Source organism: Populus nigra, chromosome 17 (genome assembly GCF_951802175.1).
Source record: "Populus nigra chromosome 17, ddPopNigr1.1, whole genome shotgun sequence".
In the NCBI taxonomy this organism is placed as follows: Eukaryota; Viridiplantae; Streptophyta; class Magnoliopsida; order Malpighiales; family Salicaceae; genus Populus; species Populus nigra.
In genome coordinates this window covers 8,684,575-8,756,663 of record NC_084868.1, presented here as the reverse complement: position 1 = coordinate 8,756,663, position 72,089 = coordinate 8,684,575, and the positions used below count along the sequence as shown (strand labels likewise).

General features: G+C 30.0%; 4 protein-coding genes, 1 long non-coding RNA gene and 1 pseudogene across 7 annotated transcripts; 2 read left to right on the top strand and 4 right to left on the bottom strand.

Moving 5' to 3' along the window:
* Nucleotides 1–23,256: 23,256 nt before the first annotated feature.
* Nucleotides 23,257–27,545, bottom strand: LOC133676893 (uncharacterized). 2 transcript variants are annotated; one of them, XM_062098680.1, is made up of 3 exons: nucleotides 27,303–27,545; nucleotides 27,015–27,194; nucleotides 23,257–23,668 (listed from the first exon to the last, which is right to left on the bottom strand). In XM_062098680.1, the coding sequence occupies exons 2-3, from the start codon at nucleotides 27,177–27,179 to the stop codon at nucleotides 23,525–23,527; spliced, it is 309 nt and encodes a 102-aa protein (XP_061954664.1). In that variant the 5' UTR covers nucleotides 27,180–27,194; nucleotides 27,303–27,545; the 3' UTR covers nucleotides 23,257–23,524. The 2 variants fall into 2 exon arrangements, with proteins under 2 accessions (XP_061954664.1, XP_061954663.1); XM_062098679.1 differs by having other exon boundaries at nucleotides 27,015–27,197; nucleotides 27,303–27,541.
* Nucleotides 27,546–52,217: 24,672 nt separating this feature from the next.
* Nucleotides 52,218–53,091, bottom strand: LOC133676476 (uncharacterized). Its single transcript, XR_009835615.1, has 2 exons — nucleotides 52,929–53,091; nucleotides 52,218–52,510 (listed from the first exon to the last, which is right to left on the bottom strand). It is a non-coding gene; the product is annotated as an uncharacterized LOC133676476 (long non-coding RNA).
* Nucleotides 53,092–53,631: 540 nt separating this feature from the next.
* On the top strand, nucleotides 53,632–54,744 carry LOC133676488 (short chain aldehyde dehydrogenase 1-like). The gene is made up of 2 exons (XM_062098158.1): nucleotides 53,632–53,733; nucleotides 53,939–54,744. The coding sequence occupies exons 1-2, from the start codon at nucleotides 53,693–53,695 to the stop codon at nucleotides 54,741–54,743; spliced, it is 846 nt and encodes a 281-aa protein (XP_061954142.1). The 5' UTR covers nucleotides 53,632–53,692; the 3' UTR covers nucleotide 54,744.
* Nucleotides 54,745–55,067: 323 nt separating this feature from the next.
* On the top strand, nucleotides 55,068–55,655 carry LOC133677556 (small ribosomal subunit protein eS17w-like; annotated as a pseudogene).
* An 8,104-nt stretch (nucleotides 55,656–63,759) lies between these two features.
* On the bottom strand, nucleotides 63,760–65,103 carry LOC133676596 (short chain aldehyde dehydrogenase 1-like). 2 transcript variants are annotated; one of them, XM_062098289.1, is made up of 2 exons: nucleotides 64,928–65,103; nucleotides 63,760–64,711 (listed from the first exon to the last, which is right to left on the bottom strand). In XM_062098289.1, exons 1-2 carry the CDS (start codon nucleotides 64,963–64,965, stop codon nucleotides 63,910–63,912), a joined length of 840 nt encoding a protein of 279 aa, XP_061954273.1. In that variant the 5' UTR covers nucleotides 64,966–65,103; the 3' UTR covers nucleotides 63,760–63,909. The 2 variants fall into 2 exon arrangements, with proteins under 2 accessions (XP_061954273.1, XP_061954271.1); XM_062098287.1 differs by lacking the exon at nucleotides 64,928–65,103 and adding an exon at nucleotides 64,801–64,916.
* A 4,721-nt stretch (nucleotides 65,104–69,824) lies between these two features.
* On the bottom strand, nucleotides 69,825–71,121 carry LOC133677615 (short chain aldehyde dehydrogenase 1-like). The gene is made up of 2 exons (XM_062099718.1): nucleotides 70,932–71,121; nucleotides 69,825–70,831 (listed from the first exon to the last, which is right to left on the bottom strand). Exons 1-2 carry the CDS (start codon nucleotides 70,967–70,969, stop codon nucleotides 70,030–70,032), a joined length of 840 nt encoding a protein of 279 aa, XP_061955702.1. The 5' UTR covers nucleotides 70,970–71,121; the 3' UTR covers nucleotides 69,825–70,029.
* Nucleotides 71,122–72,089: the final 968 nt, after the last annotated feature.

Here is a 72,089-nt window from a genome sequence, read left to right as displayed (position 1 = left end):
TAATATAAATTAGAGGTTATTTATAGCTAATCTTTCAAAAAAATAAAAATTAAAAAGAGATTAATAATATTGTCTTTGCAAATAAATAAAAAGAAAAGGAAAACAAGAGCATTTTATATCAGCAAATCAAGAAAAAAAATGTTAGTACTTTTATTGAAGACTTTGTGTTATATTTATTTATAAAATTGAATATGCAGCTTCATTAAGGTAGAGAATACCATCCCTAACTTGATTAGGGTTTTTTTAATTCATATCTATATCCATTAGAATAAATAAAGATGACCTCAACTGCAAGATGTCCATGAGATTATGCATATGATCTATTAAACAACATTTCTTGTCATGTTTTTAAACTAGTTTTTGGCTCAGTGATATGTTGTGAAATGATTCATTTTTCATTCAGTCTAATTTAAAAAAAAAAACATTAAGAAGTTACACATTTGATGCATGATGACAGAAACATTTTTAAAATGCTTAAATGATGATATATGAAATGATATATTTTATTTTAAAAAAAATATTAAGACAACAAATTGTATTGACCTGAGCTAATAATAGTTAACTTGTGAGACTCGTGATATGGGGTGTGAATCGTGATAAAACCATGAAATCCACATCAAAATAAATTAAAAAGCTCAATTATAATGAACCAAATATCGAAGGTTGAAAGCGAAAAAAAAAACTAAATTTAAAAAAAGATAGAAATAAAATGACCTGGTTAAACTTATATCAGTGATCGACACAATTAATACCACGGACCATGATAAAAAAAAATTTGTATGTAAGAAGAACAAAGTTAAGGCGATGCTAAGATTTCTAAAGAAGTAAAAGAAATTTGAGACTTGGGTTATTAAATCGATTGAGTTTAATAAGTTTGACTAATTTAATAATATAAAAAAGTAACCTTAATTTAATCTTTCAAAATCATAACCAGCAAGATCTTAAACTCGAGTTTAATCAAGAAATTAAATTCATAAACCAAAAAAAAAATGTTTATTTGTGTTAGCCTGTTAAGCTCATGACTCGAATCATTTGAATAAAAGCGTCAAATTTGAAAAACATCAAAGCTCAATTTTCAACTAATCAAATATTGAAGGATGAAATTTAAAAAAAAAAGGGTCAATCATACAAAAATATAAATTTATTTTTAGTAATTATAAGCCAAAAAATGGTTGGGAACTACGTCTTTTCTTGCTCCTCAAACATAAAGTGTACCTACTCCTAAATGTTCCTATATCAAATTGGTGTTCATTTCACTATTCTCTTGTTGAGTTTCACCTATTGCCTTTACTTTATGTTCTTCTGCAGACTTCTCTTCTTGAGCTGTATTTTTAAGAGATTTTTTTTTCTCTTGAGACTCTTTCTTCTCTTCCTCTTTAGAGGACAACAATGATGATAATGAAAATGAGGTATATGAGGCTTGTTTTTTCTGGTTCTTTAATCGTCTTAAAAAGTGGGGCCCATCTATATACAACATAGATAAATACAGTGTAACAATTATGTAGCACAAAATACCAGGAATATGACAAAATATCTCTTGTACCACCCTTCCGCCAACCGAAGAAGGTAATATTGACAGTTATCACCAAGATCTCAAAACACATTCTCCTACTTTGAACTCAAATGAGGAGTAACATTATCTACAACCAAAAATCTTCAAATTAGGAACATCTCCATACTTTCTTAGTAGAGGTTATAAAACTATTATAACATTATATGATCTAATCACTCCTCCAATTTTTTACTTATAATGACTTGCTTTAAAAATATCTTTCAAGGGATTTTGTGTTCTTTTCCTAGAAAAGATGTAAAATCATGCCATGCTATAATAATATTTAAGTAGGTCAACAATAGGATTTTGACCTTTAAGTTTTAAGTATTTGTCAAAAGTTGCTATAGTCATCCACACATTTAGGTTTAACTCACCTCCAAATAGATTATAATAGGATATATTATATCTTTAACAAAAACAGATAAGAAAAGAAATATACAAGTTTAACACATGCTACCTTTGATGTTCTACTTAGTCTTTTACAGGGAAGTGAAGTCCTAGAATTATACCCTGCCCTTATGTTAGCTATTAGCTGATTAATATCATTATTAGCTACAATGCTCTTATTTGAGTCATGAGGTTTAGGTGTGGATTAGGTGTAGGTACAGAAGGCAGATACTCATATTGAGAAGATCTAGCCCTCTATTCCTACTAACAAAAGTATCAACTCTGGAGTCACCTCTACCAAAAGTTTTTTTTTATCCAGCTAGACATACTTAAAAGCAAATATAAAAATCAAGAGAATAAGAGTAAGGTTCCTCACCTATGTCTTTGAACATAAAAGATTCACCACAAGGAATTCAGAAGAAAAAAGAATGAGATGCGGAAGTAAAAAAGAAGAAATGACTATTTATAGTAGTGGTTCTACCAACAACTATTAAAGTGATTTTAACATGCCCATGTGAAATAATAATAGATGTTCTAAGATTCCTTAGATAATTGTCCTCATTATAATATATCAAGTTTTAATAAAAACTTGCCGACTAGGGGAGGCAAATTTGCCGCTTCAATTAACTTTAAAGGTATATTTGTTTTTTGAAAAGTGATTTTTAAAAAATTATTTTTTAAATTTTTTGTATTTGTTTGTCATTAAAAAAATTAGTCAATGGAAAATACTTTTCGATCAACGGAAAACACTTTCCAGTTAAAGAAAAATTTGGTTTGGTTTCTAGGAAAACGTTTTCCTTTTATTTTAGGCGGAAAACACTTTCTGAAATTTGTGAAAAATTTAGAAATATCATATTATTTGCTGATTATATCAAATTTGGTTATCAAAATTTTGATTGCTATATATATATATATATATATATTGTTTTGAATATTTGTTTTTCAATTTCATCCCTTACAATTTAATTTTTATATAACTTTGGTCATTGTTTTTATAATTGTCATTTGCTTTTTTCTTATCATTTTTTAATTGAAATTTTTTATGTATCAAATTTAGTCATTATTTTTTTGATTGTTACTTATTTTATTTGAAATAATTTATGAAATGTTAATTATTATTATTTTAATTTCTTCATCTTTTAATTTTTTTATTTTTTAAATTTGATCTCTATTATTTTGATTATTATTTATTTTATTTAAGATAATTTATAAAATTATATTTTTTTTTAATTTTATTTTCATTTAATTTTTTAATTTATAAGATTTGTTTCTTATTATTTTAATAAACTTTCCAGCAAATAAACAGGCCTAAATCCTTACAGTTTCTTTTCAGAAGAAAAAAATGCTTCCCAAGGAAACAAATGCCTTTTAACCATGCAGTCCTGTGCTTATATATGGAAATTCTGAATTAATAATAACTTGTATTATTATGATAATTAATATATAATGAAAAGTAAGCTGCTTCAAGTTAATGGGTACGAAGTCGGATCTTTAATGATGGACACCAACGACCAAACTGCATGGATCTTATTCATCGGTCTTTCTTATTTTTAAGGCAATCTTGGATAAGTTTGTATTTATGTCGACCGTTTCTACCATTGGAATACGTCCATGCTGTGTAGTTAATACTGAGTTTGGCATCCAATGGCAAAGGTTGGCAAAATCAGTTTTTCCTTTTGCAAGAGTGCTAATTGCAAAACCCTAGCTAAGTAATAACATATTAAAGCAGAAAACCTTTCTTCTTTATCGCATTTGAACCTAACTAAATAACATGAAAGTAGAGAACCTTTTTTCTTTAGTGCATTTACTTTGTAAGATATATATGGTATGATTAATGCATAGTCGTCACATAGCTTATTGCTTCGTTTCTAGTTAATACTATGGTGCCAAAGTTTGGAGAGTACTCCCAGCTCTTTGATTACAATTCTAGCAATCTGGTGTTGGTATCAATGAGAGATCTAGTTGAGTAGGGTTTGACCTATAAAAGTATACGAATTAGGATATTGAGGGATGGCAATAATTAATTGCTGCAAATAATTAGTAGTTCCTTAATTTGAATCCAGCTTACAGCCGATTGGTTGACTTGTGTAATCTAACCTGTTTGAATTAAGGATTAATTTACTATTGAGAATTATGTAAGAATTGGTGAGCGTTTAATCCCCAGCCGTCACGGGGACAAAACAATCAATTCATTAGTTAATAAAGGAAAGTTTCAATGCCCTCGCATTTATAATTATCAATTGAAAATTAAGCAATTTCCCAAGGATAAGCTTCCTGCTGCCGCCAAGGCCCCAATATTCTTGCTTGGAGGGATGATATTTTCACCTCAACAAGATGGATATACATTCAAACCGATTGAATACATTAATATTTTATGAATACTTACTTCTCGAATCAGGCTGGTTTCAGGTAAAAACTAAAAAGATAAAACTAGGTTTCAAACAAATATGAATACTGCTTTATCCGATTCATAACCAGTCTAAATTTTATTCACTAATATACCATCTAAACTAGACTAACATCTCCTAAGCAAATGATACCTAAATACACATATCTCAATATCTAAAGTAGCATTTGATTACTGTAATGAAATAAAGAGATATAGACATATAATAGGGATAAAAACATATTTTATAGAAAATCAAAAACATAAAAGTAAATATGTCAATAGGATAATATTCAAGTGAGTTTGTGTACTTCTAAAACATAAAATATAGAGAACACATTTTTCAGAAATAAAATATATTATTTTTATTTTTGAAATATCCTATAAAAAACTATTAATTCCACAATTGTCTCACACTTTTTTAAATAAACAACCTTTGTAATTTTGAGTTAAAAACCAACAACTATCTTATTCTCTCCACATTTCTTTTAGAATACGTCAATCTTTTTCCTTCTTATAACAACAAAAAGAAAGATAAAAAGCATGGCAAATTTATTGTGTTCCGAGACAAAAATCATTATTCATCAAAATAGTGTAATTATCATTTTACCCTTTATAAAAAAACCAATAGGCTTACTATTAGGGGTAATTTGGTCTTTCTTCATGACCCATTGGTCATTGTCAGCTTGATCGGGAACATGTTTGTCTTTTTTTACCTTTTTAAGCATACTGGAATAACTAAGATACCTTTAAAAGATTTTTTTTTAAATAGTCTCAAAAAAATTGAAATAGGTAATCCAAATTGGTATAAGATCTATGGCCTTTTCAACTATTCACTTTTTAAAGTATGATAAAATAACTAAATTATCCTTAAAAGCAAAATTTCTTTAACTAACATATAAGGGCTTTTCTGTATTTTCATCATGACTTTTTTTTGTTGATTATAATGAAGTTGAATGCTAACAATTTAGTATATTAAAAAATATAAAATATTATTTTAAAAGACTAAACTTGAAATGATGGCTATGTGAAACACGTCTGTGCTATTCATACGACATTATATTATTTGCTGATTATATTCGAATCGTCTCGGTGATCTCTGCATCTCTAGCAATATGTGTTGTGGAAGGACCTTTGGTTTGGCACCAATAATTGTTTTTTTGTTTTCCTTATTTTCTCTCCTCCTCGATTTATGCCCCTAACCTCTAAATTACCAAAACAACCCTTTACTTTCTTTCCTTCAAATTCAGTCCATGTTCTTTTGATTACTATTTTTTATTTGAAATGATTTATAATTTTTTTGTAATTTCATCTTTCAACATTAAATTGATTGAAAACTAAACTTCTTAGTTGAATCCGAGTCTAGAATTTCATGGGTTGTGGGTTTGGAAAATTAACATAGGTTTACGAGATTTTTCCTTAGTGCAATCAGGATGTTTGCAATAAACCTTTCGTGATCCCAACAATGCCACATTGTTTAGATGCATTTATAAACAATGTTTATGAACCAAAGTTAATTGACTCATTTATATCTCTCAACAAAGTGAAACTAATCTTTAGATTCAGAAGGAAAACCAATGATTAAAATAAGATAAAAAAAACAGTCCAAATAAAGTTATGAAGAGTGTATAATCTAGAAAAAAAATATTGCTAAAAACTCTTCCTCACCCCCCCCCCCCTTTATAGTGGATTTTGAAAGCTATAAAGATTATAAAATAATTAATTATGGTAACAACTAGAATTAAGGGCTACACTATAGAATGAAAAATTGAAATTGCTAGCCTTTCTTATTTCACATTCCATAGCATTATCCTCAAGGCTTTGAAGAAAGGTTCACTTTGGCTTAGATTCTGATTCCGGGTCTTTCTTTTAAACCTCTTTTCACTATTATTATCTTTTATTAACCCCAATAAATCTTGAATTAAACTTGAACTTTTTTACCATAAATCTTATTTTTTTAGATTAAAAAATTGTTCATGTTTGCAGAAAATGCTTTTAAAAGATAATGTTCAAGTTCTAACATTCACGCGTTGGACTAAACAAAATATGAGCTGGAAAAAATAATTCTTCATAGGCTAAAGAAATATAAAACCAAGCCCAGTATTATAGAGGTTGGAAAAAAATATTTTTTTGTGAATAAATCTAAACCGAGGCCTGAAACTTGAGCATAGGCAAATTGGATTTGTGTGTGTAGGTTTAAGCCCAAAGCTACTTATGATCTATTTCCTTTAAAATCTTTGGTTCTCTTTGGACCCAATATTAACTCTTCACCTTCCAACTAAATAAATCACAAGAATGTTGGTTTCACCAAAACATGCCAACCAATAATTCTTTAAGATCAATTTTCTATTCACTTACAATTTATTTAAATAATATTATTGTTTCATGTTAAAGAGTATTAGAGATTAAATTCCAACAAAGTTTTAACCTCAAAAGTGAGTGAACTCCATTTTTAATTTAGTCTTAAGTGTGCCCATTAATCATGTTTTTAAACAAATTTTTTCAACAATCCCCCATATAAATAGAAATTATTTGACTAGTTTGAAAATGACTTGAAAAGTTTTTTAAAGATATCGATTTAGTATATCACTATATAAGGATAGATAGCTTTTAGCTTTTAACTTTTCAGATGTATTCTGTTAAATAGTGAACACAATGTCTTGAATTGTTCAACCTTTTTATGTAAACCAAGACAATGGTACTCACATAGTTCTCTACTTAGACATTTCCTTTTACTCTCATTGTTATGTTTATTTTGGCATTGAACAACTCTTGAATTCATTAGTACTTAAGAGAATTCAACTTTTTTTTTTAATTCTCAAAGAAACAACATGTCTCCCTCGTATACATGATCATTTATTAAGAATATTTTGTTATATGGTGTGCTGTTGCAGGCAACCAAAAATAAAACCTATATGCTTTAACAAATTATGTAGTAGTGCGAGTAGGAATACTTCCTATGGAGACTATCTAGCCTAATATTGTGCTACAAGAACAAAGACAAGGGGATTTGGTTATAACAAAGACAAATAAAAGAAAAATAACTAAGAAACAACTCAAATTCAAATATTGAAATCAATCAAAAGAACAAACCTTGATCTAAGTCAACATCCACCATTAGGTCTTTTATAACTTATCATTAATATATATATATATATATATATATATATATATATATATATATATATATCAATTCACACTTTGAATATTCATCATTAGAACTATTTTTTCATCTCTTCTCAATTGTAGTCCATTAAAAAACTAGCAATTTAATTAACCATAACCACTAAACAATTTAAGATAAGAGCTTAAATTTAATTTAGTAGTAGCCTAAAAAATTAGAGAGATTGATGAAGCTAAACAACACAAGCACAAGCGGTTAGATTTAATTTAGTAAAAAACTCTTCCTAAGATTTACTATTTTCTAACACAACAAATTATTAAATCTTAGTTGCTTTAGAGATTAGATAGATCAAACAATTATGAATTTAATATCTAACATGACAATACATTGCAACAAATAATAAACTAAAGGTTTCCTAGTAATTAAATGATACAATCATGAAAAATGGGCACTAAATAACATTCAAAAATCAAAGCATAAAGTAAACATTGAAAAATAATAATTAGATATCATAGTTTTATTGATTGCATGATTCTTGGTATGATGCACACACTTATGCTAAAAAAAAAGTCTAGATAGATGACTTTGAGTTGTGAAATAATTTTTGACCTCCCTACATCACTGAGAATAATTGAGAGAGATATCTAAAGTTCTTGATATTAGAGGGGTTTAGAAGGCCGCTACAAAATGAGTTCACAAGTAGGAACAAGGAGACTTGCGATTTCATTAGCAAGTATATTAGTGGGTTATTTCCTTTTATTAACCATATAACATGGTTAGTAAGAGCTTGTTTTATTTCTAAGTATTTTTCTTGAAATGATAGTGATTATTTATGATAGTGTTTAACTAATGATTTATTTTATAGGCTACATAGCTTGTGAGCAAGCTAACTCCGTTTGAGTTATATATGGAAACACACATGCAAAGGAGAGATAGACAGAAAACAATGCAACAATTTACAAACAACCGAGTTGGGACATTTATTGAAAGTAAACGTTGAAATCTTTTGTATATTTTTTTGATATTTTTTGCTTTTTTTTTTTGTAGGAACAATATAACACCACCACGCATGCCAAATATAGATAGGACTTTTCAACCCATACAGAATACAATTTGGAGTTGTGGTTAGAGGCTGTATCAACTAGTGGACTTGATTAAAATTAGGTTAATGATATTTCTATGAATACGACCTAAGATATAAAGTCATGTTGTAGTGTTTCAACTATAGGCACCCCACAATTCAGCCCGAGGCAACCAAAACAAAGGTGCGGTATAAAGAATAAAGTAGGAAGCAATGAGAGGAGACAATGACATACTTGTCTAGTCATTATCCTTTCCCTTGTGAACCTTTATGATATTCTCCTCTCCCTTTACCTCTACCTCAACATTTAGCTCCAACTTTTTTTTATTTATTTATATAGATATTTGTCATTGATTTTTACAGTTAAATTAATAATATAAAATATGCTCTTCAATTTAATTTAGTTGTTTAATTGACCATTTAATGTCAAATTATTTGATCCAAATATGCATGTTTTAGAAAAACAAATTACTAAAACACTAAAGAAATCATTGACGTACATAAAAAATTCTTTTGGTGATTATATCATTAAAATAAGCCTAATTTCCTCGAATAATTATAGAGAGTTGCAAACTATTTTGACATAGACCGATGGATTCACCGACAAAACTTGTATGACGGTGATTATGTCAATCAATTCATTAGTGATACACGATCTATTATCTATGGTTTGTCCATCGGAGCCCCATAAATAATATTTACTGATGGATAGGCCAACAAAAAATTGATCGGTGCTTATTTTTATCTCTGATACAAATATTTTATTGGTTTTTCTATTGGTATTTAAATCACTAATGAAATTATTGACGTATCTAAAATCCCCAACGAGACACTCACCGATGACACGTTTTCATTGGTAAATCCGTTAGTGATTTTTATACTGATAAAAATACAACTTTTACACCAACAATATTTTTTGTTCGTGTAAATTAATTTTTTGGTTGTATATTTAACATGTATCAAAGCAGATGATAGGATTTTTTAAGACTAGTAATGTATGAGAAAACCATACATAATAGCATAGGCTCAAGTAAAAACTAAACAAAAAAACATGCTAAGAATAAAGCCTTAAGTTCATAATTCTTAAAAATATATATTAGGATTAATTAAACTAGTGATCAAGGATTTATTAGTTTAACAAGACAAAAACCATTCTAAGCAAATTAGATGTCCAAGATAAGATTAGAGAAAATACAAGTTTAGACTATAAGCTTCTAAACATGTATATCATGAAAAATATGCTTTCAGCACAAATATAATGATAGAATTCTAGCATGTATATTAAGCATATATTCAAACTTGCAATTGATTTCAAATCAAAGTCCTAACATGCATACTAATAATATAAAATATTTATGTTTATTAAAAATAAAGAAGGATACTTACTTGTTGAAGCACTTTAAAATAATAAAGCTTTCATTATCATCAGGGATAAATCCTTTGTCTATACAACTTTATCGCTTCTCACTTAGTGCAACTAGAATGTTTTCAATAAGTATCTCAAGATTCCACCAACACCACCTAGTTTGATTAACTTCTAAACAAAGTCTATGAAACAAAGTTAATGGATTTAATTATCTCTTAACAAAGTGATCCTAAGATCTAGATTTGAGAGAAAAAAAAAGTTTAAAATGAGAAGAAAACACTAAAAATATGGTGAGGAATAATGTATAAAATCTAGAAAAAAAACCTTGTTAAAAAATAAGTTTTCAAGATCCCAATACCACCACCTTGTTTATATGCATTTCTAAACAAGGTTTATGAACCAAAGTTAATGGATTTAATTATCTGTCAACAAAGGGAAGATAATTTTTAGATTCAGGGGAAAGAACAAAGCTCAAATTGAGAAGAAAAACACTAAAAATATGATGAGAAAAAGTGTGTAAAATCTGGAAAAAAAACCCTTTTGTTAGCCACTATAGATCATTAATTAAACCTAAATATTTTGGCCATAAATCTATTTTTTTAGCTAAAAAAACCTGTTTAGGTTTGTAAAAAATGCTTATAGAAGAGAATGTTCAGGTTTTAACATTCATTAATTGAATTGGACAAAACATGGATTGGAAAAATAATTCTTCATAGGCTAAAAAATTATAAACTCAAATCTGAACCGGAAAAATAATCTTTTGTGGCCTAAAAAATTAATTCCAAAATTAGTTTCCACTACTATCACCTTTTATTAGCCACTACAAATTTTGAATTAAACTTGAATATTTTAGCCATAAATTTGATTTTTTTAGATAAAACAATTGTTTAGGTTTGCATAAAATGCTTTTAAAAGAGATTATTTATATTCTAACATTTATAGATTGAACTAGACAAAACACGAGTTAGAAAAAATAATTATTTATGGGTCATAGAATTATAAACCCAAGTCCAAAAATTGATTTTTTGTGGCTCAAAAAATTAATTATAATAAGATGAATCCCATGTCCAGTTTTAGCTTGAAATATGAGTCGAGTATATATTTAAATTCAAACTTTATTTTACTTAGGACTTCTTTATTGTAAAAGTTTAGATTCTATATGGATCTAATATTAGCTTCATCTTTCCACTAAATAAGTTACAAGAAAAACTTATTTCTTTCTAATGTGATATATAGAGTTTTTAAAAGGTTTTGAGTATCATCAAAACACGTGAATCACTAGTTATTTGATATTAATTTGACATTCACCAACACTTTCTAATTTAACATCAAATATACTCATTAATCTTATTCTTAAATAATTTTTTTTGAATAGAAGAATCAATTTATCAGCCACCAAAAATAACAAACAAAGAATTGGCCGCATTTGTATTTTTCTCTAGAAGGATATAACGGGAAAACACATATTCAACTAATTTATTCAGTACTTTCCCTAACCTATCTCTATTTGAATTGTCTTAAGAGATATCATCAATATATTAAATTCAAGAGAGATTGCTTTCTTCTGTGGATAAAAATACATCGGCCCCTAGAAATATCACATTTATGTATCATCTCTCTTTAATTCCTATCAGCTTATATATTCCTACTCATTTCTCCTTCATTCTTTTCACGAACAGTGATGGACCAAATCAATGAAGTGTGCGAAACATTAGATTTATTAAATTTTCTAACGAGGAATATGGAATCAAAGTCTAAGTTAGTTTTAATTAGAGAAGTTGTAAAATTAAATAGGTATAAAATCAAGTAAGAAAAAAAAATATTTCAGTGAAAAACAACGAAAAAACAAATGGTTGTAATGAAATAAATTTCTTGTACTGTATTTATGAAAGCTGAATTCAATTTTTCAATCTACACCTCCATTGAAATGCATGCAAAGCATTTAGTGACATACCAATTGATTAGCCTCTAAATCTGGAGAGACATCATAAAGAGATCAGCAGAGCAATTGAAGTCTAGGATTACTTTGCTGTACACACATTGCAGAGAAAGCATTCAAAACGCCATTAACAGATCCATGCCGTAACTCAACTAAACTCCACCAAGAACATCAAATGCATTCCATTAAGAAAATTCAATTCTCAAGAATGTATTGCATAATGTTTTTTTCTTCTTCTTCTTTTATTTTTAGAACAAGAAAAATAAATGTATGGTTTTTTTTTATAATGGAGTATTTAATTTTGTAAGATGAAAATCAAAGGACATATTAGTCAATTTGCATAAAAAGTACAAAGAATAGGCAAATTAACACAACAAATTTTTTTGGTAAAAAAATATATTTTTAAAACTGTGACATTTAATTAAAGTTGTGGTTCTAAAACTTGAAATCAATTAACTATCGCGGTTTAGAAACGCAACACAAATTACATGTCTCAGTTCTTAGCCGTGATTTCAATTAAATTCCAGTATCCATCCCAAAAATTCTATGAAAATCTAGCAACAAAATTCCCCTGCATCTAAATCTATTCTTATGAGATTTATTATTAATTTAGTTTGTTAATCTTATATTAACCACTGTGTGTGTGTGTGTGTTTGTGTGTGTGTGTGTGTGTTTGAAGAGATTCTCTGAAAAATTTCAGCTCAATTTAACAACCAGATTGAGAGCTCTGCTCTTTAGTGTAAAACTAATCAGCTTTGTGATTTTTCATCAAAAATCCGGATGTGTGTGTGTGTGTGTGTGTCAAGAGACTCTCTGAAAAATTTCAGCTCAATTTAACAACCAGATTGAGAGCTCTGCTCTTTAGTGTAAAACTAATCAGCTTTGTGATTTTTCATCAAAAATCCGGATTTCCTTGTCCATTCCTCACATAAATCACATCAATTATTCTTATAATCCCTTGGAATAATTTTATTACATAAAAATATATTTATTTTACATCTTTCTTCTTTTATTTCTTTATTTGGTTCATTGTTGTTTCACGAAAATGTTATTGATTTGTAACCGATGCTTGCACCTTCACTCTTATCCTTTTGTTGTACTATCCTTTTTTATTGTTTATTATTTATCACCATATCAGTTTCATAGAATGATTTCTCTCAATTTTCTTATTGTTTTATCCATCAAAACCAATTATCGTTTTTACCAACGTTAAGAATTTTAAACTAAACCTCGAAATCTTTATTTTGACTTCAACAATACTTTTATATTTATTCATTGAGGTTATACTCTCCATTTCACATCACATTAATTATTCTTTCAATCATTTATTCATTTCTTTTAAATTCAAAGCTTTTATTACTCATTAAGACCTTACTACCTTCAGTCCTACTTTTTTTTTTTTTGCTGGGGTTTATAGTGTGGCCCTTTTAGCTTTGCTATTTAAAATGAATTTGACCTTTAATGATGTCCCCATATATATGCCACTTATATCCAAGCGCTTGGACATGTTCTAATTGAACAAAGGTTGAGTTTGACAGTTAGACTCGGTATTCAACTAATACGCAATGTGTCATCGTTTAACTATATTAACCAAATTATTTTTATTGCTGAATGTTTTTCCAATCTCTAAATTAGAGCCTCTTGAAAAACATCTATGAATAAGTGCCTAATCATGAGAAACAACAAATGTAAACCCTTAAGCATCTCCAAATTAAGAAACAAGAGGTATTATTCATTATCAACTTCATTATTAACATTTATTGTCACATTCGGGTCTCACATCTCATCGTCTTCATTGTCACTAGTCTCAGAATAGTCAAATCTATATTGATAAGAGAATGGATTGTTAAACATAGTATCATCAATTCTTTATAGCAAATCATTCAAAAATAAATTGTTCTTCCCTCTACTAACTGACTTTAAAAGACCGATAAATTGTGATGCATTTATACATATTTGACCAGAAGTTGGAACACACAAAGATTTTGGTAGACTACTCACATACAATACCATTATATTCAATCCACTTTGAATGAAAAAATTAATTATTGTCTTAAAATTGTCATCACATACAATTGGTACATGATCATATTGATATTCACCAATTTGACACCTCCAAGTTATTTTAACATTAATATCATTATAACTCCACCTAAGTCCATGATAAATAGTTTCTTTCATTTCCACATACAACATGCCTAAATTACCATTTAACAACAAACTATTCTCGCCATTGTATGTGATATTGTTGTTCACATCATCAATAAAAGTTCCATCAAAATAACATAGCATAAATATATTATAGGAAATTCTATAAAAAAAATCGGATTTCAGTCAATTAGACATAATTTTAACTAAATTATATTACCCTAACCCTAATTGCTAAAATTCATAGTAAATTCAAACAAAATTCTAAAAATTTAACACAACAAATACTTAACCAAAATTAAACATAATTTATGATATAAAATCTAATTTATATTTTCATTCTCAATTGCATGAAATAAAATCTAAATTCGTAGCAAATTAAAACAATTCAAAGAAAATATCAAATTTTACAACTTATCCACAATTCAATGCAATGTGTAATTCGTTGAAACTCTACTGCATTCATGCTCTATTACATGAAATCATAAAGCATAGTTGATAACAATATTAACTAATTCAAAACAATTCACACAAAATCCTTAATTCAACAACTTATCCAAAACTCAATGCAACATATAATTTATTGAAATAATTAATTCATAATTAATTTAACTTATTTTCATATTCAAGTATATCAAACCAATCTTAATTGACAATATTCATAGCTAATTTATCCTTAATTAAATAAACTCTAAATTCAACCTAAACCTTAGACAATAATTTCATTTCCACTAAACCAAACATAAATTCATAACAATGTAGTATATTTACTTTACTTGTAAGGCTTGAAAAACGAGTTGGGATGGTTGAGGCAAAGGTGGAAATGGTGAATTTTGAAGAGGAAAACATTCTAGGATACTTGGAGACTAAAATGAGTTAGATTTTTGGTGTTTTAAGGGTAAAAAAAAACAAGGGATTGATGGGTTTTTTAGAGAGAGGAAGGTTGTGGACATCAGTTTTTAGAGAGAGGGCAGTTGTGTCTATCTGTGTTCTTTGATCTAGGAAAAGATTTTAATTTCACAACATGTCGCCCTTCTGAAATGCAACATGTTAAGTTATCATGTTTCTAAAGCATAACATGTAAATTGTCGCTCTTCTGAAGCATGAAAATTATCTTGTCATGCTTAAGAATAATAACATTTAGTAAATATTATGCTTCTGAAACATGAGAAGGTGAAAGTGTGATATTTCGCTTAAACTCTTTCAAATGGTGTTATTCTGCTAAAACTTTTAGGTTACTGTGCTAATTTTTTTTAACTCAAAATAAAAAGGTTTCAATGATGGTGTTTAAAGGCAAGCTAACATCATCTTTAAAATCAATTTTTTTTTTCTATGAGAATCTCTTTAATGATTTCATTAAAAACTTTGAACACAAAATATTTATGCAATGATTTGACATACAATCTGGTCCAATTTCATGTGACTTGAGATTCTTCAAAGCTTATGTCCAATAATAACCGATGGACCTTATTTCGTAATCCCAACCTCATACACATGTTTGGGTACTTTTAATCCCCTCTTAGATAGCTAAAATAGGATCTTTTATAGAATCCACGGAGATTTAAAGGGACATAAATGAAACTTGATCCATGAGTTCTTCCAAAACCCTAGTCGGATTAACAATAAGAGTTTCTTTGCTATTTCTTAGCTAGATTTCATATATTGAAACTAATTCTTTTAGTAATTAACTAGCCTTGCAGCTATTACAAGAATTTTTGAAAAAAGAAATAAAAATGTGTGACTCAGGTCATAAACTCCCAACCTCATACACATGTTTGGGTACTTTTAATCCCCTCTTAGATAGCTAAAATAGGATCTTTTATAGAATCCACGGATATTTAAAGGGACATAAATGAAACTTGATCCATGAGTTCTTCCAAAACCCTAGTCGGATTAACAATAAGAGTTTCTTTGCTATTTCTTAGCTAGATTTCATATATTGAAACTAATTCTTTTAGTAATTAACTAGCCTTGCAGCTATTACAAGAATTTTTGAAAATAAAAATAAAAATGTGTGACTCAGGTCATAAACTTCCAACCTCATACACATGTTTGGGTACTTTTAATCCCCTCTTAGATAGCTAAAATAGGATTTTTTATAGAATCCACGGAGATTTAAAGGGACATAAATGAAACTTGATCCATGAGTTCTTCCAAAACCCTAGTCGGATTAACAATAAGAGTTTCTTTGCTATTTCTTAGCTAGATTTCATATATTGAAACTAATTCTTTTAGTAATTAACTAGCCTTTCAGCTATTACAAGAATTTTTGAAAATAAAAATAAAAATGTGTGACTCAGGTCATAAACTCGACTGAGTCAAATAAGTTGACTTCATTTTAATTAGACAAAAAATAAAAAATGACATTAGATGAATGAAATTTAAAAAGAAAAATGATTAGGATAACCTAAAGAAAATGTTTTTTCAAAAGGGGAAAACTATATATCTCAATTCATAGCTCATCAAATACAAAAGAGCAAAATAAGGTTAAGACCTAAAAAATTGGTCGTACTTAACGTAAGTTAGCATGATAAATCTGTAACTCTAGTAATCAAAGTCGAGATAACTTGAGATATCTTGCCAAACTCACAATCCAGATTATGAGATTGAAATAACTCAATAAAAAATTAAAGAGAATTATAATACCTTTTTTTTAAAAAAATGTGTTAGCTTCTTAAACCCGTGACACGGGGTCATTACACCTGTAGCACCCTATTTAGAAAAACTATGAAGTCTAGTTTTCAATTAATCAAATATTGAAGGATGAAATTGAAAAAATAATTTTAATTAGACAAAAGATTTAAAACAAATAGCAATGAAAAGAATGGGGATCAAAATTAAAATACAAAATAAATTTTATATTTGATTGAAACGTAAAATTGAAAAGAAAAATCAATTTAGCAAAAGAACAAAAAAAAATAAAAAAAATGAGGATCAGAATTGACATGAAAAATAAAAACAAGTTTTTGATTGAAGGGAGAAATTGAAAAGAGTAATAACTTTTACAAAAAGGACAAGAAAAAAATAGAACATAATTATCAAATTAAAAAATATAATACTATCAATTTGGATTGAAGAGTAAAATTAAAAACCAATAAAAAATTTACAAAATAGCCAAGAAAAAAAATTAGAATTCAAAAGAAAAAAGACCAAATTGAAAATATAATAATTGATAAATTGAGATGAAATGTTGAAATTGAAAACAAATAAGACTTCTATAAATGGGCTAAGAACAAAAATGAGAAATAAAAAAAAATAAAGACTGAAGTCGAAATACCAATAACAAAGAGGGTCAAGCTGTAATTTTTAGTGGAGGAAAGATAAAATAAAAAGAATGTCCATCGGTGACAAATCGAACGACCAACACTAACACGCGCCACTCCTTTTGGAAGAGAACACGGCGAAAGGGCATTTTTAAATGCCTCCCACCTTCCTCCTAGTGTCGTAAACGTGCCTGTCTTTTTTTATATTTAGAAAAATATCGAATTGCCCCTGCGCTGATATGGTAATAATAGAAAAACCAATGTGAAAAGATGAAAAAGCTTCTTGACTCTAGTTTTAATTCTTTTTTTTATAAGGGCATTTTGGTTGATTCACTATGTTGTTTAATTGTTTATTATTTTTTTAATATTTGGTCAAATACTAAATTTCCCCTTAGCTAATAACTAGTGTTAAGTTATTTACGTGGAGGGACAAAATCATCATTATATTGTTCTAATGAAAAATACATATAAGTTTAGAGTTATTGTATTTTTCCAAGGCCAATTCGTTTCTTTTAATAATCTATATATAATCAAACTAGTGTATTTATATCAAATTATTTTTTAACTTTTCTAAATTTCAAATCCTAAATAAATAACATGATAACACATTCACTTACTGTCTAATGTAATAAACTACTTCATTCTTTAAGTACCCTCACTATATTTTTATTATTTTTTTATTTAAATGATAAGGATATTCTAGTTTAGCTTGCATACATTACCAAAACAACTAAAACATTTGGGGTTTGTTATGGAGAGTGAAACTCCTGATTTTTTTTTAATTCTAGTCTCTTTTTAACCTAATTGAATGAAATTAGCCTTGAAATTATGATAGATATCTAAAAAAAAGAAAAAAAAGGATATAATAAAATATAGAGATAATATATGCCTCATCCTAATTTTTTGTAATTTTCATTTTGATCCTAAAATTTAATTTTGTGATTTTGACTCACCGGAATATGACAGTTAAGAAAGAAAGCATTTGACTAATGCAATTCCAGCAACCAAAATGGTTAGGTTTTGTGTCAAAATAATCTATTTGATGAGAAGTGTTTTACGATGTGGTTAGGTGTTTTGCATGTGAAAATTGATTGAAAAATAGGTTGATTCATAAAAAAGAAAAAACAAGATCAATTTTCTACCAAGTTTCCAATTACTTCGGCTTTCAAAAACTAGACAAGCAGACAATGCGTTGTTTGTCGCACAAATGATGTGTTGTCCGTTTATTTTTATTTTTTTTTAAAAAGGTCACCCCTTTTATAAAAAAGTAAATTAAACAAGGCTAGACGTTGGGTCTGACCTAATGTTAGGGGCAAGCGCTGGGCCTACCCCTTTTCTGTCTTATTTTTTTTGCTTTGTTTTTTTTTTAATAAGAAAAACATTTACCATTTTGATTTAATTAATCTTAAATTCTGATATGGTTTTTAAATAGTATTATAAGTTTTTATTTGAATTTTAATAACATTTTCAATTATTATGCATCCAATATGAAAATAATAATCATAACAATAAATTATTCATGAAAATTCGATTCAAATCATTTTTCTTGTCCCTAAAGTTTTCAAATGGATTTTAAACATGATTTTATCATATTTATATTTTTTTTATCTTTTAATTGCACATAAAATATAAACATAGTATTTTAATATATATTTTTTTAACTTGTCGTTCTAATAGTCATATTATATAAATTTTTTAACAAAAAAATTATCATATTTAAAAACTTTATGTTCACTAGAATAAATAAAAGATACATTATAATAATTGCACATAAAATATAAACATAGTATTTTAATATATATTTTTTTAACAAAAAAATTACCATATTTAAAAACTTTATATTCACTAGAATAAATAAAAGATACATTAATAATAATATCAAATAATTTCTCAAAAACAGTAGATTTTTTTTAACATTCGCAAAAGTTTGTCTCCCGTAGGTCAGCACGGGAACCATTTAATACCAAGTACTTTACCGATTGGTAATTGATACCAAACTGGTGTCCCAAGTTATTTTTCATATCATGTCTTCTTAAATTTAAATGAATAACATGAAAAACACAGTCACGTACCTACAAGAGACAAGTGAGGATGCCGCTACCTATCACCTGACAGAAGCAGCTGTAGCCGAACAGGAGCTATAACTAACCATGGTGAACTGAAGAAATGGCATGTTAGGTTTGGAGATTAGAGGGCGTCTCAATAAAATATTTTACGAGATAGTCTTTATATTTATTTCATTTATTAAAAAATTCTTTTAGCTTGTGAAATAATTCTATATAAAACATGAATAATGGCAATAATGCACTCGAAATATCAATCAAGAATTTGAACCACCAAAACCTTGCCACCACAACCTCTGTCACCGTCACGGTCACCATCACCATCACGACGAGCTTTAGTTTTTGCTCACTGGCTTTTTCCACGAGAAGGGTATCTCTTAAAGTTTTCAAGTACACGGGAATGGAAGGTTGGAAGAATAATTAATAATCAAACTGTTCACGATAATGATCGATAAGCCAGGCGGCAGCGATGAACTCTGCATGAAGCATTAAAAGAAATCTGGCGATCTTTCATGAGAAACAGCATTTGATTTTGGATAAAGGCTATCTAGCTAGGGTTTTGAAATTAATCGCCCCATCGCATGTACTGTTCTACTCAATTGACTGCCAACCACTGCTGTAATTGCATCAGTTAAGATTTCTGGAGGTTCATGGGGTGGGTGGAGTTATAATTTATGTTTGATGTGTACACGACACTTAAACAGCATCCTCCCTTGAACATGGCAGGCAAACACGCCCCAGTAGATGTCGGTTTGCCACATCCAAACCCTAGAAGTACTACCATAGAGATTACTTGGATTTTGTTGAGAAATATACGGCAAGCTTCAAAATATAATAAGTTATTAATTGGATTCAAATCACATCCGGAATTGATAGCTGTTTTGATATATAATAAAAATGGAAACTTGACAGAAAGTTCTAATCCAAACACCTCGTAATCCAATATTTAAATTAAAAGAAAAAAAAAAGGGTGTCAATCAAAACCTTCGATAATTATGTGTGGAATTCGATAATTATTAAGAGAAAGAAAGATGAAAAATAATTGTCTTAGCTAGACGTACAGGAATTCAATAATGCAGATAGCTCCTACGACCACACAAGGTTATGAGATTGGGCTGAGTATGAGCACTTGGAACTTTCTTTGGTCCATTGCACTACCACATTTCACCTGAGAATAGTGCTTTTAACTTTTAAGGCCATCTTACCCGGATTAATAAAGTGTTGAGAAATGTGTTGCAAACCATATTCTTAAAAGTTTTATTTTTGTACTTGAAATAATTTTTTTATATTTTCAGATTATTTTGATGTGTTGATGTAAAAAAAAATAAAAAAATATTATTTTATTATTTTTCAAAACGAAAAACACTTTAAACCGTCACCGCTATCATAATTTCAAACAAATCTTAAATCATTTGACTCGAGTTGAGTTGTGGTTCACTTTGAACCTGGAGACTTTGATTTTTGGTGAAAATATTAGAAGTCTATCACGATGGCTTGGAATTTCACAATGGGGATGTTACCCTTGCCCTCTCAATTCCTAAAACAGAAAAGTTTTTTTTTTTATTTTGTTAGGGTGTTACAATTAAGGTTGCAATTCTGTTTTGATTGACATTTTTTTTTTAATTGGAACAATATATATTGATTTCAAAACATTTTTGCTTATCGTTTCATAATTTTACTGTTTATATATATATATATATATATTAATTCAACCTTTATAATTACATTTTGAACTCAAAGATAAATTAACTTGAAATTATACAATTTAAGTTTCAAATAAAATATCAAGTATCTAAATATAATTTTAAAAATTAAACATTCTTATTTTTAGCTTAAAAAAAACTTCCAACATAACAAACATCAAAAAAATATAAAATTATTAGTCTGTGTCATGCTGTGAGTAAAATTAAATTTTTAACATATAAAAAAACATTCATACATAACTAACGTTTTTATAATAGAAAAAAATTAATTTAAACCTAATGTAGTAATAAGTAGTTGAGCTAAAGAAAGGCTAGCTAGCTAGGCTAACACACAATGGCTTTCTCTGATAAGGGCTCGCTTCTTTAACGATCCGAGCAATCTAACGACGACTCGCTTTGTCTAAGCCACAAGTGAAAGGTAGTGTTTGGCATTCCTACGTGCTCCTCCGCCCCCCTACTTTTTAATCCAAAAAGTGGCTTTGAACGTTGTCGTGATGCTTTGGTTACCAAGGTTAGATATATAGATGAATTCAGGCAGCGAAAGTCCCTCAAACTTAATCATTAATATGAACAACTGTCGTGATACTTTGTTGATTTTGTCAGAAACGTAGGCTTGGAGGGTTCATTGATTAGTACACCTCTGGTGCTGGTTAGGTCGGGATCGTGGTCGTCCATCTCCAGCTCGCCGGACAATAAGATCTATGAGATTTACCGGACAGCTGACTTCGTTTGGCTTTTCCTTTCTATTGAAAAAGAGGTAGGAAACAACAAAGTATGGAATTTCTGATCTCACAATTACTCAGTTGGTCAGATGTTTTCTTGTCTCTAAGGTTAAATTCAATGGGCACTTTATAATATTCATTCCTGTTCAATGAAGTTTTTGAAATTTGAATATTAAAAAGATTAAACATGCTGCTTTCAAATTTTCTTTTCTAATTAAGGTTGTCAATTCCGTTCTGTTTCATCCGAAATGATTAAAATATTCTATATCAATTCAAAAAACAAAACAAGACAAAATAATTTTCATCTCATTTTAAATCTCGGTTTGTTCCGGATTTTTCAGTTAAATTTCGGCCGGAACGTTCCGATTTCATTCCATATTTTCCGTTCTGCTCTTGAAAAGCCATTGAATCAAATTGAAACTTGTTCAATTTAATTAATTAAACCACCCAAATATAAAAAGCAATTTTTCATTACTATTTTCAATAACAATGATATTAATAATAATATTGAAAATTATTATTACTATTTTCTTTAACAATGATATTAATTTTTTTAAATTAGATTTATCACTAATTTATATGGTTTATATTCATATTGTTTTTTTTTTTTTTCATATTTATGCTTTATAGAAATTTGAGCAAAACAAGAAATGTTTTAGATTTCATTAGCCTTGATAACATTAACCTAACTTTATATTCAAAATATTTGTGTTAAAACATTTTACTTTCATAATATTTTGATATTTTATTTAAGTTGAATTACTTTAAGTTAAAGATCTATTTAATTTTGATTGTTTAGAAATATTTTAAATTTTGAAATTATATTTGTTTAGCATTGTGTTTGTATTGCATAATTTATAATTAATTTATCTTGAACTTGAATTATGTTTGTTGAATATATATATATATATATATATATATATATATGAACAGTATAACTCCGAAACGGCACGCCAAAACACTCTGAAATTGAAACATTTCATTTTAATTAAAAAAACAAAACACCTACCGAAAAGAAATTGACATCCTTGCTTCTGACAAAAGAAATTTTCGGCCACCTCTAAACCAACTTTCTTTGGAGCATAATAAATGGAAAATGATCCAATACACAATGGAATATGCAAGCCCAACAAATAGTATCGATGCCAAACCCACATAATTGAAGTTGTGGGAGATATGCAAAATACAGGGCTCCTAGATGACAATGGCACATTTCATTAGCTTCGAATTAAAACCAACCTATCAGCTCCGTTAGTCCAATTTAGAAGCATGTTTGCATCGAATTTCTAGAAACCATCACTAACTTGAGTGAAAATCTATAATCTTTGTCTCAGTTGCATAAAATCTGATAAAATACAGTTCAAATGACTGGGGATATAATTCCTTCAATTTAACATCCAACGTTCTAGGACAAACACTCAAGTTAACTAAATAAGCCCTAATTGTGATACTACAATAGTATTTACTAGTACTCCAAAGTAACATTACATCTACCCACCTCTTTCACTAAGATTTCAATCAATGAATAAATTGAGATTGGTTGCAGAATATTATAGATTTCATCCAAAATGGTGAAGACTAGGGTACAGGCTTTATAAATCCACTTAATACTAACATACGAAAATGTGGATAATGACTGTATTTTATGAGTCAGATAAAATAACAGGGATCATCTCCTAGTAAAGTTAAATTGCCGAGATAGAAATACAAGGTTTGTCTAAAGCACATACCAAACATATCAATGTTAAAAGAGTATGGTCCATGTTTAGTCCTCCAATATTGGTTGCTGTTCAAACTCCATTTAGATGTTCAGTCAAAGGGATTGCAGTGCTGTTGAGAATGTAATTTTCACTCCTACACTGCTGCAACAGTTCTCGGAGACTCTGGACAAGCTCATTAAGTTTCTGAATGTTCTTTTCTTGAGAAAGGATTATCTGCAGCAAAGTCGACAGCCACAAGATAAATGTTTATAACATAATGCTCAAAAATCTTGATTGACCGAACAAAATATCTAACAAAATGATGCAATCTCTTAACAACTTAAACAATCTAGTCAGCTAGATCATGAAAAATTTATACTGAACAATGAAAGGTGATTGACATTCAAAGGGAAAACAATGCTAGACTAATTTACTTTTTGAGATAGCATAGACTGTTCAAGTTGCTAGTCAGCAATCCAACACTTCGACCATACACATAAAATAAGAAAGTGATTGACATTCAAAGGGAAAACAATGCTAGACTAATTTACCTTTTGAGATAGCATAGACTGTTCAAGCTGCTAGTCAGCAATCCAACGCTTCGACCACACACATAAAATAAGAAAACTTTTGCAAGAACTTTCATATGAAACTATCATGAAAATCAAGTAATACTAAATCATTGATTCGCGAACATAGGTAAGGGGGAAAATACCTCATGAAGAATGTGGAATGTTTTCTGACTAGACTATATGACATCTTTGTAATGTAAAATGATGCGAACGTTGAAGCTAGATATTGGTAATGAGGAATACTACAGAAAACTAACATCTCTGACCATATCATTTGTGAATTACCAACTGCATTTTTCGAGATTTAAGCATTTAACATGATAAGCATCCACTGTCACCAATCAACCCATAATAATCTCTTCCGCAAGAGAACAAGCTTGACTCAAGGGGAATTTGACCTTTATGGTGTCAATTAAATGCCTTTTACTTAAATAGTTTATATCCATCCCTCATCCGCTCACCAATTCAACCTGAAAGGGGGACCGAAGAAAATAAAATTTGATTACAAAGTGTACTAATAGCTGGTTCTTATTTGGCTATACAGAAAATAGAATGCATTGAACACAGTGTGAAAACAGAAAATTGTTTTAAAGAAATGATAAGAAAATAAACGAAAAGAAAGGCCAGGAGGAGACTGCATAACCTTCCAGGTTGGAAAAAGCAAGGTAAAAATCAATCATCTTCATTAAATGGCTCAATCAGGACAACAACAACCTAAGGCACACCAAGGCTGGTGCATCAAAGACAATAGGCTATGACCAGAGAAGTGATGGTCAAACTACAAAGAAGCTGATTTTTTGAACTGAAGTAACTGAGAGTCAGTTCTAAAAGGAAAGGAGGAAGGGGTAACTGTTTAGATAACTATAATTGCTCTAGATGAGGATTGGAGCAAGAACATCATTTGTTAGTGAAAGGGAATATGGGCATGTAGTGGAACAGAATATGAGCAACAACAACAATAACTGATTGGATGAAAACAAAAACCCCAATTAAAATAAGCAAAATCTTGAAAAGAGGTGCACACTGTCTATAACATAAAAATGAAATATATTAACAATCCAAACACTCTAGTCGGACAAAATAATGAAAATGTAACCTGAACAATCAAAAGAAAATGAACAATTAAAGCTAAAAAAAAGGTTCAGGATAAGATGCTTCCAAGACAGTATACTCTTTCCACACAGCGAACACAGAAAAGATAGGTTTACACACAGGAAGTTAGCAAGCAATCCAACATTGGAGCATGCACAAAACAACAACGCTTGTGCCAGACCTTAGGAGAATATTTAGTATGCTGAACAGATACTAAATCAATGAAGTATCAGTGAGGAAAATGACCCAAAGAATGAGAAATATTTTCTGAATTGACTACAGAACGTACTTGGAAAGTAAAATGTTGTGCATTGAAAGTTGGGTAAACTCTTGTCATGGAATACTCACGCTATACAATTTAAAAACTTTTTTTGCCCAAGATTCAAAGCATCCAATATATCCGGGTATCAGAAAGTATTGATTTTGTAAATATCTGAAGTAACTTAGATAGGATTCACTCAAGGTACAGGATGCTGGGGCTACCAACGTCTAAGAGAAAATTCCATCTTATCAAACTAGTATTTTGAAAAACTGTACTTGCTTTCAATGAGGATTTGAGCAACGATATCACTAATGATGGTAAGGCCATCCAGAGGAACAGAACAAAAACAACAATAACAATGACTGATTGAAGATCGACAAAACTCCAATTAAAATCAGCAAAACATTGATATATCTGGAATCCCAGCCCGTGTAGGAGTTGATCCATGTTGAAACCTAGTTGACATTCACAGCCCAAGAGAAGAAATGGATGCATAAGCAAATGTTACCGTGGGATTATATTGATTTAGCAGGGAGGTAACCGTGCAGACTATCAGAAATGGAAGAAGACAGAATCAACAGAGGCAAAACTAGAAAAGATGACTTGCATGACATTTCATACCTGTTGGGTATTGCGTTTGAAACTGTGTTTCAAAAGTGCGTATGACTTGAAAAAACATCAAATTGATGCTTTTTTTTTTATTTCCGATGGTTTTAATGTGTTGATATCAAAAATATAAAAAAAATAAGGAAAAAAATTATTTTGATGCATTTTGAAGCGAAATACGAAACACGCATTTCAAAAAAATGCTACTGGCTACGATACAAAGCCAGCACATCTTCAGCAGAAACAAATTTGGCCTCTTGAAATGTTTTTATAAGCCCAACTTTGCCATTACTTTTAGCCATTTTGATTTTAGTTTGACGTAAATCAATGCTCAAATTATTGATTTGTGACAATGATTGCATAAGCACGAAATTTTGTAAGTCAAGGCGATACAAAGTCCCTAAGAAAGCATGCAATGAATCTTTTTATAACAGTAATTGCTATATAACACTTAGCTAGCCCAGCAAGCTTCAATTACCAAAATGGTATGTTTATATACGAAACATTTTCCGCTCTAGAAGAGCGGTGAATTATGCCAATCCAAAAAGGGAACTCAGTTTACCAACAATTGGGCTTGAAGGAAAAGAAAAGCAAGAGATTCTGTTTGACACTCTTCCAATTACCAGAATGCAACAAAGCACAAGTAATTATCTTCAGCACTGATTCTAATACATCCAGGTGAAAGAACCAAAAAGAAAAAGAAAGCCCAATTTGTTTTCCCACCTCTTCCTCTCCCTAACACTGCACCAAGGATAATCATCAATCATATCGCATTATTATGTTTCCCCAGCTTACAAATTTGAAATTCCAACACTGATCCAGACTTTCCAAAAACACAAAAAACAATGACACTCTCCCATATTCTTCGATGGAACCCACTTGACCAAATCCTTGTATAAATTGCACGGCACAAAATCTTCAATTCCCACTTTAAGAAAAAATAACTGGGTCTTTCCCTTTTTACCTTTTCTGGTTTCATAAACATATAAAACACTACAAAGAAAGCACCAAATGTAATTCAAAAAAGAAAAAGAATAAAAAAACTAACCTTTTCTTTGACAACTTCTTCTCGATTCGAACTAAGTTGTTGTTGGTCTCTCTGGGAAATGTTCGGACTTGCTTCAATTTCATTACCAAATTGTTGTTTCCACTCTAACTGAGACGTGAACACAATTAACAATAGCAAAGAGACCAGTACCCACGGTCTCGCCATCCTTCACTACTACTACTACTACAAGAAGAAGCACAAGCACCTCTTTTTATCTCTTTCTTAAAGTAATATAATATATATATATATTAAGAAATACTATAATCAAAATAAAGAAATGAAACTTACAGATCGAAGTTCAGGGTGAGAAGAAGAAGCATAAATGGGTTTTCTCCTTGGTAAAATTTTGTACTCTGGAGAAAACCCATTAATGTTTTGGGTTTTATGATTTTCTTTTTTTATTTTCTATTTCTTTCAACTATGTTTTGGTAAATTATCTTTTAGCCCCATAAAGGTTGGGTGAAAATTGAGTTACCTCGTGTAGGTTTCAAATTTATTAATTTCACCCTCCTCTATTAACTGCTTCATCTTCCAGCAGCATCTATTTCTTTTTCTATTTCACCCTCCACTATATATAAAATGTGCACGTCTGTGAAAAACCCGCAGCTCAAACAGCAAGCACATAGTATACAGACAAAAACATATAAACAAGTAAAATAATTTCCCAGAAACACGGGTAATCCTCGCTTCACCTCCTGCAGATCCTCGTTTGTCTTCTGCCACCCGGTTTCTCTCTCTATCTCTATCGCTTATATTTGTGTATTGAGGTATCAGTTAGTTTATATTATTATATTAATGTAAATATAGATTTATTATTAATAAAGATTTAATTTATTTTTAATATTTATATAATATTACATTAATAAATCTAATATTTGATTTATAACTCTAGAGTAAAAATAAAGTTTACAAGACAAAAATATTTTACAAAGAAAATTATAAAGTTGATATAATTATGAGATTTTTATTGCATTAAAACATTGTTTCTAAAATGTTCCTAGTCGATACTCTCTTAAATACTAAAAAATCATTAGAGTCATAGAGATTGGTACATACTATTTTATTTTTTTTATGAAAGGAAACAGATGTTCTCATAAGTTGAGGTATAAGGGATACACAAAACTAATATGTAGGTGCATGTTATACGACATATACATTGAATTGTCCCGCATGAGAATTCCATATATATAGAGATATCACATGTGTCTATAGAAAGGCTCACGTGACGGTTGTGTAAGTGATTGTTAGACTTTAGATCATTAGGTTATCTTATATAAGGAGTGTTATGTTTTGATCAGATTACATGTTATCTTGGTGAAAGTAACAAATTGACGGACATTGGATGTAATATAAACTATATGAAGGTATTTGATGATTAAGAGAAGATTTATCACCTTAAGTGAATTACAAAAAATATTATATATGTTCTCAAATAGTGTTGATTGTTAAATCTTTGCGTAAGGTGGAATGAGATTTAAAAAGATTTTCAAATCTTATTTAAAGTATCAATGACTACAATATTGTGAACAAATATGATTTGACATGGTAGACACACTCCATGCTAAAATGTCTAAATCGAAACATTATTGATGAATGTATAATAATTATACTGAGAAACCGGTCATTGAAAGGTTAAATCAAATCACTTAATTTAAATAATCATGACACGCTGCTCAATGATGCACTTAATTTTCAAATATAAATTAATCAATTATTGAATTGATAATAAATTAAATTGTTTGATTTGTTTAATTCTATTTATTTAGAATTATAATTTATATTTGGGCCAACATATTAGGAATCTAATGGGTCATACATATTAAAGACCATTAGTTAGAAATTAAACTAGGATAATTAATAAAGTGTAACTTGATTGAAAATAATTTTAAAAATTAAGCACTAAAATGTATTTAATTCAGGGATTATAATTCTAGTTCTAGAATAATCAAGTAAAGACTTGATTGATTAAATTTTTAAAATTATCCTTAAATAATATATGGATATTATTTAAGAGGCAAATAGATATTTTTATTTATTTATAGGGTTTTTCTATAAATATAAAGCTATGCTTTTTATTTTTTAAGAGGTTTTTTGTTAGACGAAAAACAACAACAACGTAGGTTACAAAATAAAGAGCTAACACTCTAGGCATAAAAATTCATCTCTACTAAATAGAAATTTAGAAGATTTCTCATTGGTGGTTTATGTGGATTACCATTGAAAGTCAAACAATTGGATTATTTATGGTTTGAGACAACCTATCCTTTATGTTGCATGTATGATATTTGAAAACCCGACAATATCTCTTTTGATGATTTTTTTTTCCTTACAAAACCAAACAGGGCTTTTACTCAAAAGGAACTTAAAGATGTTTGTTTGTATCTATGGTTGCACAATTAAATATCTATAATGAATACATATCCCTCGCTGTTTTTTAGATATATTTTTTTATTTCACTCTCCTTTCATGACTTTGTTATTGCTAAAGCAAGGCTTAAAGTTCGAATCTTTTTATTTGTGTATTCATATTTTTTTTTGGCTATTTTGTGATCTTAATTTGCACGTGGCCACTTATTTGTATTTGTATATATGATAAACCTAATTTTAATAGGCCTAAAAAGCCCTTAAAACCCTCTTCCCTTGGTCACGTCCAAAGGAATGAGCATACCCAGCCTCGGGGATATAGTAGTATGCCAAACCTAACCTAGTGGGGTCTTAAATCTCTCATGGCTCATAATCTTGTAGCTAGATAAAATGAGTGAAATATAACTCACAATGCAATTCAAAATATCATGAAGAGAAAGTTACCCTCTAATACTTGTTCTCTACAAAAGGACAAGAATCATGGGCTATAAATACACCATAAGACCCTAAGAACAAAGGTTCATAATCTTCATTTTCTACTACATATATATTTTCAAAGTATCTCTTTCTAGAATATTCTTGTATTTTCTCTCTCTAAAAATATACTTATTTAAGCATTAGAGAGTGTCCATATAAAGGGGACGTTTTACAAGTACTAACTACAAGCCACCTTGACCTACCAAACACCAAGTATAAGCTATTAATTACATTTACTAGGGAGAATGGTTGAGATTGCTAGGATCAATTGATTAACCAACATCCAAGTCGGGAGCCCTATTTTCAGGCTAGTTGGAATTTTGGGACTTCATTAGTAGCGCCATCTATGGAAAGCCACCAGTTTCTTTTTAAAATTTGTTTTTAGTATTTCCAGAGCATTTCATGTAACACAACCAATGCCCACTAGGGCTAAAAACCAGGACAAATCAACTTTTTACCATGAACACTCCTACCTAGCAAGAGCTTCAACAACTTACTAATTAGGTGCAACTCCTTACTCAGGTCGTGTTGACAACTTAAGGGCAAAACCAAACCTTGCCATCCTAGCAAGTCTTAATACCCTCAACAACACAAAATGCTTTAGCACTAGGGCCACTAGTTGTACATGGAGCTTGTAGATGATTACACTACTTAAAAGAGACTAGATAGAATAACATTTATGAAAGTTCTTCAAAGGATCACTCCCATTATTGTCATACTCATGCACAAAGCAAAATACTCTGAACGCACTCCTTTTAGTTACTATAGGATGGAGATAGATCATTGTAATCATCGTTTTATGCCAAGCCCTTTAAACTCCTAAGAGCCCAACAAACAAAAAGATAAGAGACACTTTGTGCATGAGCACTCATAGGGGAATGTTTAAAGCCTCCATCAATGAAGGATTTCTCTTTTATCCAAATATATATTGACACTTAATTCCTTGAGCACCACTTTTCCATGAAAATAAGTTTAGACAATTATGATGGCTTAGCCAATCTAAGGGAGCATGTGCAAAATATGCACAGCAGCTTGGAGTTGATCATCCAAGATAATGACTGAATGTGCAAGATATTCCCTACAACCTTCAGAGGATCTGCACATGCTTAGTATAACAACCTGAAACCAAACTCTATTAAAGGGTTTAGTGACCTATGTGTCAAGCTAGTGGCACGCTTTATCACCATAATACTCGCCAAAAAAACCTCCATAAAGATTTTTTTATTGTTGCCCAACAAGAGGGTGAGTCTACACGGGTATATTTGAGGAGATTCAACACAGAGATGCTTAAGGTGAAAGAATTGGTTGCGCTTGTAGCTTTAGAAGCCATAATAAGAGGAGAAAAGGAACATGCCTTTTGGAGAAAATAACTTATGTTTTACCAGATGGAAGCTTGTCCAAAGTAAAATAATTCATGAAAAATCATATGCAGGTTGAAGAGGCCAGCTTACTTTGACATAAACTTTCTTGTTTTTACAAGAACAACCAACGTAAATGATTTTCTAGGTGAAGTAATCAGAGTATTCAAAGTTACCATCTTAGTGCCACCTCCATGATATGTTTCCTCCTAAGAACCTCTCTCATACCTATCACTCAGATCACCTCACGATGTATAATCCTTGATAAGAATGTAAGTTTATTAAATATGAATTATTCAAAATGACTTTCCATTTTCTCCAGGTGATCCTTAAGGGTGGTAACCCAACACTTTTCATAGGATGAACTTGGTCTCCACGGTGCTATATGCACCAGTCTTTAAGGGATAAATGTAGTCTCCCCAGTGTTATATATAGTCTCCCCAATGTTATATGTATCACTATCTATGAGATGAACTTAGTGATCTCTTTAGTGCTATATGCACCAATCTTTATAGGATGAAATTAGTCTCCCCAATGCTATATACACCGTTAGTCTCCCCAATACTATATACACCAACCTCCAAGAGATGAACTTGGTCTTCTTGGTGCTATATGCACCGCTCTTCATAGGGATGGATTTGGTCTTTCCAGTGCTATAAGCACCACTCTCAAATGGATAAATCTGGTCTCCCTAGTGCTGTAAGCACCACTCTCCAAGGGATAGATGTGGTTTTTCCAGTGATATATGCACCACTCTCCAAGGGATAAATATGGTCTTCCTAATGATATATGCACCACTCTCCAAGGGATAGATATGATCTTCCTAGTGCTATATGAACACAATCTTTTTAATGTTATATACACCACTCTTCAAGGGATAGACTTGGTCTCTCTAGTACAAATATCAACATCATGTAATCACCGCTCTTAATGGGGAGCTCTCATGCCTTGTAAAAAAAATAATTTCATGATGACCACTCTATAGTGGAGCGATTTTAAGCCCATGACAATGCTGGTAAAGTTATAAGCTCCTACTTTCCAAAGAATTTATAATCACTTTAGGCCTGTTGATGTTGAATGAGCCAACACAATCCCCTGTCGTGCCTTACGAAGGCGAGGCCTGCTGTGGAGACAACCCCGTCTATTGTGAAATTATGGATTCTAGGTTTTTTATTGGGGTGTTTTACCAACTATTTTATCGATAGATAATTAAATATTAATATTTTTAATAATTTCGTCTGTAATATTTAATTTAAATTTGCAATTTAATCAACAATTTTCAGAAATCGCCAAATATCACTGACGACTTTTCAATCCGTCAGTGATTCCGTTTGTAATATTTAATTTAAAATTTTAATTTAATAATTTTTTTTCTAGAAAACTACCAAATAACTCTGACGACTTTTCAATCCGTATGAATTTACTGACGGAATTACCAACGAATTAATTCCGTCAGTAATTCCATTAGTAAAAATGGCAAGTCATTGTTTTTTTTTTACTTTGTTTTAATTATTTTTTCTCATTGTAATTCTCTTGGTAAATACCAAGGAAATATTGCCGTCAATAAAATTCATCGGCAACTTACCAATGAAAATATTCTCTCGGTATTTTCGTTTGTATTTATCAATTTTCTAGTAGTGATGCGCCTCCAGTTTAGCGCGGGGGATGATGATGCGTTAACACGTATATAATAGGCATCAACCTTTTATATTAATTTATTAATATTTTAATAATTTAAATTACTAAAAAGCCCTAAAGGCATCTTAATCTATAAAAAAATAAACCATGCAGCAAAGAAGAAAACTTCCTCTCAAGCCGGGCTTAGATTTTTTTAAATCAAATGTTATGCATGTCATTTAATAGTTTAAAAAACATGTAAAAATAAAAAAATCTCTATTTACAAGGTTAATATTTTTGATTTTTAAGAATATCATTGTTTTTAAATTACGTAAATAATATTAAAAATATGTAAAAACCTTTAGATAAAAGGCTTACTTTTTTTAGTTTTTAAAGATGATAAATAATTTTATTCTATATAAAAAATATTAAATAACTAAATTGTTCCTAATTAATTAATTGACATGACATTTTATTCTCTAGAAAAGACAGCTCGACTTTCTTCGGCAACGCAATTGTTCAGTGCAATAAAAGACAAAATTAATAATTAATATGTATTGTCTAAATGCTTGGGGTTATCCTCTTATACTACAGGAAATCAAGGGTCAATAAGATGTCATGTCTATTTGCTAAGCATGTGGATAGTTAACCGCATGACAACTATAGATGGGGTTTTCAGACATCGTGGTGGACTAACCAACAACCATTAAAATAGTTTATGGCAAAGAAATAGCAGTCGCACACTAAGGATGGATGGATCGGCTTATTCAACAAACTACCCACAACTATTTTCAGATGAAGAGTAGCTTGGATGGGACAAAGCCCTACCTTGCCTTCTATGGTGGTAAAATAGTTAGGCTGTCAATAGCGTGTCCATAGAACAACTAGATTGGCTCAATCCGGTGGAAGTTACAAAGATGTTACGTTAAACATGTTAGAGTAGATAAGACAGGAATGAACGTCTCAAAGATTACTCAAACAAGCGGTAATTAAAAGAAACCCTACCATTTCTGACTTGTATACGCAGTGGCGTCAGAACAGAGTGAGTAATTACCCATCCGTAGTCATAGCCATGCCATTAGTACTAGATTCCTCTGAAGTAGGTGAAGGTGCAACACAAGCAGCGGGGAAAAAAAATAAAAAGAGGAAGCTAGAAGCTACCCAGAAAGAAGATGATGGAGCTGAGGTAGAAAGTTGATAGAACGGCTAAGGCTGGAAAACTAGAAGCTTAGGATAACCTTTGAAGTTAAAAAAAGGCTCAGACTCAGGATGAAGAAGAGGTGAAATCTTTGAAGAATAAAGATATTGGGAAGCGCTCTTCGCACATATGTGACACAAGTTAAAGAAGAGATTAAGTCTTTGTAGGAAAAAGTAAAATATTGGGAAGAGCTCATTCAGAAATGATTGGCAAACAAACCAGGTTAGAATGACATCATCTCGAGCTTATCAATATCATAGAAGAAAAACTATAAAAAGTGACGGTGAAAGTATATAATCTGGAAAAAAAAGCTCATGACAATCCAAGGTGCTAATAAGAAGTTAGAGAAAAACTATCAACTTGCCATCAAAGAATAAACTCGCCTCAAAGAATTATGGTAGCAGGCCAACAATGAAGCAGACAAGTTGAAAAGAGAGACGGATGAACTATAGTGATGCCTTGGCTCTAGCCAGTAATAGGCAAGCAGCGACCTTGTAGTGTTAGAAGATTGAGAAAAAACCATATATATAAAGGACTATGGATAGTACACTTGAAAGAATTAGGTGCGTTCCTGACATTGGTGGCTACGCATGGTACATTTTACGATGTATGATTTGTTTTCTGAGATGTGATAGCTTGTATGAAAGAGGATAATGTTTGATTGTATGATAAATTAATAAACTATTTTGTTTGTGACAGATCAAAATGCCAAGTTTTTATTCTCGGAATATACTAGCAATGTGATGAATTATTCCATTGATGCCAAAGTTAGATAAAGATATTATGGTACAAGAGCTACTATTGATGCCAAGATTAAATATAGATATTGTGGTACATAGGATACTTATTATTTTAAAGTCATGCCTTACGGGTTGAAGAATATAAAGGCTACATATCAATGAACAATAGTGACTCTTTCTTATAATATAATGCATAAAAAGATTGAAGTATGTGTGGATAACATAATTGCCAAGCCAGAGGAGGAAAGAGACCATATCCAAATATCAAAAAAGCTTTTTAAAAGGCTAAGAAAATACAAGCTTAAGTTGAATTCATCAAGTGCATATTTAGGGTGGAATCAGAGAAATTATTGGGATTTGTGATAAGAAATACAGGCATTGAAGTTGTACCTGACCAATTTAAAGCAATGCAGGTCATTCTGACACCAAAAATAGAAAGATAAGTGCAAATTTTTTTAGGATATTTGAATTGTATAACTAATTTCAATTTACAATTAATAGTAAGATGTGAGCCAATCTTTCATTTTCTTCATAAAAAGAATTCAGGAATATAGGATGATGATTATCAAAAGGAATTTGATAAGATAAAATAGTATTGATAGAATCCACCTTTTTTAGTACCACATCTACCAAGAAGACCATGTATCTTGTATTTGACTATGAATAAGGTTTCTATGGGTTGTGTATAAAGGCAACGTGATGATTATAAAAATAATGAACAAGTCATCTATAATTTGAGCAAAACATTCACTGATTATGAAGCTTGATATATATTTTTAGAAAAGATTTGTTACGGGTTTATATGGAGTACTTAACATAGACGATACATGTTTTATCATACAACTTGTTTAATATCTAAAATGGATCTAGTAAAGTATATCTTTAAGAAGCATTATTTGCTCAACATAATTGCATGATGGCCAGTCATGCCAGCAAAATACAACCTTATGTGTATGACTAGAAAGTTAGTAAAGCAATTTTATAGCAGATTATGTAGTTGATGATTATGAGCCTTTAGAGTTTATGTTTTCGGATAAAGACATTATAATGGTAAAAGAAAAAGTAATTCATGTGATGATATTTAGATCTTCTAATTTGATGGGGCTGTCAATGTTTCTAGTAATGGCATAGGTGCCGTACTCATTTCACCCACCATGAAATAATATCCAATAGCAATTAGATTATAGTTTGAATATACTAACAATATAGTACAATACAAAGCATATAATCGTGGGCTAGAGGCTGTCTTGGAGAGGAAAGTCAAAAACCTAGATGTTTGTGAAGATTCTTTATTGATAATTTTCCAAGTAAAATGAGAGTAGAATGAAAAATGACAAGAAGTTAAATCCTTACCAAAAATCCCTCACTAAGATGGCATCTTAGTTTGAAGAAATTGAATTCACTCATTGGGTAAATACAAGAACTAGTGTGTAGATGTACTTGCCGCACTAGCTTCAATGACTGAAATTGATGGTAAGGTAAAGATCTAACATTTGTACATTGAGATAAAAAAAATTCTTCTACATTATTATTGTTATTTGAACAAAGAGGAAATGAATACAAAGCCTTGGTATCATGATATCCAACAATTCATTAAAAATCAAGAGTACATGACAGAAGTTGATAAAAAGATAAAAAAAAAAAACTCTGAAAAAGATAGCCATGGATTCCTATTTAGATGGAGAAATCTTGTACAAGAAGGGATTTGATGGAACTTTATTGAGATCTTTAATTGGCAGAAAGGCTAAGAAGGCAATAGAAAAAAGTACATGAAAGTGTTTAAGTTACATATATTATTGGCACACGAGGAGCATATACTTCTGAACAACCATAAAGAGAGATTGCATTTATTATATCAAGAAGTATCATAAGTGTCAATTCTTTTCTAATAAGATAAATGTATTACTAATACCTTTTCATAGTATGCTTGTGCCTTGGCCATTTGCGATGTAGGGAATGGATTTGACTAACCCAATAAATCCAAAACCAAGTAACAAATATCAATTCATCTTGGTAGCAATTGACTTTTTATAGAATGGATCAAAGCGACTTCTTATGTTTATGTTACATAGAAAATTGTCTAGAGAGTTTTTGAAAAAGATATTATTTATTGGCATGGTTCGCTAGAGGCGCTTGTGACTGACATTGAACATGATTTTAATGGTAAGATGATTCAAGAGTTGTGTCAATGGTGAAAGATTAAGTATCTTAATTTCTCACCTTATCGCCTAAAAATGAATGGAGCAATAGTAATAAACAAAAAACATGAAGAAGATTGTTCAGAAAATGGTCATTACGTATAAAGACTAGCATGAAATGTTGTCATATGCATTGCATGGGTACAAAATTGTTGTCACGATATAAAAGGTTCAACCTTATATTTCTTGGTATTCCATAGAGGCAGTAATGTCACTTGAAATAGAGATACATTTCCCGAGGGTAAAAAAAGTAGCAGACATGGAAGAGTCAGAATGAGCTGGAATCTGATATGAATAACTGAATTTAATCAACGAGAACAGGCTATCTACAATTTGCTATAAGTAGTTATATCAAAGAGAGTGATTATAGCTTATGACAAGAAAGTACAACCTCGAGAAATTTAGGAAGGAGATTTGATGATAAAGAAGATTTTACCAATTTTTTAGGAAGATAGAAGCAAATAAGAACCAAATTATGAAGGTCTCTATGCAGTCAAGAAAAACTTTTCTAGGAGAGCTCTTATTTTATTAGATATGGATGGAAAAGAATGTCAAAGCCTATAAATTTAGGGTTGTGAAAAGTATTATACTTAAAATTGTACTTTCTTTGTCTAATGCAATAAAGATGAAAGTTTGGCCAAATCTTATTCAAGTTATTAATTTTATTTTGTTCATCTAATTTCTTTAACATGATCATTTCCTTAACCTTCTTATCTACAAAGATATTTCTTAAAAATAAAAATATATTTTTTATCCACTACATGATTCAGTATTGATATTATATACATAAACTTGCTAATAAAGTAAAAGAAATAGAAAAATAAAGTGATAGATTACCTTAAGACTTAATGAACAAAAAAGACTCATTAGCAACATTAATTTTGAGAATAATATGATGAAGTCAAACATGGGGAGCAAAAACATGGGGCAAGAAATATATGAAATCATAATACTTTGTAGATAGATGAAATCAAACATAAATGACTATTCTTGGAGGCAACCAATCTTGGGAATCATCAAGCTTGAGAGCAAATGAAGCCTCAACACAAAAATCGTTAGCATATGGTGAAGTTAAGACAAAAAAACATAAGGAGGTACTCTTGGGGGAAAAATAAAGCCTCAACATGAAAATTATTAGTACATGCCAAAACAAATTAAAAAAAGCAAAATAAAGCTCATAACCAGATCATTTATTTTAAAATTGAACTCAAAGAAACAAATGAGCTTAGTATTGCAATCAATTACATGATCTAGGACAAAAGGTTGAAAATAGCATGGGAAAGTTCAAGCTTTTCAGTGAACAATCCCATCCTTTAATTCATAATTGGTTGTGTTTTGTTTTGACATGTTTGTTTCGTGATTGAACAAAGTCCGACACTAGTATTTGTAGCTAGAATCTTCAACTTAATTAAAGCCTATTGCTTTGATGACAATTTTTATTTAAAGTGGTATTTCAATGCAGGAAAGTCTACCTATTTGATGACATAATTTTCTTTTAAATGAAACCTTTCTTTTAAGAAAAGCTCATTAATCTAATGCCATTTTTGTTCAAAGTGAAGCCTATTAATTGAATAACTCCTTTTATTTTAGACCAACTCTATAAAAAATTTTCTTTCAAATGATATTTTTATTTTAAACAAAACCCATTAATCCTAAACCTAACTCATAAGTCTAATAGAACCAACTCATGAGTTTTAATAAATCAAGCTTAGTTGATCATTTAAAAGTTTACAAGAAAATTTGGAAGACAAAACATCTATAAGTTTTCATAAAATAAACCTATGTGATCTAATATATTATTTCTATGAAATAACATTTCATAATAAACTTAGTAAATACTATATTTGTGGGCCCGCAATACATTGTGACCTAAGATTTTTTTTATTTGTACAAAAAAAAGATGTCAGGACAATACAAGCTTGTTTTAAAAAAGTAAAAAAAGAAAAGCGACTTGCGACATAGACACAAATAAGCAAAAAAAATGCTAGTATAATTAATTAGATACTAAAAAAAATAGAAAATGATAGTAAATGGACCAACTCAAACAAAAAAGAATGATGGTAACTTGCAAAAAAAGAATGGTTAAAAAAACAAAACAAAAAAAGACAACAAAGCTAAGATTCTAGCCATTCAAATATGAAAGAAAAAATTACCTGAGCCAACTTGAGTAAGCATGCCAAATATACAAGTTAGGTCATAAGACTAGGGTATGCTAATAAAAAGTAAAATAAAAATAAAATTAAAGTCCGATTCCAAACAAATCTAAAGTAGAAGGATAAAATTTAAATGAAGATCAATAAAAAAGAAAAAAAACACAAAGCATACATAACAAGCCAACTAAACTTTGTGACCAATATTATGTGAATAAGAAAACCCAAATAGAAGAAAAATCAGAAAACATTATGAAGCTCAATTTTTATACAATCTAACGTCGAAGGATGAAATGTAAGAGATATTAAATTTTAAAAACAAATGACATAAAAAACCAAGCCAACCCTCTAAACCATAAGTGATAGAATCAAGTTAAACAAATGAAAAGAAAATCACAAAGCCCAATATCCAAAAATCTCAACTTTAAAGGATGGAACTAAAAAAGAAAATTAATAAATTTTCATTGATAAATTTCCGAGGGATTTTACCGATGAAAATATTTTCCTCGGTATATACCGAGAAAATTACAGTGGGAAAAAATTAAAATAAAGAAAAAAAATGATGACGTGTCATTTTTACCAATAGAATTAGCGATGAAATTTATTCCGTTGGTAAAATCCATCAGTAAATTCGTTGGTAAACTGTGAACACTGTTCATCATATCAATTAAGAAGGGAATCACTTTCCGTTTGTATTTTCCAGAGAGCTCCAGAACTGTTCACTTTCCAATTGCACTGTTAATTGTTGTTCTCTACGGATAAAATCACCAACGGATTGAAAAGTCGTCAGTGTTATTTGGTGATTTTCTGAAAAAATTCAATTAATTTAAAATTTTCATTTAAATATTACAGACGGAATCACCGACGGATTGAAAAATCATCGGTGATTGTTGGCGGTTTTTGAAAACCTTTTATGAAATTGAAAATTTAAATTAAATATTACAGACGGAATTATCAACGAAATAATTAAAAAATATGAATATTTAATTATCTGTCGGTAAAACCGTCGCTAACACGCCCCTATAAAAAGCCTGAATCCCCTTATTTCACAAGAGACAGACTCATTTCTTCTTCTTCTTCTTCTTCTTCTTCTTTTTTGTCACTATATCTAAAAAACATCAATATTTATTTCTTTCTTTTCTCTTCTCTCCTCATCTCCTTGTCTTCTCCTCCTTGCTCGGGTATGTCTTGTTCTTCTTTCTTCTTTTATCCTCTTAGTTTTATTTTAATTAATATGCTTTACAAATTTTTTCTCTTTTTAGCTTCACCTGTAACTATATTAAGGTAAGATTTTTCTTTTTTCTTCTTTTTTCATGATTTTTGAATTTTTTAGTTGAATTTATTTTTTCATTTTATTTATTTGTTGTAAATTTGTTTGAGTTGATTTTCTTATTCTTTTTCCAAGAATTTTGAGTATATTTTATAGAGTGTTCATTTATGTTCATTTAATTATTTTATAATTTTTTAAAATGAATTTTTTAAAATGTTTTTAAATAATTACCGACTGCATTACCGATGGTATTTTTCGAGGGATATACCGACAGAATGAAGCGGATAATTTTTTTTATGCATCTGTTCTGTCAGCAAAAAACCTGAGATAACACTAGTCAATTTGAAAACTCTTAAAAATTCTATAGAAAGCAAATAAAAAAAGAACGGAGCCTAATCACAAATAATATAAATGCTGAAAAATAAAACTAAAAAAATATAAGTTTAAAAAAAGGAGGGAGAAACCGAGTAAAATTAAGTGAACCTCTTAAACATGGACTAATATCTCAAACTCACAACCTATTAAATTCTAGACTCTAGATGAATAAAAAATTTTAATTCCCAACCAATTTAATATTGAATGATGGAATCAGAAAAAAATATCAATTTAAAAAATTAGCCAAAAAAATTCAACAGTGAACAACAAATAAAAAGATTTTAATTTATAAAATAGTGTTTTGTATCTTGTTGCACAGTAATTTCTCGTATAGCTTTAAGTTTTTGTTAATATATGTGTGTTACATGGACTTAAAAAGGATAAATATATTTTGTTTACAAATCCATGAAATACACGATTTTTATAAAGAATTTCATTATATTACAATTATACGAGATTTTAGAGTTGGAGAACTAAGTAACTTTTTTCTAATATAGTTTCCCAAGAAGTAAGGAATCGAGATCCAATACGGTATTAATTGAAATATTTGGTTAATATATGCTATTGGATAGTTAATTGCTTCATCTCTTTAGATGGAACATTTTTATACAATTATAATTTTTTTTTAGTTAGAAATTAAGTTTAGATACTTAACATTTGTATTTGTCTTGAATTCTTATAATAAAGACTTTATGAGAGTCCTCGATATCAATGTCTCCGGTGGATTATTGGGTGCCAAACATGCTGCGAGGGTGATGATTCCAGTTAAGGAAGGGTGCATTCTCTTCACTGCAAGTGTGGCTTCAGTTTTATACGGTGAATGCTATTAATTGTAGGGTTGGCGAAGAACTTGCAATGACAATGAAAAGCTTGTTTTCCAAAGTGGAGAACATTGCTTGCATGCTACTTAAATAGTATAAATTATTTTAGTAGTTTATATTTCATAATTTAAATTTAATTTATTTTTAGTTTTGAATTAAAATCATGCATAATGAATTAATATTTTATATACACACCAAAACTTTATCTTTACAATAAGAAAAACAGAACATTAAATCGAATGGAATTAGCAACCTTGAATACAACTTAGATTTAGTCAATATTTACATGTCCAAAATTAATAGTAGAAGTAGCGGGTTCAGTTTGAGCCAAACTTACGTTGATGGGTCACTTTGAGCAAATGCCAAAAGTAGAGGGACTAACTGTGAATTTTTTTTGTTCTAATGTAGCATAATCTGATATCTTTCTTATTATCAGTGTTTCTGAAAGATTTCAAAATCGTTTGAATGATCGATGGATGTGCACCATGAGGGCCCTTCCCACCTACACCACTACAACCACCATAATAGTGGTCAGTACATTAGCTTTAGCATTACACTATTGTTTTTTATTTCCACTACCTATATTACCTATGATTAGCTGATTACCTACCTCCCTCAGTGGCGATCATCCATGAAATGTGGAATGGCAAGACTGGCACGGAAAAAAAAACTAGTTTGTTTTTGAAAAAATATTGAGAATCTGCTCTTTTAATAGAGTTCTTCGGTCTACAGTTACAATAAAAGTGTAAATCATAAAATTGAGTGATGGAAATATTGTGTATTTCTATTGTGGTTGCAAGCCAAATTAGTGATGGGAAATGAAAGGATTGTGGCATGCATTCGAAATAGTTCTTTGGTAGTAGATATTACCAATCCACATGTTCATTGATAGGTCAATTTTCAGTTTTCAAAACCTTATTTTTTTTTAACATAATTGGTATTTATGTGATGACAAGATGTTTGTTGTTCTAGGATTAAGATAATAATAATATCCAAGGGGGCAAATAAGTGTTTCATTAATAATAATAAATATTACAATCAACTCAATTAAACACAACAAACACAATTAACCAACAATATAATTACCGTGCTTGAAGTAAAGATTATGAGGAAAAAAATTGCAAACTCGATTTTTAACATGGTTCGGCAAACCTACATCCACACCTTAAGCATCAAACTAGTCTTGAGTATTGTATTCTGTACTAATCGAAGCCAAGGATTACAATGTATTTGATGAATCCTTACCAAGCCCTTTTTCATCACTTGTAGAAATGTCATCTTCAAGATTATTATTATTATTATTATTATTATTATTATTATTATTATTATTTACCTTAGTGATGTATCTCATTAATGACCAAGAGTTTTTCACTTAAACTATTGAAGAATTATAATTGTTTGAAATGTAACAACACTATCTCAAAGAGTAGATAATACAATTGAAGCTTATATATCTATAGTTCACTCAATAACACTTAGAATATATAAAGGTGTTTAAGTGCAATGTGTGTGATAATTTTTACTCCTGTGCAAGAATATGAAGGTTTAATGCACAAATATGAGTATGATTTAGGATTGATGATTTGAAGATTTTTTTTTTTACTCTTGAAGTAGCTTGTATATGATATATATTCAAATTTTATATCTAATTTTACAATTAGACAAGCTATGTATATGTTTCTAGCAAAAACTAGTCGTTCATAGTTGTTATTATTCCTCTGATAGCTAAAATGGTCAACCAGTTTAGATTGGTTAAATCAATTGATCAACTGGTTCCTGCAAATTCCTAGGTGTTCATCACGTATGAATAAGCGATCGATCGATTCATTTAGTATCACCAAATGGTTGATTGGTTCATGTAGAATACAAGATTTATCGGTTTTAATCCTAATGATTTCTTAGAACCGTTTATCAATTCTTTTTAAGTGTATACAAAGTGAAGTGTGTGCATTCATTTTAATTTTTGCTATCATATATGATATAAAGATTTACATTTAAACACTAAGATAAACACTTAAAAACCAAGTTTTCACTTGCTTTGTATCTTGGACTTGATTGATTCTTTTATTAAATATCTCATGCTTATTGATGTGATATTCATATAAACCTATTTATACTTAATCTCTTCCAAACATATCATTAATTCATTTCTATTTAATTGTTATCATCAAAATACATAAAATATATATGTGTGGCCCAAAGGTAACAATCTTTCCCTTTTTTATGATGACAATTAATGTATAAATATAGATATAAGAGTATTAATCTCTCCCTATATTTTGCAATATATTCCTTTGGAGACTTCAATTTAAAAACAATCTATAGATATAAGTTTCCCCCACCCTTAATCATGTAATAATGTTTTATATCTATTCTTTAATTTTCTCCCTAATCTCTCTATTTCTCCCCCTCTTTATCATAAAAAAAAAAGCAAATAGAGAAAGTATAACATTCATAGAGAAATAAGATAAAAAAGCCATTGCATAATGTACAAAAGATAATATTCATTACAATGTAAAAAGTACTAAGAGCATAAAAAAAATGAAAAAGTGAAAACATTAAATGATTATGGTACAATTGTTTAGGGTGGTGGATAATGAGATAGCGAATTAACCATCATATCCTTGATAATGCACACATACTCTCAAATGTGATGCACTTCATCCTTAATATGCTTTAGTCGACCTTCAATCCTTGATCGCCAGGAGATTGTATCAACATCTTCAGAAGAGGAAACTAGTGGTGACATCTCAAACATATTAGCAAATTCATTGTCATCACCAATCTGTTGTGTTTCTTCTTTATCATGCTCTTCATCAGTATGAGCACCAATATGGCATTTAGGAACCCAAGCATTGTCGGTAGTCAATATATATCCCATCTTGTTAAGGGTTTTGCTATCTATTTCCATTGCCTTGGAGTATGAATTCCTTTTTATATCGGTGAGGAACATATCAAAATACTAAAAAACAATAGTTAAACATCGACCATATGGTATAGATTTTTGTTTTTGATCATGAGCCATAACTTAAACACTGGAATTTCTAAAATTTCTCTTTTAATCCTTCTTATACAATTAAAAAGATCTTTTTGATGTAGAAATTTTGTCAAAAACTCAAAGGAACTAATGGATTAAAAACTGAAAATTTAGGCAGTAGCAAAGGGTTCCATGCTCTATTTCAATCGGTTAGCCGGTTGTATTAGATGTATGAATCAGTTGACTGGTCCATATGAAATCCATAATTTTCCAGTTTTGAATAAATCAAATGTCTTATGAGACTAAAATACATCTTCTATCCAACTTGCAGTCTAAAAAAATAAGTCCAACGAAAACCTTAAAACGTTACTATTCATCGAGTAATGAAACCTCTGTTTCTCAATTTCAGTTGGTCGACCAATTGAATTAGTATGATGAACCAGTTGACCGGTTCATCCCAAATTGCACTATCAATGGATTTTTTTGTAGGTTTATTTCATTTATAAATTCTATGCACAACTATTAACCACCATAATATATTCCGCTTCAGTTGTTGATAGGGCTACTGAGTTATGTTTTTTGCTAGCCCAAGATACTGGTGATGATCCTAGAAAGTGACATGTTCCATTAGTACTTTTTCTATCAAGTTTACAACCAGTAAAATCCGTATCCGAATAGCTAATCAAATTTAACTTGTTTCCTTTTAGATACCATATCCCTAAGTCAATTATATCATACAAATATCTGAAAATGAGTTTAACAGTAGTTACATAAGATTCTTTAGGACATGCTTACAGACAAACATGAAACATAATATTAGGTCTACTTGTAATTAAATACAAGAATGGGCTAATCATACCTTGATATTTGATGATGTCTATGTTTTTACCATTTTCATCTATATCAAGCTTGGTTGATATGTCCATGGGCGTGTCGGCTTATTTGACATGTTCCATCCCAAATTTCTTTAGTAGATCCTTGATATAGTTTCTGTGGTTGATGAAGACATCATCTCTTGTTTGCTTGATTTGCAATCCGAAGAAGAAGTTCAATTCTCCTTTCATGCTCATTTCAAACTCATCTTACATGCATTTTTCAAATTCCTTACAAAGAGATTCATTAGTAGCACCGAATATAATATCAACAATATATATCTGTACAATAAGATATCTTTACATTTTCTCTTTGTGAAAAGAATGGTGTCAATTTTGTCAATCTTGAAACCATTATCAATAAGAAAGGTATTTAATTTTTCATACCATGCTTATAGATTCTAGTCTAGCCATGGGTGCAACGGTTACATGAAATTGGAAAAAAAGAGGGAAATTAAGAATAAAATAGAGCGAAATCGGAAGATTAAGGATTGAATTGAACTTTGACAGATCCCAAATCAAAAGAAAACCCCAATTGATAGGAATTAGTCAAAACAACATCGTTCAAGGTACTGTGCTTCTTCTTCTTCTTCAATTTTTGGCTGATCGAGGAGGCACATTCAGACGATTGAATGTGATGTTTGCGACCATTTTAAAAGTTGAAACCATCACCATTCGATCAAGAAACATCATGTCTACAACTTTATATCTGTAATATCAAATGCTTATGTACCATTTTCTCCATGGATCTCCACAACATCTTGTCCCTAGTCAGCTAAAGCCATTGTTTTAGACATTATGCTATTTGGGTGGACACTTTTAAAAGTTTGAATATGGAGTTACAAACCTTCAAATTAAGCAAGAATGGGTTTGATCGAAAGGCATGCACTCCCTCTACCAAGTCCATGTGGTCTCAGGTGACGTTGATATTGGTGATGCTCCGACGAGGTCTTGAAAGTGGTCAACCCAGTTAGCTTTGACAGGAACATTCAATTGTAGAAGAACACCTAGTTTTTTTTTATTTGTTTCCACTTAGAAGCCTCTAGAAGAATTATATCAAGGGTTTAAAAACTTTCTCTCAGGATTCAAGGGCAAGAAACAATCACCTTGGCCTTCAAGCACTTTACAAATCCACCACCTACACCCAAAACCAGCACCTTCATGGCAAGACCAACTTGGTTTTAGTTTGTTGGAACCCTAGATAACCTATCTAGAATACCTAAACCTGCCTATAAAATAAGAGGTCAAAGAACACCAAAAAAGGAGAAAAACAGAAGGAAAAAAAAGAAAAAAAAGAGAGAGAAGCAGACAAAAAGAAAAAAGAGAGAAGAGGAAAGAAACTTAGGCTAAAGGGCAAAGGTCTTATCCAGAATGCTTTCAAGGCTTTAGCTCTGGTCTAGGGAGGTCTAAAAACAAGAAGAAAGGGAGGTAATACTAAGAACTAATCTAGATTTATATTTTTTAAACTAAGAAGGTATCCATTTTCTTACCTTGAAAGTGGAGTCTATGAGGCCTACTAGATCTTTTTTTTTTTCAATATGAAGTTTTAATTGCCATGACATGTTTTTGATTGCTTTTTTGTTGTTTCTTTACATTGAACTTGGATTTAAAGATTGCCAAAGGTGGCAACAAATGGGCAGAGGCACTTTCTATTAATGAAACGATATCCCCTGCTTCTATGTAGCTAACTTGACCATTTGAAGTGAAAATGGTTAGATTTTAAAGCTTTTTTTGATGAGATTCATTTTCTGTTTTGAGTTGATAGTTATTTAGGTTTTGAATTAATGTACTTTTTAGTTTTTGTGTTGTTATGTTGTTTCTTTAGCCATAATCATGTTCCTTATCAATAATGTGGTTTGTGGGGATATGAAGAGCACACTTTAAAGCCTAGAAATGGTCTTTATGGGTGCATTTTGGTATGCCAACTATTTGGGCAGCTTTTATGCATTTAAGGCAGATTCATGCGTTAAATCTTGCCTTAAATGCTAGTTTCAAACCTTGTTTGGTTTAATTTTTGTTTTAGATAGGTCCGCTCATCGTCTTTGATAAGTAATTTGGGAGTTTTTAGCATCAATAACAGGTTTTAACAGGTTTAATCCTAGGGTTTTGGTTTTGAACCAAAACTCCTTTTTAGGCAAAATGGTGTGATTTTGTCAATCATCGAGAGTTTTGAACCCTTGATTCTTGATCTAGGGAGGTTTATGAACATAAACATCCCCTCTTTTGTTCGAAATCCATTTTGGATTGAGAACCATGTTTTGATGGGAGACGAAGAACATTCATCTATTTTATTTTTATTTTATGTTTTGATTCATTTCTGATTGAAATTTTTTGAGTTTTTGTGTTTTTCACCCATTTGATCTATTTCGTCCCTTTTTTTCTTTCCTTCGGTTTGTTTATAGGTTGACTTGGTCGGGTCAACCCCAATAGAGTCAACCCTGACCGAGTCAAACTGTTCGGGTTGACTCGGCTCCAAAAAAAAAGATAAAAGAAAAATATATATATATATATATATATATATAAACAACATAAAAACAAAAACAAAAAAAACAAACTTTTTTAGTTTTTTTTTTAGGATTTTGCCTTTTTTTAAGGAAAATTCCTCTTAAAATTCAGTTCCTTTTATTCTCAAGAAAATCACAAGTAAAAAATAAAAAGATGTGTTTTATATGTTGCATATGGCCAAGTGTCTAAAAAATACAAAGAAAATCATATTGCGCAGTATTTTTATATGAAAATTCAAAATACATATTTGCATGCATTTTAGGATTTAATAACCAGTTTATTAAATTCAAAAGAATTTAACCAATATTTCAATAAACCATAATTTTTTAATTTATAAGAATTAATGGTTAAAAATCTTGGTATAGAACGTTGGATCTACAAGTGAGGCTGATATTTGAAATATCGGAGTTAACTAGAAAATTCTTAGACTTATTCTAAATGTTCACCAATTTTAATTGAGAGTATTTTTCAATGTAATACACAAATTATGAAGAACTTTTTTCTAAGAATTTATTTGGGTACACGAGTCCATTATAAATTTTTAAACACTGGATTTATTCATAGAAGAGAATCTCAATCCTAAACTACAAATAGAGTATCGATCAGAAAACCATCAAAACCTTTAAACCACTTCGAATCATAAAGCAGCTTATCTTAGGTAGGGTGCGCAAGGGGTGTCAATACCTTTCCTAACCATAATCAGTCCCTTACCCTCGAATCTATGACAAGACCAGTATACCCAAGTTTCCTAACGACCCCGAACCAAATAACAAGGTGGCGACTCCAAACGATCCCTTAACACCGTACGTCCACGTGCGACAATCATCACCTTTGCTTCCCAAGTCTTTGGCAATATTGGTATTAGTATAAGTCTTACCAAGAACATCCAAACTATTAGTGATAGTTGTCATTTTAATAAGCATACTACTTATGGATTCATTTGGAAGCATTTTGAATAACTCATATTGATGTACAAGCATATCAATTTAGGATTCTTTAACTTGATTAGTACCTTCATGAGTTACTTTTAAAGCATGTCATATATTCCTAACACTTTTATAAGATGATATTTTATTGAACTCACTTCTACTCAAGGCACAATACAAAGTGTTCGTAGCTTTAGCATCCATAGAAAGCAACTTTTTATAACCATTGGTATACTCACTCCTAACATTCGGAATTGTGACGCCATTTTTGTTTTTTGTAGGGTTATAAGGTCCACTTTTTATAGATAACCATAAATCATAATCAATGGATTTAAGATATATTATCATCCTAACTTTTCAATAGGCATAATAATTTCCATCAAAGAAAGGTGGCCTAGAGGTTGATGATCTTTCATTTTTAACATTAAAACTAGTGGTTGTCATTCTACTCAAGTTTAAGTAGATTTATATAAATGAGTACAAGGCTCTGATACTAATTGTTGTTCTAGGATTAAGACAACAATAACACTTAAAGAAGGTGAATTAGGTGTTCCAATAATAATAACAAATATTGCAATTGATTCAATCAAACACAACAAATACAATTAACCAACAATAAAATTAAAGTGCATGAAGTAAAGAATAAAGAGATAGAAATTGCAAACTTGAGTTTTGATGTGGTTAGACAAACCTACATCCACACTCAAGCGCCAAACCGGTTTTAAGTGTTGTATCCTTTACTAACCCAAGTCAAAGATTACAATGTCCTTAAAGAATCCTCACTAAGTGTTTTTTCACCACTTGAAGAAATATCATCTATCTAGATTTTTTTTTTTACCTTAGTGATATATCTCACCAATAACCAAGAGTTTTTCACTTAAACTCTTGAAGAATTATAATTGTTTGAAATATAGCAACACTCTCATAAAGAGTAGATAATACAATTGAAGCTTATCATATACAAGTTATTTCAAGTGTAAAAACAACTTCAAATCATCAATTAGTCATAATCATATTTGTGCAATAAAACCTTTATATTCTTGCATAAGAGTAAAAAAATATCACACTCATTATATAAATGATAATCATATTTGTGTGTGTGTGTGTGTGTTTGTAGCAAAAACTAGTTGTTTATATTCGTTATTGTTTCTCTAACAGCTAAAACGGTCGACCTGTTTAGATTGGTCAAATCAATCGGTCAACTGGTTCCTCCAAATTCTCAGATATTCATCACGTATGAACAAGTGATCAATCGGTTTATTTGGTATCACCAAACAGTCAAACAGTTCATGGAGAATACCAAATTTATCAGTTTTAATCCTGGTGATTTCCTAGAATCGTTTTATCAATCTTTTTTTAAATGCATACAGAGTGAAGAGTGTATGCATTCATTTTAATTTATGCTATTATATGATATAAGGATTTATATTTAAACATTAAAATGAACACTTAAAAACTAAGTTTTCACTTACTTTGTATCTTGGACTTGTTGATTAATTTTTTTTATTCAATATCTCATGCTTGTTGATGTGATATTTATATAAATATGTTTAAACTTAATCTTATCTAAGCATATTATTAGTCAATTTTTATTTAATTGTTATCATTAAAATATATAAAATATTAATATGTGACTCGAGGTCAACATATTTTATACAATTTGATGAAGTAGGAAAAACCTCAATTGAATCTAAGTCTTTCCACAACTATTTAATAGGCTTTGATGTTTTTTAAAGTTGGCTAGAGAGTTTGTAAGAGATGGAAAATGTAAAATGCTAGAAAGTTGGTAAGAGATGGATGTTATGATATGTTGTTCATTAGCCCCTTTACGTGGTATCCTTAGGTATTTAAATATCTTAGATCACGTGTATTTATGTTGTAGGTGTAGGGTCATAAACCTACTCATAAGGATAATTATGGAGAATATATGCTTTACCATGAATAACTATGCAATTAGCCTATTAGAACAATTTTTTTTTTATGTAGGATCTCATTCTATTAACTTGTGAGACAAGGCTTTTAGATAAGTGTTACACTGATAACTTGTAAAGTTAAAGTATTCAGGTGAGTATCAAACTAACAACATATAAATTGGAGAATTCAGATGGGCATTATATTATTAAATTGTAAGATGAGAAATTTGTTTGGTGATTATATGCGACTAAACCTCATTTAGCATGCTATGTCTGTTAACCTTGTTTGGCGTGCCATGTATATTAAATGGAGAGACATCGTTTCATAGGTAAATAAAGAGCATATAGGCTTTTTTGGTGTTATTGGGCTTGGTTAGCCCTTTTTCATTTTCTCATATTTCATTTTCTTTCTTTTCTTTTTTCCTCTATTAGACCCTTACTAGGCTTAGTTAAACTTTTTCAGGGACAGAATTGGAATATGATATAAAATCAAGGTTTGAAACAACATAAGGAGAAATATATGTTTGATGGGTATCATTCAAGCGCAATTGTGTGCATAATGCTTGTTGTTTTTTGGCAGTACGTATGGCTAAATCCAATGTATAACAATGATCTTTTTTGGTATCATTAGCTTCATCCCGTGAAGATGATTCCTCCTGTCTAGTGGCTATTACTATCAAAGTCTCAATCAAGCTCTGACATCTTTTTTTTCTCTTTTTTCTCTCATATCTCCTTTAATTTTAAAGCCATCTCTTCTTGTTCTCTTTCTTCCCTTTCCGGTTAGGCCATTCAACCTAATAAGTTGTCTTGTTAGGCAATTGTTGGGCGATTGGGCTTTGGCCCTTTCTTTCTATTTCTTTCCTATATCCTTCTCTTCCTTTTATTTTATCTTCCTTCATATCCGGTTAGGCCATTCAACCTAATAAGTTGTCTAGTTAGGCAATTGTTGGGTGATTGGGCTTTAGCCCATTCTTTCTATTTCTTTCCTTTATCCTTCTCTTCCTTTTATTTTCTCTTCCTTCCTATTCGATTAGGCTTTCCTTTCCCTTCTCTTTTTTTTTTCTTCCCAAATGATTGGGTCATTAAACCTAACATTACCTAGTTGATCTTTTCTTCCCCTTTGTTTTTTTTTTCTTCTTCTCTCTAGTCGGATTGGTTGTTCCCTGGAGAAAAAACTTATCGACTTTTAGTTGTAAATTGTATTATCTACTCTCTTGATCATAAACACTTGTGCTTTAATTGGTCAGTCATGCCTAGTTTTTGCTACTGTTTTTTCCCTAAATTAGAAGAGCACAATAGAAAATTTAAAGTCGACACTTGCTTTTGTAGATGAGTACGCTTGCAAATTATCAAAAAAAATCTTTGAATGGATCGGGTTGAAACTTTGTAAAATATATATAAAAGAAGTTGGATTGGTGATAATTATGGACAAAACTCGACCGATTATATCCCTGAACACCCCTATAAATTATCATTAAAATTTATGACAAAAGCATGATGATGTTTATAAGTGATTAGAGTAAGTTGTGGCTCCATATCAAAACCATGAGATAGCAAAACAATAAGGCTTACCCGTGGATAATATTTTTTAGCATGCAAATAAGCAAGCTCACACAAGATTTGTTGAGTATAGCTACGAATAGCTATTTAACCAAATTGGTCACATTCTTGAAGTAGTTTTTAGATGGAGGCACCAGACACATACTCCAAGTATATATGTATAATTTTCCATCCACCTGATAAGAAAAAGAAAACCAATTCAGCTAACAAAAATCTAAGCAATGGATTTAAAATCAAAGTGCTGCCAAACTTAGATATAGTTCTAGAGGCAATATTTCATTTTTTTGTTACCTTTATTCATCGATTAGACTTAGATAGGCTAAGTCTCTGCTGGAGAAACAATGAACCAAAGTAGACTTTAAAGAATATATTATTGAAAGATCACTAGGCAATTTCTCATTGTCAAAATTAGTAGGCCGGCTATCACATGTTTTCTCTTTTAGAAAAAACTTACAACTTATAGTAGTTTTCTTTTCAATCAACCTCTCCATAGTCAAATTATTAGGCTATTTATAAACCTTTAAAGTCGGAGTCAAAGAAGAAAATCCAGCATGACATTTAAAAATTGCAAAATTATATATCATTCATACGAACCTAATCATGCATAAAATTGACTTGAGAAAGTAGGACAGTCACATACAGCTGTGCAGGTGCAAGAGAGAGCAGTTACTTGGGATAAATTGAAGTTTAAAAGAAAAAGACTAAGAGAGGTTGTTTTGTGCTTTGTAGGGGAGGGAAAGAGATGAGAGAACGAGGGTAGATGCAGAGCAAGAGAGAATAAAATGAAGAGAGAGAAGTAAAAAAATACTATTTATACGATTTTAAAAAATCTCATTCCACTAAGGCTTATCTATTATTAATATTATTATTTATAATATTTATATTAACTAACTTTAATGAGTTAATAACTTAATACAGGTCAAATAATATAAATATTAAAGATGTTTTGATTATTTTTTTAAAAAAGAAAAAACTGATAATCTATATCAGCTTCAACACCACGTAAGTGATGATGAAATTGGGAAAACAACTATACCTAATCAGTGCATGCAATTGTCAATCACAGTGATAAATAAGAGTTTGCAAAAGAATCTAAATTTCTCTGCATTTATTGGTTTTTTTCTTCTTCTTTTTTTTGTGCTTGGCAGGGAGAGGACCTGTAGCTACAGTGAAATTCTGATGTGGTCACGCCTGCAAACAAAGCGATAACGTCAACTAAAGAGTGCCAAACTGCCAATGTGCTGATGTTACGTGCTAACTTCAGAAATAATTTTCGTTGCTTATTATATATAAAGCTCCTGCCTTTTAAAGATCGAATCAGCATCCTATCATTCATTTTCCAGCACTATTAGGAGAAAATGGATTCGGATTCCTCGTTAACTCTAGCCTGCAGCAAGAGGTATACAATTTATAAATTCAAATTTCATTTCGATCTGTATGCCTATCTAACGAAAATTCTGTAAATTTTCCTTAAGATTTATAAGGGAGTAAAATATCAGTCATTCGATATGGGAGATTAAATTAACCTCCTAGGAAAATAAAATTAATTGATTAAAAGATTTCACGGCACTTATTTTTCTTGATTTTGTTGTTATGAATTACAGGCTAGAAGGAAAGGTTGCGCTTATAACTGGTGGTGCTAGTGGCATAGGCGAGTGCACTGCAAAGCTGTTTGTTCTACATGGCGCAAAGGTTGTCATTGCGGATATTCAAGATGACCTTGGCGAAATGGTAAGCAAAAACCTCGGCTCTCAAGAGACCATCTCTTACATCCATTGTGATGTAACATGTGATTCTGATGTCAAAAATGCTGTCGACATGGCCGTCTCCAAATATGGAAAGCTTGACATCATGTTCAACAATGCAGGGGTAATAGGAACCTGTAAGGGTCCGAGGATATTAGATGTAGAAAACGAAGAGTTCAAGAGAGTGCTTGATGTCAATTTGTTTGGTGCATTCTTGGGTGCTAAGCATGCTGCTAGGGTCATGATACCTGCCAAGAAAGGGTGTATTCTATTCACTGGAAGTGTGATTACAGCAACCTGTACAGGCGCAACTCCGCATCCTTATTTTGCATCGAAGCACGCCGTGGTAGGGCTTGCCAAGAACTTGGCTGTGGAGTTGGGAGGGCACGGAATTAGGGTCAATTGTATCTCTCCTTTTACGACAGCAACCCCAATGGTCACAGAATTTATGGGTATCGAGAAGAGGAAGATGGAGGAGTTCATTTCCTCATCATCAGCCATCTTGAAAGAGGTGTTATTGGAACCAGAAGATATTGCAAACGCAGCAGTCTATCTGGCAAGCGATGAATCCAAGTATGTTAGTGGGATTAATTTGGTGATTGATGGAGGCTATAGTTTGATAAATCCAACACTGCCATCGGCAGTGAAAAGCCTACTTTCTTGAACCGGAGAGTGCTAGTAATTATATATATATATATATATATATATATATATATATATATATATATATATATATATGATATAATTTCACGTTGTTGATGGTCAGTCTCGAGTTTGAGTTACTTTTATTTCCATTACCCTCTTGTTTCTTTCGACATTATGATTTGTACAGTATCCAAATGTGCCCCAGAATTAAAATCTAAAAGTTCTGTCATCTTTTATGCTATTTAAGAGTTTATTTGTCTCATAAAGATTAAGCTTCTAAAAAAAAAAAAAAAGGAAATTATTGAGAGATTCCCCTCTGAAGACAACACGAGATTCTTTTGGCTTTTAATAAACTCCAATTCCTGGCCAAAACACAATTTGTAGACAAGGATTCTCTACAATATTGTAGAATTGAAAGGTATATGGGGTGGTTTAGGTGGCCGCGGTTGCCAAGTTTCATCCCTATCAATTACATGGCCTCTAATCTAATCAATAACAATAACAAGGGGTCAACTGAGGTAGTGAAGAAATCTTCACGCCAAGTGATAGAACGCTACTATTCACGCATGACCCTCGATTTCCATACCAACAAGAAGGCCCTTGAGGAGGTAGCAATCATCCCATCAAAGCGTCCTCGCAACAAGATTGCTGGTTTCTCCACTCACTTAATGAAACAAATCCAGAAGGGTCCTGTCCGAGGGATTTCTCTAAAGCTTCAAGAGGAAGAACGTGAGCGCCGCATGGACTTTGTGCCTGAAGTGTCTGCCATCAAGAGTGATCAGATTGAGGTTGATAAGGAGACCATGGACATGCTTGCTTCTCTTGGTATGTCTTGTTTTCCTGGGCTTGTACAGGTTGACCCGTTGCTATACCCGCTACACAGTTCGGGTTTGGAAGAGATGGTCCTGGTGGGTTTGCAAGGAGAGGTTGATTATGATAAAAGCTATACTGTGTGCGGAAATCACTATAGATTATAAAATTAACCTTAGTACAGTTAAATAACATTTTTAGTCTTAGAAATGAAAAAAAATAAGCTTTGCCTTTGGGGGTATTTTAGTATTTTTATATGGTATTTTATGTAATTAAGAGGACCGTGGAAGACATTTTAGTATTTTCAAGATGTATTTGTTATTTTTTAATTGAAAAGTTGCAGGCGCGTGTTCCTCATGCCTCAGCGAATGAGCGGCGCCCGGGCCATTAAGGAGGCATGTATGCCGCTTCCCGGTGGTCAAATCTAGTCATTCGTCGTTTAACTGGATACACAGTTGTGTCCTCTTTCACATGGTGTGACGCATGTAGATAAAGAATGGTTGGATTGTTGTCGATGATCAATTTTTTACATTTTTTTCCTCTCTCCTGACAACTAAAGTGTACAATTATCCTCTTTGTTTGTTGTTTGTCAAATCTGACATGTTTACCTTACCCAAACACGTTGGGTCTGACATGGTTGTTAGTCCCACGCAAGTTGGGTCTGGTATGGTTTGATAGACCCCTGCACCAGTCCTAAATGTCTGAGGTAAAAAATTTAAAATTTTTAAAAAGCATGATTGGACTTCAAAAACAAACACTACCTCATTCAAGCAAGATTTTTCATTCATATGTAGTAAAACTTAATTGTAAACTCTTTTTTATTTGTGCAACTTATTTTATAAATTTTTTATATTCAAAGAGGAAAGAATGAAAAAAAAAATATTGACTTCTAAGTCATTTATTTCAATTTTTCAAAAATAAACTTCCTTTTTTTTATGCATTGTGGATGAAAATATTAATTTTATGTTTTCATCCAAGTGTTAGATAATGTTTTAAAGGGTTCATGCTTTTTTAAATTTAAAATGTTGTTGCATGTTTTAATTAATTGTCAAAGTTTGTTATAAGGAGTTTATTTTACATTATAACTATTAGTATATATGAAAATTTGAAATATATGATCATAAGAGAAAACTTTTGAACTTTTGAATTGATACACTATGTTATAGGAAAAGAAAATATTGTATATGTAAAAGACTTAATGTCTTTTTAACTATCTTAATTTGTGCAATTTTATAGATGATTTCTTCACTAAAATTAGAGATTAATAAACAAAAAATTGAGTGAATTTTAGAGATACGTGTGGTTAATGTCTCAAAATAAAAGAAAGAAATATAAAAAAGATAAAAATATATTTGGTTAAAAAGACAAAGATGAAAATACAAAATAAATATATTTTTAAAACAATTATAAGTGAATTCTAATATTTAAAAAAAAAATACAAATGGGTCTAGCATGGTTGCCAGGTTTAGGTCATGTCAGATGTAACAACCCCAAAATTTGTGTTCAAAACAAAGAGTAAGGACATAATAATTCAGTTAAAATTAGAATAATTTTTTTTCTTACAATCAATTAAAAATCCGGCAGAATTTCCTTTATATTTTTAAGTACCAATTTATCGACTCTTTTTTCACAATTCTCAATAATCAAATTTCCTACTCGTCCTATCATCCAAGACTTCCTCCTCTCATTACATCATAATTTCTCAATAATCAAATTCACACATATTTAAACAATTTAATATCACATATTTACATAGATGCAATTCAATGAATTATTCTACAAATTATAACTGAAGTACATTACACAATTTAAAGATTTTCAAATAAGGACCATTAACAAAATTATAATTGAAATAAGTACATAATTAAAGAAGAAATTCATAATTAAAATAAAAATTATACTGCAAAAAAAAAAAGGTTTTCGATAAACTATTGATACATTAAATTCTAAAATTTATATTACATAAAAAAATATTAAATTAATTCATTACAAAATAGTACCCAACAAAATATAAGAAAACTAATCTACTGTTCAGTCTGTTACGGGGATACACTTGAAAATTGATTTAATAAAATAATTCAATTAGACAAATGAAATAAAATATCAATAAATTCTTTCTTACTTTTATCCTTTTTTTTTAAATTAACTCATAAGATCATTAAATTAATTTGTTCATCTAGTATTATATATTTCAATTAAATTTCAAAACAATCCTTAATTTTTTTTAGCATCAACCAAAAATATAATTATTCCTATCGCCCCTCAACCCGAGCATTAATTCCCCTAATAAGTGATTAATTTATTGCCCATCCATTCAACAAGTACTAATTCCATTAATCTAGAAAATTAGTTCAACAATTCACTAATTCATTATGGTACTAATCCCATTAACCAGATAATTAATTGTTTATTACGCCTATTTGTCAAGGCACTAATTCCATCAAATTAGGAATTAGTTCAACAATTTGCCAATTCACTAGGGTACTAATCCCATTAGCCAATGAATTAATTTCTTATTATGTCCATTCATCAGGGCACTAATTCCATTAATCCCAGAATTAGTTCAATGATTTGCCTATTTACCAAGGTACCAATCTTATTAACTAGGAAATTAATTCCTTATTGCGCCATTGACAAGGGCATTAATTCCATTAATCGAGGAATTAGTTCATCACATTACATATCTTATTTCCTCAAGTAAACAATATAATAATTACTAATTTATTGACCACAATTAATCAGCTAAAAATACATATTGACCAATAATAAATTTAGGCAGCGTGTAATTACCTGACGACTAAGCTCGAGTTAAAGTTCTCTGCTTCGGTGTTGGCCTAACAACCCCTTCTAGATTGACAAGTATATCACATCATTTTTCACACACACACACACACACACACATATACTCTTTCTCACTCAAACGTCTTAATCAAGTTTATTAATTTATATCAAATTTTAACTAATATCATTATTCTACTTCCCATATTGACACAATCAATAAATGAAATTCTTTCAATTATTCTTTCATTTGCCAAAAATATAAATTTAAAGAGAAACATAAAAATTTCTTTCTTTCTTTCATAAATTTTCTTCCCATTCTTTAAATTCCCACATTATAACACAATTCATTTCATCATTCAAATCAAGACCTATATGTTGTTTTAATTTTATTTGTTTTTGGCTGAAATTTAAACTAAAGGAAAAAATAAAAATTTCATGTTCTATTCATTTTTTAACATTAATTTCATCTCTTTTCTATACAATCCCATCATCTTATCAAAATTATTAAATTATTAAATTATTATTATTATTATTATTATTTTATCAAAAATCCCTTCTTCAAGAACACCTGAAATTTTGCTTCAATTACCATAATTTCTTACTTTCTCTACTCACTTCAATAATCTTAACACAATTTCACAATCAATTGCAACTTTCCCTAAAAATTTATCAAGAATCCTAATTTTTAATTTCACAAAGTTCAATCAATTCAAAGCATAAATTCTTGAAGAATCTTATTTAAATGTGTTAAACCACCTTACCAAGCAATAGCCAAAGCTTTAATGCTTTTAAATTGAGAAATTTTCCCTAACTTTGATTTCTTCCCTCTCTTTGGTCGAATGCTTCTCCTTCTCCTTATCCTTTGAAAAATAAAGTTTGTTTTATTGTTTTTCTCTTTCATTTTGCACGCATGCACACACACGCATATATATACATTTAACCTTTTACAAATTTCTTGTATGTCCCTCAATAGTAACTTTCGTGATTTTCGGGTAAAATTTTCCAAATCATGACGCCTATTTATACCAAATTTTATCCGAGCTATTTCGAAGATCACTAGGTTACTCGCTGGTACTTTTAGTTTCGTGAAATTCATTTCCATAAAAATTTTATTCGTATTTCTTTGTTTATTTATTTATTTATTTTTATCTTTAACACCCATATAAAACATTTTATTTCAGATTCTCGAATCTATCATCATTCTTATAATTTAATTTATCTCTTTCCCTCATTTTTCATAATCTTGACTTTTATTATTATCAATTATATTACCCGAGGTTTTACACCAGACCCAAGCACTTGGGTCTGGCATGGTTGCCACGCCCAAAGTGCTTGGGTCTTGCTCTGCTGTCATGCTCATGGCGCTTGAGTTTGGCGTAGCTCGAGACCTAAGATGCTTGGGTCTAGCATGACTGTCAAACCCACGTTACTTGAGTCTAGAAAAGAGTTGAGTGGAGGTTTAAAAATTAACTCATGTGATCATTTTTAATAATATTATTAAAAAATTCTCCATACTTTTAATATTTTTTTATATTTTAAAAACAATTAATATTGACTTACTGCGGAGCGTGTGCCAATAAATTAGTAATTTCAAAATTAAGAGATCTTATGTTTTTGTTTTATTTGGTTTAGTTAGGGAGATTTTGGTCTTATTAGCGTTTTTAAGGTTGGTGGAAAGACCTTGGTACTATCATTTTTTACTTTAATATTTTTTATTTGAAATTAGTTTTTTTTCTTTGTTGACTTTTTGGTTGATGAGTAACCATTGTTACATTTCTAATAGATGTTTTGTATTATTAGATTTGTTATTTGTTATTGGTAATTTTGGTTTGGAAGGGAGATAATTGTAGGTTTGTTTTGTGTTCAATGAAGTAATTTGAGTGTATGCCATGGTGATTGGTGTAGAGAAATCTTTGTTTTATGTAGACAAAACTCTTTCTTGGTTTTAAGATTTCAAAATGCTTTCATGCATCATTGCATCATTGTTAGGAATGGTTTGCTATTTATTTTGGCTATAGGGATTTATTCTAATTTCCATAATATTTATGAAATATGGTTCGATCTAGTAGATTAATGTAGAACCTAGATGATCCAAGATTTTAACAGAGCTTCAAATCACATAAATTTAAAGATGCAATTTACCTGGTTAAACTTGGATGACTAACCAAGTCAATCCAAAACCCAAGTGGGACCTTATTTGTTTTTTTTAATTTTTTTAATATTTTTTTAATAAATCATAAAAATATTATATTAATATATGAATACTTAACATCATATATTTTTTATAGTTTGTCTATATATAAATTATTTTTTAATTTTTCAATGTGGTATAACTATACTATACTTCATGCCTCATTTTTTTATATAGTTTACATTCGAATGAATTGTTTATTAATCTTTTGATCTGAGATAAATATATTATACTTCTTGTCTCATTTTTTGTAGCCTATATCTACATGCATTGTTTTTAAAAAAATTCAAGTGGAATATTAAAACCTCTAAGCATAATTTTATATTTTTTTTACAGATTAATCATATCAAACTGTGTGACTTGGGACCTGAACACTTGGCTCAGTCAGCTCCTAGTTGGGTTTAATAACTATGATTTCAAGTGTATTGGCTCATTTTATTTCTTTTTTATTAAGGTGCAGTTTTTTATATGAAAATATGGCTAAATCATTTATTGTATGCCACTTTGTTTAGAATCGTTGGGGTATTGATTTTGACAGCTAGCATTAGTTTTTTTATTATAAATAAGAGATATAAAGTGTGGATTTCTCATCGTAGCACTAGACACAATTTGTTATGGATTCTTGTAGTGAAATTATCATTTTGCTCTCAAGTGGACAAAATAAGAGCCCTGGTTTTAGGGATAATTTGGTTTTTTTCCAAAGATCCATTGGTTATTAAAAGATTTTTTTTGGGGTATTGTAGTCTTTTCCAAATTTTTTGCATATTGAAATAACATATTTAGCCTTAAGATCAACAAAATTTAGAATTATTGACCAATGGTTAATTGGTCTTTTCAAAAACTTTAAAACAATAAAAATACTTATTTACCCTTAGGGTAAAAAAAATTAGAGTTGTTGACCAAATGTTTTTTGGTTTTACACTTTTAGAATACAGTAAAAATACATTGTTACCCTTAGAAAAGACAAATAGCAAGGCATGTAGACGCTTTTCCTATTTTCTTTTAATTTTTCAATTTTAGTTCTTATGTTTTTATTATTTATTTTTGTATTGGGCCCTTTTATAAAAGTTTTTTATAATTTCAATTTTTTCCTTAAATTAATTTTTCATATTTTTTTTCAATTTGGTCCTTATTCTTCTGATTTTTTTTCCTTTTGTTAAAGATTTTTTCTTTTCAATTTAACCCTTCAATTTAAAATTCTTTTATGCCCTCTAATTTATTTCTTATTTGAATTTTCTTCCTCATTCTTTTGATTCAAATTTTTTTTGTAATCGATATTTTTTCGATTTCATCATTTAACATTTGATTTGTTAAGGATTAGGCTTCATAGTTTTTTTTTCTATTTGTGGTCCTTCCAATCTAATGACATGGGTAACGAGTTTGAAGAGTTAATGCAATTCAACATCTTTTTTTTCTTATTTTCTTTTATGATTTCATCATTTCTACATTATTTAAAAAAACAAAGATTGGTATTGTGATTATCTTAAATTTTATTTCTATCAGTTTATCTTAAGCTTATGATATAGACTAAAGGTTTTCAGGCCTTTTTTTAATAGATTTTTTTTAAAAAAACTGTTATGTTTGTATTTAATTTTTAGAGAATTTCTTTATTTTATATAGATGAGTTTTATTTTATAAAAAATATTTATTTTGAAATAATATTTCTAATATGTTTGATCTTGCATAAAAAGTTTTTATTTTATATTAACCAAAATTTGATAAAACAAAATGAAAAAAAATAACCCAATTCAACCTGACTTAGCATAGTAGACATGCAATTTGGGTAATTAGAGGTGAGCCAACTTAGGTTAACTTGTAAAACTTATGGTCCAAATAATGAGACTGGAATAATACAATAGAAATTATGTTTTGAAGAAAACCATAAAGCTAATCTTTAAAAAAAAATATATCGAACGATGAAATCAGAAAAGAAAATGAGAAGATAAGGATGTCAATCAGCATTAACTTTTCAAACCCGTGACTCGGATTATTAGATTGGAAGCAAAATATGTAACGCCCCGTGTGTTTTCCAATGCAATTACACTTCTTTCCTACAATCTTGCATGTAAAAAGTCAGATAATTTTTTTTATATAGATATCATTAACTAACCATCTAATAACTTATCAATGGTGTAAATAATACAAAATTCATAATTTCACATTAATTTATTTACAACACTTTTAAAAATTATATACATATAAATCATTCTCAAATATCTCTTAGATAAATATAATGATCCATTCAACCTGAAAAACTGAATGGCTTGTTTATCATTGATGAATAATATATATTATATTTTCAAGAAAATACATGTAATACATATAAGTTCTATTACATCTTCGTATCATAATAGTTACTATTGTTTAATAATTATACAAGTATAATCAATTTATTTAACCTTATAGCAAATACATCACACCTATATCAATTTTTGATGTTATATATATATATATGCACATTATCTTATCTTATGATAAATTCTCTGTCTATCATTATAGTATTTAGTCATCATTGTCACTAGATAGCAACTCTTAGTTTTATAATCTCATTATCTTATCTTATGATAATATATAATCTCATTGATGTTATATATATATATATATATATATATATATATATATATATATAAAGAAAAGTGAAATAAATCCAATATGGTTGTGAGGTAAAATGATAGAATGAATATGAAGTTTAAAGGAAAAAGATATGAAAAGATTAGAATAGAATGAAACTATGAATTCATAGTTTTTTTTTTTAAAATTAAGATAAGCTATAACTAGATTATAAAACTAAGAGTTGCTATGTGGTGACAATGATTACTAAATACTATAATGATAGAAAGAGAATTTATCATAAGATAAGATAATGAGATTATATATATATATATATATATGACTTAACAATATTTATTTTCTTAAATCAAACACTCACATCATCTAAATACACTAGATTCACCACATAGCAACTCTATATAAATAACATATCCATTCTTCTATAATATCATTACTAATTCACTAGTTAGTTACATATCCTTTTAATCTGGTTTCTTCGGCAGTTTGTCATCGTACATATTAGACAAATATTTACCTGTTTTAACCATTCTTAACATTCCTTATAAATTGTTATTAGTTTTAATTCTAAAATTATTATGAAATAAGAATCATCCTAACATTCCTTATAAATTAATTCCTATGAAAATCCATATAAAACAGAATCTCTAAAATATGAAATTATTGATCTACTTGAAAAGTCATTATTACATTAGTTTGCATCATTTTATATTATCTGTTTATTTTACATGGTAATATTTTAAAGAAGTCACAATTATGACCAATGAAAAGAAGTCTTATTGGCTTTCTCAGAAAAAAAAAAAAAGAATTAAATAAGAATAGTATACTGTGTGCTTTAAGAAAATAGGCTTCTCAAAGCTACAGGGAGAGTAGGATTTGTCAAACTGTAGCCTCCATCAATCACCAAATTAATCCCACTTGTATACTTGGATTCATCACTTGCCAGATAAATTGCCGCATTTGCAAAATCTTCTGGTTCCAATAGTGTCTCTTTCAAGATGGCTGATGATGAAGAAAGAAACTCCTCGAACTTCCTCTTTTCTATACCCATAGATTCTATTACCATTGGGGTTGCAATGGTAAAAGGAGATATGCAATTGACCCTGATTCCGTGCTGTCCCAATTCTACAGCCAAGTTCTTGGCAAGCCCGACAACCGCGTGCTTTGATGCGGCATAAGCATGTGGAGATGAACAACAAGATACTGTAACCAAACTTTCAGTGAAGAGAATGCAACCTTTCTTTGCTGGTATCATGACCCTAGCTGCATGTTTAGCCCCCAAGAAAGCACCAATTAAATTGACATCAAGCACTCTCTTGAAATCTTCGATTTCTACAGCTAAGATCCTCGGAGCCTTGCAGGTTCCTACTATCCTTGCATTGTTGAACATGATGTCAAGCTTTCCATATTTGGAGACAGCCATGTCTACAGCATTTTTGACATCAGAATCACATGTAACATCGCAATGGATGTACGATATGGATTCTTGGGAACCAAGGCTCTTGCAAAGTGCTTCACCAAGGTCATCTTGAATATCTGCAATCAGAACCTTTGCACCATGTTGAACGAACAGCCTTGCACTGCACTCGCCTATGCCACTAGCACCACCAGTTATTAGTGCCACCTTCCCTTCCAGCCTGTGATTCATAAGAAACAATATTAAGAAAAAAATTTAACTTAACTTTTAGGTGTACTGATTTCGATGTAGGAAATTGAAACTAAATACCATAAACCGAGACCGAACCACCGATAACTTAATCCCCTTTTGGTGATCACAGCCTTTATTTGCAGCATTTTTTATAGATAGCCATACAGATTGAATGAACTTTGAAGTACTTTACAAGTCATTTTACCTCTTGGTGGCTAGCGTCACTGAGGAATCCGAATTCATTTTCTCTTAATATGATTGGAAATGACGAAAATGAGAAAGGAAAAAACAATCCCTATCCTTCTTCTTGGTAGTTCATTGCATCTTTAAAGGGCAAAAACTATACCGCATGATGAAACAAAAGTTCTGAAGATGCTTGTTGGAGACATCGAAACTTAGTAACACAAGCGTTCACAGCTTTTGCTGACAGTATTGCCATGTTGCAGGCCTGACCGCATTAGAATTTCTATGTAGCTACAGTCTTCCTACTACAAACAAGAAGGCAATAAAATACGTGATTAAGCACCTGCTTCAATAACATTAGGTGCTGTAAACGAGGTGACCTTTTATTTGGATTGCAACACTAATGCCAGGGACAAAATCAGATATAATGTTGAAAATTTATTTCTTATAATTTAATAAATTATAGATGAATAAAAAATTAATCTTAAAGAATTCTTAATTTTTTTAATTTTTAGATTTTTTAAATTTAATTCTTAATTTATAGTGGTTAATCAATAATTGATAATGATGAGAGTTAATTCTTATTAATTATTCAACCTTTTAACTTTTAAAATTCATTATAAAAAAAGAGGATGGAGAAAGAGTTTAGTACTTCAGTTTTTTTATATTTTTACACACTCATCATCACCTCATATTTTAGTGTTTTATTTTCATTTTATACTTTGATTTTTCTTTCAAATCTAGAGTTTAAATTCATATTGTTGAGATATATTAATTTGAGTTTCATATTCTTTAGTGCAAAAACCTTGGTTTAGAAGAACATATTAACCAAAGTGGTATTGCTGAAATATTGGGAGGCATACTAAAGATTTATTTACAAACTTTGATCTATAATCTTAAGGATTTATTTTTATATATATTAGACTTTGTTTGGTTTATCATGTGGGAAAAATTATAATATTAGTCATATAGATTTATTTCAATACTGTATGTTTTAATTTATAACTTTTTAGTTCGCTTATAGCTTTATGTTTTTTATTTTCTTTATTTAATTGTAGAAGCTTTTATATATATCTTTATTATAAAGTTATAATTTATCTTCTAAAATTGTAATTCATGCAATTTATTTGAATTTCTTTGAGTTGTTGCATGATATATTTTATGAACTAAGTTTTTATAAACCGTGTTTATATCTTTATTTAGTTTATACATGTTACTTGCAAACTTGTTGGTATAATCATGCATTTTATCATTCTTGTTTAACATAATGTTTTGACATAATGCATGTTTAATTTGAACTATAATAAACAAAAGTGTTTTATGTTTATCTTGTATAATTTAAATATTTTTATTTATCGAGTTGCTTAATTTCAAGTTTTATATTATTTTACTTGTTTTTTTGGAGCTGAAATATTTATTTATAAGTATTATTAGCTATTATTTTTATAATTTATATCATGTTTTAACTTGAGAATTGGTTTTTCCAACCAATTTTGCTTTGGCAAGTACTACTTTAGTAGTAAGGATTCCACTATCACTTTTTATGATGCATAATGAAAACTTAAAAACTTCAATGGATTAAACTTTAAATGGTAACAATATAAAATGTTGATTTATGTGCTCACCTCGAACTTGTTAAGTTCTTGTAGAAAAATTGTTAAAGTTGTCAAATAATAAATTTAATTTTATTATTATGTTAGCTTTGGACGTATAGAATCATAATGATTTCATGCGTTAAAAAAATTACATTTTGAATTGACTAAATAATACATAATATGATGTGTAAAGCTATCCAAAAAAAGAAATGTTTGTTGAAGCCAATATCAATGAGGTTGATTACCTCATTGATGAAGTTTTAGAAATGAATATGTTTGTTATTTTTAAAGTCAACCTGATTATACAATCCTGAGCAGTGATGGGTTGATACTAGTGCTACAAGACATGTATGCACTGAGAAGAGGAAGTTTTCTTCTTACAAATAAATGGATGGAGAAAACGTATACATGGAAAACTCATCAACCTCCAAGGTATTAGGTGTTAAAAAGATCAAACTGAATATGACATCTGGAAAACTTCTCACTCTCAACAATGTACAACATGTTGCTAATATTACGAAGAACTTAATGTCTGACTCATTGTTGAGCAAAAATCATTTAAAGATAATGTTTGTGAATGATACATTTATACTCTTTAAGAATGATATGTTTATAGAAAAAAATGAATCATTATGATAACCGCTTTCAAATGAATGAATGACCATTGTAATCATTGATGATAATAATAATAAGATTATCTCTCTTTCGTATTTGCTTGAGTCTTATGATGTGTGGCAATTGGCATGATAGGTTAAGTCATAATACTATACAAAGGTTAATAAAATATGAATTATTATCAAGTATGATTTTTGAGAAAAATCATAAGTGTGAAATTTGTGTAAAATCAAAATTCTCAAAACTTTATTTTCAAATAATTAAAAAAGTTGGTAAACCTCTAGACTTAATTCACTCAGATATTAGTGATTTAAAATTTGTGCAAACTAAAAGTGACAAAAAAGATATTATATTACTTTTATAAATTATTACACAAGGCATTGTTATATCTATTTAATTTGTTTAGAAGTAATGATGAAACTCTTGAAATTTTTAAACATTACAAGAATGAAATTGAAAATCAACTTAACAAAAAAAATAAAGGTAATAAGAAGTGATAAAGGTGAAGAATAAGAAACTCTTGAAATTTTTAAACATTACAAGAATGAAATTGAAAATCAACTTAACAAAAAAAATAAAGGTAATAAGAAGTGATAAAGGTGAAGAATAAGAAGCATCATTTGGTGAATTATATTCCCAACATAGTATTATCCTCCAAACTATTGCTTTTTATTCCCCGTAATAAAATGGCATTGTGAAACGTAAGAATTGAACATTAAAAAAATGATGAATGTCATATTTATAAGTTGAAGAGCATCTTAGAACTTGTGGAGGACCAATTTTAACTATCAGTTATATACTTAACAAATTACCCAATAAAAAGCTAGATAAGACACCATATGAATTGTGAAAAGATAGAAGACCTTCCTACAATACCTCAAAGTGTAGGGGTTTCTTGCAAAGGTAACAATATCTTATCATAAAAAGGTCAAGATATGACCTAAGACTGTAGATTGTATATTTATTTGATATATATATATATATATATATATATATATAATAATAATAATGCATATTAATTTTTTGCACACAAGTCAAATATTGTAATCGAGGTTTATAAATACCTTGAAGCATTAGGTAAACAACATTTAAAAATAAGTTCATTCAATAAAATCACATAGAACACAAGTTCACTAAAAAAAAAAACAACTATATGTTCTTCACTTACTTTCTATATTATTTCTCTTTAATAATTTACTAACTTAAATATATATTAGATGTTCACTTCTTCCAACTTCAACCCAAACAAAGCCATGAAAAGCCCAAATTAAAATATGAAGTTTTCACAACTTCACCACCTTCTAATCTAAAAGAACATATTAAGAAATGTATGTTTAATTGACAATTGACGAAATTAACACCATAAAATTAATGGTCATACGGTATGTGATGATAAAAGAAAGCATCCTTAATTAAATTAATAAACTATTTTCTATGATGAATCTAAGATTTTTAATGATTTTATCATAGAATTAGAACCCATAATAGTTATCCGAGGTAAAAAAAAGCCGTCGAGATTCTTATCCTATTGAGCTATGTCTCAATGCTACATTGTCGGTTGGATTTTATACGGAAGAAGGGACCCGTGGGGAAAGAAAGAAGAGGAGGCGTCCCTCGACAGCTTCTTCATGAAAAGTATATAAAACTTTTATAATCATTGAAACTTCAATCGATCTCTTCGTTTTCGTTATTAGAAATAATCTGCTCTCACCACTTGCATCACCTTTATTGATATCTCATGTGCCTTTTTAATTTATTTATTTTCCCGGAATATATTTAATTGATAAAGGGACTGAGTCCAAGGAGTACAGCAACGCAGAGGAGGATGATACAATAAAAAAAGAAAAACAAATCACAAAGGACAAGCCAGTTCCTAAGCTGTACCGAGACCAAATACAGTTGCATTGAAATACAAGTTAAGCCCAACTCATATAAATTGGAACAGCTCACAGAGCAATCGATTTGAATGCCAAAATAGCAAGCAATGTTCTCCATTTAAACTTTGGAAAACAAGCTTTTCATTGCCATGGCAAGTGAGGGATTGGTAAGGTTATAGCCTCCATCGATCACCAAGTTGACCCCACTCACGTAAACTACCAAAAATAATCTCATTATCTTATCTTATGATAAATTCTCTTTCTATTATTATAGTATTTAGTCATCATTGTCACCACATAGCAACTCTTAGTTTTATAATCTAGTTATAGCTTATCTTAATTATAAAAAAAATTTAAAACTTTGAATTCATAGGTTCATTCTAACCTTTTCATATCTTGTTCCTTTAAACTTCATATTCATTCTATCATTTTACCTCACAAGGATTTATTTCACTTTTCTTATATATATATATATATATATATATATATATATATATATATATATATATATATATAGTTGACTTAACAATATTTATTTTCTTTAAATCAAACACTCACATCATCTAAATACAATATATTCATCACATAGCAACTCTATATAAATAACATATCCATTCTTCTATAATATCATTACTAATTCACTAGATAGTTACATATCCTTTTAATCTGATTTCTTCGGCAGTTTGTCATCGTATATATTGGACAAATATTTACCTGTTTTAACCATCTCCTAACATTCCTTATAAATTGTTTTTAGTTTTAATTCTAAAATTATTATGAAATAAGAATCATCCTAACATTCCTTATAAATTAATTCCTATGAAAATCCATATAAAACAGAATCTCTAAAATATGAAATTATTGATCTACTTGAAAAGTCATTATTACATTAGTTTGCATCATTTTATATTATCGAGACCAAATACAGTTGCATTGAAATACAAGTTAAGCCCAACTCATATAAATTGGAACAGCTCACAGAAAAACCGAAACACGCAATCGATTTGAATGCCAAAATAGCAAGCAATGTTCTCCATTTAAACTTTGGAAAACAAGCTTTTCATTGCCATGGCAAGAGAGGGATTGGTAAGGTTATAGCCTCCATCGATCACCAAGTTGACCCCACTCACGTACTTGGAGTCATCACTAGCTAGATATAAGGCTGCTTGTGCAACGTCTTCTGGTTCCAATACCGCTTCTTTTAAGTTGGCTGCTGATGCAACAAATTTCTCTGCAGCCTCCTTTGTCATTCTCAAAGCATCTGTAAGCATTGGGGTAGCAACAGCAGTGGGAGAAATACTATTAACTCTTATCCCATGTTGGCCTAAGTCCACACTCAAGTTCTTCGCCAACCCTACAATAGCATTCTTCGATGCTGTATATGCGTGTGCCAATTCACCGTATAGAACTGAAGCCACACTTGCAGTGAAAAGGATGCACCCTTTCTTAGCTGGAATCATCACCCTCGCAGCATGTTTGGCACCCAAGAATCCACCATAGACATTGATATTAAGGACTCTCATAAAGTCTTCATTATCAGAATTCAAGATAGATGATTTGGTGTTGCCTGAAATTCCAGCATTGTTGAACATGATGTCTAGCTTACCGTACCTGGAAACAGCTGTATCAACCGCATTTTGGACATCAGAATCGACTGTTACATTGCAGTGGACATAAGAGATGATTTCCTCAGAGCCGTATTCTTGGCAGAGAGCACGGCCGAGATCGTCTTGAACATCCGCAATAAGGACCTTGGAACCGTGTTGAACAAATAGCCTTGCTGTGCACTCACCTATGCCACTAGCTCCACCAGTTATCAATGCCACCTTGCCTTCTAGCCTGAAATTTACAGGTAACTCTAACGATTAGAAAAAAAGAAGAAAGAATGAATTAATATAATGAACTGAAAGTTGAATGTTGAGCTTACGACTCATTTTACCTTTTGCTGATGGGAGATGCTGAAGGATTGGAACTCATCTTTCAGCAAGATTAGTGAGAAATAAAGGATTAAAACGTAGAGATGTATTGCTCTTGTTTGAGCAGACTTGATACAGAAAAGAAAAGAAAACAAACTATTTAATTAATCTTATAGCTTAAAGAGAGAAGAGAGATGTAAATTATTTATAGGGAACTCTGTTTCCAGGTCTTCCAAGCTAGCACAGATTCTCCTTTGGCAGCTCATGGTCAAACGTGACGATAATATATTTAACTCTGACGGTTCACTGTCTTTGATCAACTTCACGGATAAACATCATTTCGTTTTTTTCAGAAAAATAAAATAAAGAAGTGCCTCCTATAATTTGGTGACATGCATTGCCGCTGCATGCTATATAATGCTGATGCCTCTCATATTCAACACGTGGACATTGGAAGATTGAAGAAATTTATCTCTTGCACTCCCTCACGCACATTAACAATGCCACCCATTTTCACGTACCTGATATGCAAAAATCACTTCTTTTTGTAAAATAATTTAAAATGTCATCTTACACCCCAAAAAACCTCAAATGAGCATAATCTTGATAATCTATAAAAAGTCGACTGTGACATATCCTTTATAGATGAAATATATTTATTATTGTCCCTATTTGAGCGTTAAAAATCTTTCTTGAATAATAATCCTAAGTTTCTTGAATAATAATCCAAATTAGGATTACCCCCTCTTGGGTTTAGAAGTTTTTAGATGATTTATAAAATTCTTCAAATAAAAAAAAATAAAGTGAAAGGGAGGGGAGGGGGGGGGGAGTTTTTAGATGATCTATGAAATTCTTCAAATAAAAAAAAAAGTGAAAGGGACATAATTGAAAATGAAAAATAAAGATAAAAATAAAACTCTCTAAAATATCTCTTATGATGGTATGAATCTAAAATCAGAGATAATTTTGATGATAAAGCACGAGATAAAACTTAAAGAATTGAAATCGTGGTGAGATCAATAATAAAATCAAGATGATAAGTCTAAAAGTTCTCTATATATGAATATTTTATCTTATATCTTTAGCTCTTAAATATTTTTTAAACCTTATATATATATATATATATATATATATATATATATATCCTATTCTTTAACAAGCACAAATCTTAGCCTATATTA

Coding starts and splice junctions, on each gene's coding strand:
- LOC133676893 (XM_062098680.1), bottom strand. CDS start 27,179: ATGGCGAGACCGTGGGTACTGGTCTCTTTGCTATTGTTAATTGTGTTC. Junction 23,669..27,014: donor AAGAAGTTGTCAAAGAAAAG/GTTAGTTTTTTT, acceptor ACTTTGCTGCAG/ATAATCCTTTCTCAAGAAAA.
- LOC133677615 (XM_062099718.1), bottom strand. CDS start 70,969: ATGAGTTCCAATCCTTCAGCATCTCCCATCAGCAAAAG. Junction 70,832..70,931: donor GCATCTCCCATCAGCAAAAG/GTAAAATGAGTC, acceptor TGTAAATTTCAG/GCTAGAAGGCAAGGTGGCAT.
- LOC133676488 (XM_062098158.1), top strand. CDS start 53,693: ATGGATTCGGATTCCTCGTTAACTCTAGCCTGCAGCAAGAG. Junction 53,734..53,938: donor ACTCTAGCCTGCAGCAAGAG/GTATACAATTTA, acceptor TATGAATTACAG/GCTAGAAGGAAAGGTTGCGC.
- LOC133676596 (XM_062098287.1), bottom strand. CDS start 64,868: ATGCTGCAAATAAAGGCTGTGATCACCAAAAGGGGATTAAGTTATCGG. Junction 64,712..64,800: donor TGGTTCGGTCTCGGTTTATG/GTATTTAGTTTC, acceptor TATGAATCACAG/GCTGGAAGGGAAGGTGGCAC.